This window comes from Impatiens glandulifera, chromosome 7, assembly GCF_907164915.1.
Source record: "Impatiens glandulifera chromosome 7, dImpGla2.1, whole genome shotgun sequence".
NCBI lineage: Eukaryota > Viridiplantae > Streptophyta > Magnoliopsida > Ericales > Balsaminaceae > Impatiens > Impatiens glandulifera.
The window spans coordinates 7,666,847-7,738,935 of NC_061868.1; the positions used below are offsets into that span (position 1 = coordinate 7,666,847).

Sequence of the window (72,089 nt, forward strand, 5' to 3'; positions counted from 1 at the left end):
TGAAAAGATGACCGCAGGCTCTGAATCACTGAATCACTGAACCTCTGCACCTCTGCTCAGCCAATCAGATTCAAGGAAGTGAAATATGACCGTTGGCATATTTCACCTATAAAAGGGGCAGTTGAAGAAGAATAAATGTGGGACAAGTGAGATACAGTGAAACAAGTGAGAAATTCTAAGAGCATTTACTCTACAAGTGATAAGACTGTGCTGTTCTAAGAAAGCCTAAGTGCTAAAGTTAAAGTGTGTGTTTTACAATTTCGGTGTAAATTATAAGAGTGTTATCGAGCAGGAAATAAGTCTCGATCGGATTGTACTTGTATTCCTTAGTGAATATCCTTCTCGCGGTTTCGAGAGGAAGGGGTGACGTAGGAGTTTTATCTCCGAACATCCATAAAATCTGTCTTGTTATTTATTGTCTGCCGGTTTCATTATCTAACCGATCCGTACCGCTATAACCAACTTAACTCTATCCAAGCCGAATCTCAAGATTACCAAAACCGACCTATCAAATCTCAAACCTTCATCATCTAAAACTGATTCTGCCTATCATACAAGTGTGTCGCTTCAACCGGAAAGCAAACCTCTTCCGCGCTTGAACCTAGTTCAAGGGTTTGTGACAGGTTGTGTAGTATTGAAACCCCAGTGTTAATCTCTAACCGGATTAACCACCACCCTTCGAGTGAGAACCGCTAACCGGTCCAACCCCCGGTCCTCCAGCGGCTACCTAGATCCTAACAAATTCTTTCCATCTTCACAACCACACTATTAGGCATAAAGAATAAGGACATCATGTATGTGGGCATAAATGCTAGAGCACTTTTGATGAGAGTAAGACGTCCACCTTTTGAAATCATATTGCTCTTCCAGATTGGTAACTTTCTTTCCATTTTCGCAATTGTTGAATCCCATGAAGCTTTGGAGCGGGCTTTAGCACCTAAAGGCATCCCAAGATAAGTTGAAGGAAAAGACCCTACTTTGAAGTCCAAGATACTCGCAAAAGCCATTTTCCTACGGTTGGAAACTAAGTTTGAGAAAAAATCTCAGACTTATTGAGGTTAACCCGTAATCTAGAACAAGCTCCAAATAACCAGAGAATGTCGCGAAGATGCTTGAAGTTTTGGCGGGTAGCTTGAAACATGCATAAGGTATCATCCGCGAAAAGCAAGTGAAATAACAAACGGAGACCTCCTCACCCCACAATCCACACCTCTAATGAGGTTAGCATTCTCAGCGAAAACCATCATTCTTGAAAAAGCTTCCATCACAATGACGAACAGGAATGGGGACAAAGGATCACCCTGCCTAATCCCCCTTGAGCTTTCAAAAAATCCTTTTGGACTTCCATTCACAATTATAGAGAATTTGGTTGTCGACACACATAATTTGATCCAATTGATCCACTTCTCCCCCATACCCATTCTACCCATTATATCATATAAAAACTCTCAATTCACATGATCGTATGCTTTTTCAATATCAAGTTTCACGAAAGCACACTTATCTCTCTTGAAATTTGCTGAATCAATGCATTCATTTGCAATGAGAGACGCATCAAAAATTTGGCGACCTTTAATAAAAGACATCTGATTAGCTGATATCACTAACTCGAGAACCCCGCGTAATCTGTTAGTCAAACACTTAGACACAATCTTGTAGAAAGAGGAAACAAGACTAATAGGTCTAAAAAAATTTACAATGATAGTCTTGGGAGTTTTGCGAATCAGGCAGATCAGGGATGAATTCCAACTCTTATCGAATGAAGAAAATTGATAAAAATGCTCGATCGCTGCCATGATATCAATCTTGAGAAAATGCCAAGTTTTTTTTGAAGAATGCCAAAGTAAAACCGTCACTTCCTGGTGGTGCCTTATCGCTGCCACAACCCATAACTGTTGCCTCCACTTCTTCCTCCATGAAACGAGCTTCCAATAAGCTTTTTTGCTCTGCATTAATAGTATTAAAATTCACTCCATCCAACTTCGGTCTAGCCATATGTGATTCTTTGAATAATTCTTTATAGAATTCAACGATGCTATTTGAAATCGCGGGCTCAACATCATGTACAACACCCTTCACCGAAATAGAATTAATAGCATTATTCCTAGCTTACGCTTTCGAGACACAATGAAAGAACTTTATGTTTTTATCCCCATATCTTAGCCAAGTAGCCCTGCTCCGTTGTTTGGCCCCAATCTCTTCTTCTGTACACAATTCCAGAAGATTAAAAACTAGGAAAATACGAGAGCTAACCTCTTCAGCCAAAAGCTCACGAACCTCTTCCACTTCATCGATAATATTAATCTTATTATAAAATTCATCGACCTTTGCACAAAAAGTGGCACGTTCACCCACATACCAACTTTTTATTTGCTTGCGTAAATTATTCAAATTCATAAACAGTTTCGATGAAGCAAAACCCAAAGGAGCTTGAGTCCTCCACCATTCTTGCACACGCGGCAAAAATTCGACTCTACTCAACCACTTATTCTCGAACCTGAAAGGGCAACAAGACAATTGCACAACCTTAAGCTCTAATAGAATAGGTTGATGGTCTGAACAACTCCACGGAAGAACCTTTTGAAAAATATTAGTCACCCCCCGAAAGATCGGCTTACTTACCAAAAACCTGTTGATGCGAGACTGAGACAACCCACCACTACCATTGCCTCTTCTGAATGTAAATCGACCTCCTTCAAGGGGCAGATCTACAAGCTCCAGGTCCTCGATCATATTAGAAAACTCTAACATTTGGCTAGTCAATCTTCTAGCACCCTTTCTTTCAGAAGGATCCCTCACCTGATTCATATCTCCAACAAATATGATCGGCAAATCCCATAAACTAGACACTTTTGACAACTCGTTAAAAAACTCTATTTTTAGATCTTGGCTCACTGGCCCGTAAACCGTAGACAACACCCAACGAAAGTTATCTCCCCGATTTCTAAGCTGCACACTAATTGAGAATCTTCCAATATCAACATTCATCTTCTCGAATTCATCATCATTCCAAGCAATTGATATCCCGCCTGACGCCCCAATAGAGTCAAGTGCCACACATCCACACAATCGCCAATTACACAGCTCTCTAACAATCCATTGATCCATCTGTCGAATCTTTGTCTCACAAAAACAATAAATACCACTACTAGTAGAACCCACAAGCGATTTCAGAATACAACGCTTCTCTCTGTCATTAATCCCACAAACATTCCAAGCTAAAATTTTACCAATCATCAAAACAGACTTACCCGAAGTATATCCGATTCGGCTTCGAGATACGTTTTCCTGAAGACATGAATCTAGGGGATAAATCACCAATCTTTTTCAGTTGACACTTCTTAATAAGTGTCATTGTGGGGATTTTGCGAATATCGGGCCACATTTCAGACTCTTTAGTTAAAATCTCTCTATCAGGAGATTTGTTTTCGTTCAACATCATGTTATGAATGGAAAAATTCTCACATAACTCCTCATCAGCGTCATATTCAACATCTGACTCAACAGTCTCTTCCTCCGATAACTCATGCACCTTGATAGGTGAATCACTCGCATAACTGGGATACACAAATCTGATGGGGTTTATTTGAGCCGCATTTTCTATGTGTGGCCTTAACTCACCATTTTCCGCATCACTTGGCTCACAATTAGCCTCACACCCTATGATAGAATGGGTGAGAAATTCCTTTGGAGCTTCATACATAGCTACATGAGACATATTAATCGGAATATTAACTAGAGGAGACTCTTTAGATGTCACACATAACTTAGATTTTGAATTATAAAATGGAGGTGATGTTTCGTGTATCAACTCAACAGTCAAACTCGGTGACCGAACCTCGTTCTCGCAATCACGTCCGTCCTTCTCCATTACGCTACTTGGTTCAACAAAAAACGTCGTCTCGAGAGGATCAACTATACATGTTGACTCTATAGATTCATTTTCTTGGTTAATATCAACCACATCTAATATAACCTCACCAAAATTGTTCACCTCATCCAAACACTTATCCAAACTAATTGGTTGAACCGGTGAGCCCAATATATTGTTCTCTTCAAAGTCCCTGGAAGGAGGATTTAGGGAGGGCACTTCTTGCTCCACATGGTCCGTGCATAAGTTGGAAGTCGATATTGTTGACATAATTAGAGGCCATTCGGGTCACACTGCAACCTTATACACCACCATACCATGTTTAAGGGTAATAGAACTCGACATCCGTTCCGTTGGACTAACACAAATCCTTGCCCATCCGACATCGCATTTCAGTCTAGTATTCCCATCCATCTCCCTATAACCCCCTAGCACTTCACCAATATTTCTCAAACACTCAGTGCTCCAACAGACCGAGGGTAACCCAAATAACCGAATCCAAGTGCCATTTGATCTTTCATTTTGCATGGATAACCTTTCTGAGTGATCCCGCTCATGCTCAACTTTAGGTTCTTAATCAGCCAAGTTATTAAACGAAGTGTTTCTAATACTGTCATTATTAATACCATTTTCAAGTCTCCGAATTCCTTCTTCAACCAATGGAATTAAATTCTTAGCATGAGGCATAATAAACATCGTTCAACAATCAATCTATAAAGCAATATACCTTCCCCATGAGTTAAAACCGGACCAAAATTTTCTGCCTAATGAGCCAAATCCGAGGTACTTCTTCGTCCATGACGATGATGACAAATAATGCCTTAAAATCTTTAAGTGACCAAATCCCAGCTCGATCCTCCTCCGCTTAGAATTCCTGATCTCAAAGATTGTCACCACATTCAATTTATCCATCAACGTAACAAACTCGAAAGATTTTGTACTTATAATCACCATCTTGGACAATCCGACCAACACGCACGTCTTACGTTTTTCACCTTATCTGCATAAGAAGGATAACTGGCCTCTTGATTGGCTGATTTTTTTCCTATGACTGGTGCATCCCCCATCAACGACCTACATTTTTCACTCCCCCTAACCGACGGAAGGACCACATACCGGCGGACCACTTCTGCCGGTAACCTTGGACAGAGAAACTGAATGTATACTAATTTCCACTCGATGCTTGCTTCCGGCAGCATTAGCGCTTGTTAAACGTGATTTCCCGAGCTTGACATCACGATTCAACCTTAGCGGATACATGGAGATCCTCTTGAAGACTGATCATCCAGCGTTGAATAAACTCCCACCGACACCTGCGGGCGACCATCGACCAACCGAACCACTCAACCTCCTCTATCAACGAGGAACCATACTTCCCCATCATCATCCCTTGGAGAAGCGTTCGTCCACCCGACTCCATTGCATAATAGGCCGTAACTTTTCAAATACCTTCCCTGCGACCCTTGGGCTCCCCTCTCTCCTCCTCTCATTCTCTATCGTGATATTGTATTTATATCAAAATATGTTATAAATTAAAATAATACATACTTAGTAATTATTTTAAATAATTTAAAATATAATGTGACTAATTATTTTTATTGGTCATTGTAAAATTGGGGTTCTTAATTGGATTAATTACCTATTTTTTTTAGACCTTGCAATTTGGAGGAGTGAAAAAGCTCTCATGTTTGATTTGAAGGAAAACCTAGTCCATATGATTTGTGGAAAGGAAATTTAATGAAATGACCTAAAGAATGACTTATTTGCATTCGTGGTCATCTGATAATTTTTATTGTTCTGGTGACCACTTTATTTTTTTTTACGAAAATACCTTTTATCGCGTAACGTGAAGGGACTTCGCATTTCGCAAAGTGGAAATGTTCTTTATATAAATACTCAAATTATTTCATTTCCTTGATTTCCTTTTTCTCTCTTCTCTCTCTACTCTTTGTTCTCTCTTAGACGGCGGCGGCGACGGAACACACCATACAAATCGATGATACCAAAATCTCCGTTCTAATATCATGTATTCATCATATAGATTTATATTCTTATTTCCATTATCTTCATTTCAAACCCTAAATCTATTTATGTTCTTATTTCCATTACCTTCATTTCAAAACCTAAAACAATTTATGTTCTTATTTCCATTATCTTCATTTCAAATCCTAAATTGATTTATGTTCTTATTTCCATTATCTTTATTTCAAACCCTAAATCAATTTAACTTGTTCTTATTGTTCATATTGGTTCATATTTTGTTCATCTTATTGTTCATATTAGTTTTATTATTCGTTGTTTATATTGTTAATAATGATATTTGCAGATAATCTTGTCGATGATCATATGGGTTCCGTTTCAGGGAAGATTCATTTTTTTCTTCGCGTTTCGCTAAGGGTCAAGATTTTTTATTATTTATAGTTAATCAAGACTTCATTTGACAAGGTATCTACATCACTCATGGTTTTGAAGAGAATATATATTAGCAAAATAAACCTTAATAATCTTTACATAGAAACATTTAGATTCTTCATAAAATGTCTTTGAAGAAGCGATCATTGAGCTTTCGTAAAGATGGTATGAAATCGATTTTGTAAGTCATTAAGCAAAATAATTAATGACTAACGAAATCGATTTCAAACTATCTTAACGGAAGCTCAATGATCTCTTCTTCAAATGCCTTTTCTGAAGAATCTAAATGTTTCCATGTAAAATTAATAAGATTTATTTTGCTAACACAGATTCTCTTCAAAACCATGACTTTGTTGTTGATACCTTGTCAAATGAGAGAGATTACCTACAAAATAAATAAATAAATTTGTACTTCGCGTCTCGTTAAGGACTCCACGTCTCGCTAAGGAAGTCGAAGAGGCGCATGTTTCTACACACGCTATACCTTATTTATAATTCTTTTCTGCGCGCGATGAACATTTCATTTCTTCTCTCCCTCGCGAATGCCTCATCTCTCTCGAGCCTCTGTTAACTTAATTGATTCATGCCTTGACGATTCTTCCTGCTCGTCTTCTCGTCCGTCATTAATCAGGTTTGTTTAGTTTTTGGTTTAAACTGTCTTATGTTAAGGTTTTTGGTTTTTGCTCGTCTTATGTTTCTGGTTTTTGGTTTAAACCTTCTTAGATTAAGGTTTTTGGTTTTTGCTCGTCTTATGTTCATGGTTTCTCAATGGGCATTCACTATGGGTTAAGAGTTTCGCTAAGTACTTCGAGTTCCGCTTAAGGTTTCTTAATGGTATTTGTATTTATTCTTACATTTTTGTTGTTGTTCCTTTTGTAGATGGAAGAAACCATAGTTACTGAGTTTCCTGGTAGGATTTCTTGGAAAAACGTCCTCTGCCTCAAGAAGATTTCTAACAAGTTCGATACAATGGATCTTTTGGAGAGGGTTATAATACTCAATTCAAATATTTATTCACAGCCCCAGTCTTGCATTTCTCAGGACTATTGTACATCATATGTTGCTTAGGAGGGTAAGCTCAAACTCGAAGGAGATTACATTCATGGTCATTGGGCAGGAACTTATATTTGGTATGAAGGAGTATGCCTAATTTACAGGCCTAAACTTCGACAGATTTCCTGAGGTGAACGAAGAAGATGAATGCCAAAGTTGTCCACCTCTCTCGGTGAAATATTTTAAAGGGAAACGAGTGTACGAATGAATGAGTTGGAGACTGCTTTTATGAAATGCAATGATAAGGAAGATGCATGGAAGATGGGACTGGTATGCCTGATTTGCCAGTACCTATTTGCATTTGACCCAAGGAGGATTATATTTGGAAAAATCCTCTACATGGTGGAAGACGAGGAAACTTTCCTCCGATTTCCATGGGGGAAAGGTCACTTTGAGAGCCACTCTCAAGGGTTTGAACAAAAATATGAAACATCTCAGTTTCTTATAATTTAACAAGAAGAAAATGATTAATGATCTTTATGCTCCTTTTGCTTATAACATTTATAGGTTTGCACTGACATTTCAAGTGTGGACATATGAGGTCATCAAAAAAATTGTCCCTAAATTCGCCAAAAGTAATGAGCTTAATGAGCCTCTACGCCCAAGGTTGTTAGTCTATCATTCCAACAAGAAGAACACCTTGAATGAGATAAAGTCTGCCATTGAGACCACGGATCTAATTGAGATGGAAGAGTCCTCCATAGAGAAGAGGTTATATAGTGGCGTGGACTTTGAAAAAATAGACGAGTGAACTGATGAATTTTTGAGGGATTTACAGATGGGAAGATATGCAAAGGTGAAGTTGATGAAGATGAAGATCAAGATGAAGATGTAGAACCTACTCCCAAACCTACCACTAGGAAGAGAAAAACTGAAGTTACTCTCAAAGAAGTAGCCAACCTGAAGAGGAAGCTTGTTTATGAATCAGTCCCACCCGACATTATTCCAAACCTCCCAATGCCAACATTCCTAGTCCCCCCACCGCAACGTCAAGTCCTACATTACCTCCAACACCTTCTATTGGATGTAAATGAGATGAGCTGAAGGATGAGCTAAAAGAGATGAAAACAGAGCTAAAGGAGGACCTCAAAGAGCTGAAAACAGAGTTCATCAAAGAGCTAAAAATCACCATCAAAGAAACTCAAGAAACTCAGGAAACTCACCATGCTTATATGAAAAAGTTGGTTATTAGTATGTCCGAATAGTTAATAGCCAAATCCAACCAAAAGATGGCCATTTTATTAGCCTAATTAGATAATATGGAGGAGAAGAAGAAGAAGAAGAAGACAAAGGTTGAAGATGACGATGATGATGATGATGATTTCAAATTATACAACACTCCTCCTAAAGCAATATTTATGCAAAATAGGAGAGTGAGGAAGCCGAAAACAGATGACTCGTACACCAACCCTTCTTTGTCAAAACTGGCAAAGCCAAATGATCCAATAATAGTCAATCCTCTTCAAAAATTTGAAGATGAGTTGTTGGATGAAACATCCAAAAACCATAAATGAGAAAAATGATGTGTTTACTTGCGAAACATGGAAGGAGGTGTTTCATAAAGTTCTGACAAGGTTCACATGGCTTCAAGATACTGTAAGTCGTGCAATTTATCATTCATTAATATTATTTTAACAATGTTCTTTGATATATACTAAATGTTTTCCCATGTACAAGAAATCGACGCATGCTACCACTTGTTGAGAAAAAGGATTGCAACATATCCAAGACTTATAAGAATTCTAAAGTAACAATAGTGGATTGCTTATTCGCAGATAAGCTAAGGCGAGAGTACAAAACTTTTCAAAAAGATCCTTAAAATTATGCACTCGCAGAATTTCAAGAATATTTCTTGGGTGCTGAAAATAGATATATGCCTGATTGGGCATCATTAGACGATATACATGTGCCTCTGAAGATTATTAACAAGCATTGAATACTATGCGTAGCTCGTCTACAAAAGAATCACATTGACGTTTATGACTACGATTCTTATATTTTTAAGAATCTGGAACCATACATGAGACCGTTGTATGAAATGATTCCACATTTATTTACAAAGGGATCCTTTGATGCTCAACTAAGAAGGTTTCCTAACTTCAACTTCAAACCCATGACATTCAAAAAGCTTCCACACCCCAAAGCCAAAAATGCAGCTAAGAAAGGGGAAGTCCTTAGAGTAACCGAGAGCGGGGACTGTGGTGTCTTCATGCTAATGTATATATTGTCTGCAGTCTTCAATTATTTTCTTAGGCAAGTGGTTATGGTGATGGTCCATGTACTTACTCTTCTTGCACTGCCCAATAACCCATGCTGGTGTTTGCAATTTTTTCTCTAGCCTCGACAAAACTGAGCATGAGTGTTGTTGGTCGAATTTCTGGATCTCAAACATCTCAGATAATTTACCTTTTACAGCACACAATCTCCACTTGCATGTCTCATCCAAACATTTAACATACCAAAGATATTTTCTTGACTTCTCCACTTTGAATTCAAAATTATTAGTCATCGCATATTTATATAGCCTCAGTTGAAGTTCTTTTTTATTATCAAACAACGCACCGACTTCCAATACGGTTTCACTAGTTAATGTCATCGCAAATGAAGAATATGTCGGTGATATGTTTGTTGGTCTGTCGATGGTGTACCCATTGATGATTTTCTTGCACTAGATGGTGTACCCATTGATGCTCTTGCACTAGATGGTGTACCCATTGATGCTCTTGCACTAGTTGGTGTACTCATTGATTCTCTTCTTGCAGTAGATGGTGTAGGTATTAATGCTCTTGCACTAATTGGTGTAGTAATTGATTCTCTTGCACTAGATGGTGTAGGTATTGCACTAGTAGTAGCATGCAAATCCTAAGTAAGTGGGATGTGAGGCAAAGAGTTTTCTCCTAGTTCATTTTGGCTATCAAAGACATCCGAGGGTACAACTTCTGGTACAATTTTTTGAGTAAGTGATGGTGGTAGTATACTTTCTTGAGTTGGGAATGTAAGTAGTGGTATCTTTTTTCTTTAGTAAATGGTGACTTCTCTATTATAGAGACACACGATGGTGACACAGTTCGACATGAAATCAAGTGTGATAAATATGTGCTCATATCCTCATCTTGATCAATAACAACAGGGGGAGAATTTGTGATATGCGGAATATCATATTTGACTTACAACACTAAATCATATGTAAATATCTGCACATTAAGTCTATCATAAATGATATCAACTAATTCGGCAAACGTAGTATTTTGGGGTAAATCCAATGTTTTGATTGAAGTGACATAAAAATACATTATACCATCAACATCAAATTTTCACTCTCCATTATAGAAAACGAATACTTCAGCTGCAATATAAAACATGAATGAATGGATAAATAATACTATGAAAAGGGAAGTCATTCGCATAACGGGAAGAATTTCGCGTAACGGGAAGGACTTCGCGTAACGGTAAAGACTTCGCGTAACGGGAAGGCCTTCGCGAAACATAAAGTCTCATTGGATAAATAATAAACAACAATAGTGCATTTGATTCGAAGATGCAGAAACCAAACAACAATAAATGTGAAGTCTCATCGGATAAACATACAATGTGGAACAGTGCTCGTGCTCGTCATGCTCATTGTCCGTCGTCGAATATCGTCGCCGTCGTCGTCGAAGATTGCCACCGCCGTTTAGGGCTAGAGAGAAGGAGGAGATGAGCGGGAAAAGAGAGAAGGAGAAGAGAAATGAAAAAAATATGCCGAAGTTATATTAAATAGTAAGGGTAATCTGGACTTTTCATACTTTTCCGCTTCGCATTCGCGTTACGCGATAAGGGTATTTTCGTCCCAAAAAAATAAAGTGGTCACTAGAGCAATAAAAATTATGGGGTGACCACGGATGCAAATAAGTCATTCTCTAAGGTCATTTTGTCATATTTCCTTTTGTGGAAAACTCACTAAATATTATAAAATATTTTTAGTCAAACTAGGTTCTCTTTTATAGAAATAAATCTAAAAAATCAAATTGATAGAGACGACTGATAGTTGAAAATTAATGCATTATTTTAAGTAACTAGTTATAAATTCAAAGGGGATACATTATATTAGTGTTATTGATATCAAAATTCTTTTGGTACTATTTTTTTTCCGAAGAATTACATTTGAGTAAAGTTTTACTCACTTCCATTTGCCAAAGCAAGTTTTAATTGATACTCGTATTGACGCGGTAAATGGAATTGAAACAAACTTCACTCGATAGCGTTTTGTTTCAATTCTATTAGAAGCGTTAATAAAGGTGAAAGAAACTTCACTTGATAAAACTTCACTTCACTTGTAATTTATAATATATTTATATATTATTATTAATATTTTTATATGTTTCTATAATATCTCACTCTATTAATATTTTATATATTATTATTAATGTTCAAATACAACTTTTAATGCTTTAAAACTGAAATAAATACACAAAATATTACTTAAAATTCTTGAAAACTGAAATATATGCATGTAATTTTCATGTAAAACCATTTACACACTATTTATTTATACATTAATGTAAAACAATGTAAACCTTAGTAAAAACTTGTAATGCGATTTATTGAAGTTCTTAAAAAATAAAAAATGATTACAAAACTTGTTAAAATCATTCATAATATTTGGTTTAATGTTCAAATACGACTTTTAATGTTTAAAACTGAAATAAATACACAAATATTATTTGAAATCCTTGAAAATTAAAATATATGCATGCAATTTTTATGTAAAATCATTTACACATTCATGTAAAATCATTTATACGATATATAAAACCATTTATACCTTAATGTAAACCTTAACAAAGACCTGCAATGCGATTTACCGAAGTTTTAAAAAAATAAAAGATAATTACAAAACTTGTTAAAAATAATTTATAATTTATTTAATGTTCAAATACGACTTTTAATGTTTTAAAACTGAAATAAATACACAAAATACTGTTTGAAATATTTAAAAAATAAAATATATGCATGTGATTTTCATATAAAATTATTTACACATTCATGTAAGTTGAACATTTTGGAGAATTATCTACAACTAGAAGCCTCTAAGTTAGCGGTGAACCATCGGTCGACAAACGCAATCAGATGCAGAGTATTCTAATTTTAATTCTCACAAATAATTATAAGAGTTTGTTTGACCTTAATTTTTGTCTACTTTAATTAGGACTCTGAATTATATCATATTAGCGACCTTGTTCTTGAGCTGGAGCTCAAAGATGTCGACAACAAGCCGATCAAGTTTTTCAGCCAAAATGAAATAATAAATTTAATGACCTTGAAACTTAAGCGTTATCAAATAGTTAATAAAAGCTCAAGAAGTGTTCTTATTTAAAAATGTAGCTAATTATTAAAAACGCTTATAATGCCTTAAAATCACTTATGATCAATTCAAATAAGTTTCTTAGGATTTTGGACTAGTAGCTTCAGCTTCTATTGTGAAAGATGAACTCCGACGAGATGTTTTGTTGTTAGTGGCAAAATATCGTAGGAAGAGTTTTAGAGGCTCTGATCTCTCTTTAATGTTGTTTAAGGTCCCCTAACTCTAGGAGAAAACTCAACTTATATAGTCTAACCTAACTTTAGTTATTAACTGCCTAAGTGACTTGAGCCCGAAGTTATGGGGTCTTTCTAGAGTCACATAGGGTGAATCACTAGGTAATGTTAGGATCATTAGAAAGTTCACATCCTTAATTTTCTATATGTAGGTCATTCAACTTTTTTAGTTAAAAATCGAGCATGTTCTAACGTGATCATTGGCTTGCGATACACCTTCCAATTGACACATAATGATTGACGGGAAGGGGTCGGTACCTACGTGTATCTACCCCTTAGATCTTCAATTTGATAGGTAACCCGTATGGTGCATCCTAGCTTCACCAATCGTTAGGTGAAACTCTAACACCCTAAACTTGTCACAGATGGGTTGTAGACTTTCTCTTGGTCAATGCATGATGCATTGATGAGAAATATATTTTTCAAAACAGAACACTTTTCCAATTAATTGAGCATGAGAGATGAACAAAATCGAATGAAATTGAAACAGCAATGCAAGACAAAATTAAATATAACCAAACTATTGTTTAATCAATTGAATCAAGATTACACAACAATATTGGCAAATAACATCAAATACAAGAAAAGAGCAAGATCAATCAATCTTTCGTAATTCTGGTTTTCTTTTGAACTGATTTAGAAAACACAAAAAACAGATTTTTACCATTCAGAACGTAGCCCCATAAATAACCAACAAGATGTCAATATTTGAAGTCGATCAAACGGTACAAACTCAAATATAAATTTTCTCAAACTGCTACCTCAACCCTTAAATTTGTTTTTGTTCTATTCTCTCTCTTGTTGTTCTGTAAAACCCATTGAAATCTAGATGAAAAAAATGTTTCTTCACATTATATAATTTGGACCTAAATAAAACCCACACCAAGTTGGGTCTCTCCAACTAAGAGGACAAAATCCAACAGGATGGTGGGCTAGGATAGGTACTAACTGGTAACTGACTCTTGGACCGTCAATTCGGTAGCTCATAGGAATTTAATGGGAAACATAGTTAAGTTTCTCTTCATTTGAAGTCAATGTTATCTCTAGTTAGGTTACGACCTACACCGTCCTTAACTAGTGGTTAACTGCCCGTTCGAGATTAGTACCAAGTTGTTCATTTGCTTCTTCTATTCATTTGGATAACTCATGAGTAATTTATGATACAACATAATTCGACTTATTGTCAATTGAACCCAGGTTACACCTCAGTGTTTAAATGTCATTGTAAACACCCTCAATGTTGTCATTTTTGTTACTCATGGGCTCGTTTGGTTCGTTTGGTGGCTCGTAGCCCCGATTATCGATGTTTAAAGCAATGACATGATACTTTTGCCTTAAAAGCTAAAATTGGATGAAGCAATTCACATGTTGTCGACTGAAGGAGGCACGATCGCGACCAAGAAGAAAAGTTGCATTCAATGCATGCATACTCATGCACGTAGAGGATTCCCACAAAGGCCTTTGTCATTAGTGAGTGTAGCATATTTTTGCCTAATTGACTCGTCCTTCACTCACCTAAGTGACTTGCTCTCGTCCCCATCCACTTATGTCGGCTCTAAGGATGACAACGGGTACCTTACATGTAGGATAGTGAAGTACCCATCCCCGAACCTAATTTCTATTTTACTACCTGAACCCGACCCTGAACCCGACATGTATCACTCTTTCTATCCCCATCCCTGATTCGTCGGGTACCCGTCATCCGATTAAAAACTTAAAAGATTGTAGAGGTTGAAGAAGAAGAAATATAACTGTAATACATAATAAAAATAGTAATATTGAAAGATTAAAAAACAAACAATAACATTACTTACCTGTATACTTATGTTGTAAATCTTGAAAAAGATAACAATTTTGTTGTACTAGTGAAGAAAAATGTAGAATAATTAATGTTGAAGGAACAATTTAAAGATTGAATATGAAAAGTTTAAAGAGGGAAATACATTTTGTTATTAAATAAAACTTGAAAATGATGAGAGAAATATTTTTTTTTGAAATATAAATAAAATAATGTTAGAGTGGAGTGTGGATAAGAATAAAATATTTATGATAATATTTGTAACGATGATGTATTTGAAATGTCACAATAATTTTAATAAAAAAGATTTTATTTTTTATATATAGTCGGGTATCGGGTTTGGGTTTCACACACTCTCATCCCCAACCCCGTACCCGATTGGGTACTTTCTCCCATACCCCATGCCCGACTCCGACCCCGTACCCGATTTAAAATACTCAAACTCAACTATTCGGTACCCACGGATATCGGACATACTGATACCCATTGCCATCTCTAGTTGGCTCTGGTCTGGCGTCGTCCACCACGCACTAACACCCAAAGCGTTTTCGACGACCCCATACATTTTTATTTTTATTTTTATTTAATTTTCTAATATTTTTTTAAAAACACAAATTAGTATAAACATAACACTGGTTTAGACAATTAGCCTTATTTTATTTAATTTTGGCTACTTTAGGTTAATTTATTAATTAGAAGTTCGAATTTTAATTAATTTAAAAATTGGATGATATATCTCTATTTTCATAATTATTTACTTCTACAATCCGTATTTATGAATTTAAGATAATATATATACTTTTTTAAGTCTCCGTCTTCCCATTTCTTTTGTTGAGATCAGAGTTCACTCCACCACCAATAGCAGGCGGAGCAGACGAGCAGTCATGATCGCCGATGTGAAGGCCGTCGTAACCTCACCGGAGGAGGTTAGTAAGATAGACATGACCACAACGATGCAGCTTCCATGCGATGATGATGATGAGCTTCGTCACTTGGAAATTTCCACCCGCGAACCGATTCCTAGATGCGTATTTGGTGGACCACCAACTCTGCAAGAGGCGAAAGCTGCTGCGTCTGAACTCAAGGACGCCCTACAAAAGTATATGTATATTTCCTTCCTTATGACTTTCTGCATAATCAATGGCGATTAGCTTCTATATCTCATCCAAGTTTTATGTATTTGCTCCATGTAATAATGACCCATTGCCCATTTTTAGTTAGGGTTTAAAATTAATCACAGTTCATGTGAAATCATATGTTGCTACTGTTAAGGTATTTCTTATCTGTTATTACATTTAAAGATCAGATGAAAGCTGCTACATCTGAACTCAAGAACACGTTTTGGTTTGGGTTTAGAAATCTGGTTAGGGATGAAAATTGATCACAGTTCATGTGAAATTCAAAATTGGAATTTGGAGTTCAATTCCATTGCAGTATTTAAACTTCATTTCCTCTCTTTGGACTATGATCTGATGATGGTATGATGGATATTGAATGACATAACTTTCAGGATCTCTAATAATGGACCAAGACCAACTGAAATCAGAACAAACCATGATCGAAAAGATGTTCTGCACATGGTTGAACTTCTCGCAAAAACTCCCAAGTTTCAGGTCCAATTTTCTATTCTGGGATCTCTCTGAACTACAAATTGTTTCATTTATTTATCTGAAAAAATAACTTCTCTATTATTTCTATAGGATATGGCTGTTTCACTTGTTCTTGACACCAAAATTGTCAATGCTGTGATGAATAACCACGAGGTCATTAAATTTATGAATAGTTGTCAGAAGAGAAGTGAGAATCATTCTGTTTTCTGTCTCTTGTATATTCGTGTATCGCCCACTAAAATGTTATGTTATTTCTCTGCAGATACCGTTCCTTCTTTGGAGATGATATCGTCTGCTAATGAAATTGCTGGTAAATTGGACTTTATTTACGATGAGCCTGTGAAGAACTTGTCTCTCTTTTGGAGGTTAAGAGGTCGGGTCATGGATTTGGCTTGGAATGTAAAAACTCGAGCTGTGGTGATGGTGAGTGACTTATCCAAATATGTATACAACAAATTGCATACTTCTTCTGCTGCTGCTGATGTTGGTGTTGATGATCCAAGTGTTGAATCTGGCTTTATGGATACCCATGGTGGAACTTTAGTTAGGTTGGCTATCATTGTTATTATGATAGTGGTCTTCAAGCGAAGAATATAAACCTTCCATCCTTCTCTGCAGTTTATTTCGAATTTGTCAAAAATTTCACTTCTCAAGTTACCTACATATTCTATACCATTCTGTGGTTGGATGGTTTTCTCATTTTGATTTGATCAAAGTGTAATTTCATGGATGTTAAATAAGCATATTTTCATCATTTGAAATAATATTAATGTTTTGCTATGTCTCTTCTACCTTACACAAGATTTCATTTTGATTCAAATTTCTGTAATAATATGCCATTACTATGGGAGGAATTTGGCTGGGAGTGTATTTACTATTCCCATTATCTTACCATTCTACTTTGATTTCTTTTTCACTTATTATCCATTCTTCTTGGTTTTGAGGAATCTTCAGTTTTGTGAAATAATGTTTTATATAGTATATATATATAATGTAATATATTAAAAATTTATAAAATATAATAAATAAATATATTAATAATTTTATATATTTAATTATGTTTATTACTTATATATGAAAAGTTATTAAACAAATAATAATTCACATGTCAGTGAGAATATTTAATTTTTCAACTAAAATCTGTGTAAACACTAAATATAGACACTGACCTATTTTAAATGGTGATTCATAAAAAAAAATATGATTAACTTATTCGTCTTCTAAAAAAGTATGATAGTTGTCTAATTGGATGAGATAAAATTATATTTTGATTAAAAATATTTTTTTAAAACGATTTAGTGTCATTTCATTGAAAATCTTAAAAGAGGGAAAACGAATTTTAAGAAACAAAACTAGAGACTCTAGCTTTGTTGAAAAAATCAAATGAGTTTCAAATAACTTAATTACATAATAAACTGAACAACAGATAATTGAATTACAAATAAGTTATTTGAACATTCTTTTCCTTGTAATGATTTTATAGAGAATATTTCATATTTTACTAAACTTCCAACTGTTTTCATTAATTGGAATTTCCCTCCATATATGTATGAGAGCGTTGTCATCAAAAACAATATCATCCCAAACTTTAATTCTTTTATTCGTAATATGAATTTTTGTATTTCTTTCTCTCTAGATATTGTAAACTATGGCTCTAAAGAAACATTTGTAAACATTCGCGTAAAAACTATCCCCTTAGATTTTAGATTAAAAGTATTACCTATACAATAATATAGGTCTAAACACATTTAAATTTGGAGTTGGATTTGACTGAAAAATCGAAAAATAATTGTTAGATACGTCTTTTTGGGTTGTTACATTTGTTATTAATAGTATATACCTTTAAAAATAATTATTAATTTAAATATATATTCTAGATTAAACATTTTAAGAGATTATTTGTTAATGTTATTTAATATACTCATAACAAAAGAACAATTTAGCTACCACTTTTTTTCATCCGCCTAATTTTAGTAGATTGCATAGTGTTGATTCTCCTTCTTTATTCGCGTAATATTTAAAGTTGGTTAAATATTGATTTTTTTAAAGTTGGTCATTATTATACATTTTTATGGAAATTGTCTTATATAACTTGATATGAGAGAAGCGACAGAATTATAAATTCCTTTCAAAAATCTCATTTTTTGAATGAAATATCATGCATGGAGGGATTTTGACCGATAATAGACGCATGAAAAAAAGGTGAATTATGGTTAGTTGTTTCAGAATGTGTTACGAAAAGGTGGAAACGACACATCACTTATTTTTCATTGCAAATGAGTGGTTGAGATTTGGAGCCTACTTTGGAACATGTTTGACATTGAGTGTGTGCCTGAATCAATTTTCGATTCGTTGGGATGTTTTGATAAAAGCTTTGAGCTTTGTTGGATTGAGTCGATGAGTCTCTATCTCGATTATTTTCTGGTGGACTATTTGGTTCGAAATAAACCACATAACGTTTAGTGACCGCGGTCTACCAATGTGCTTACTCCACAACGTTATAATTATAACGATATGGGAGATCTCTTCAAAAAAAATCGGTGAAAACGGTCGGTGAACTCATTAATCTTTTTTAGAATTTCCAAAGTAATTAATGTTAAGTTTTATGTTATGTTTGTTCGTTGATAAACAATTTTTATTTATGTTTTTATTGTTTATCTCAAATGATTAATCTCGTTGTGTTTTAGGTGTATTTAGTGATAAGAATTGCATGTACTCTTACTTTTAATATTGATATATACACACATTTTCTTAGAAAATATAGTCTACCTATCTAGGACTAAAATGTTAGAGGAAAAATGGAAAATTGATTCTAACAATATTTAATTCTTAATCCAATAAAATAAAATATATTAAACTTTATGAAATTATAAAATAAAGAAATAAGTGCAAGTTAAAATCAAGACTATAAAATGTCAAGCTATAAATTAGAAATGTAATTTTAAAATATTTAATTATTAAATAAATACATAAATATAAACAATTCTTTTAATTTTTAATTCATAATAATGTTTTTTTTTTACAATTCTCTAAAATACATACTCCATATTTATGTTTACATATTTTATTGTAATTTTCAATAAAAGTGTATTGAGAATATATTCAGATTTTTCAAGATTAAACTAAATAACTGAATTGTATAATTTTATTTAATATAAAACGCATATTTAAAATTATTATAAAAAATTCAGTTATATATATTTTATTTTAGATCAAATAAAAAGTCTTATATATAAAATAAATATTTAATAAAAAACAAAGTTCATAATAACAACAATATTATTTTATAAATCAAATTTAAAGGACAATTTTAACAATTATTTTATGTTTTATTATAAACCTGATCTAAAAAATCAATATTCATATCTCTAACAAATATTATGATTTAAAAAACAATGAACATTATCGCTTTTTATTGATTGAAATATTAAATATCATTATAATAACTAGATTATGACTAAAATAATATTTTTATAATAAGAAAATAAAAATTATTTTAATAATTATATCTTGATAAATTATAAAAATAATTCAAAATAGTCCCTAGTAGGAAAATGCAGCGCTTAAAAAAAACGCGGGTGACCCCTTTCACTATTTTTGGACGATTTTGCACATGTCGGAGGTTGCGTGACGCAACCGAAATCGCGAGATAAATTTTTTTTTCGTCTCGCGATTGCGTGACGCAACTGGGACATTTTCTTCTAAAAAAATTTATAATTAAATTTGTTTGAAAAATAAAAAATTGCGTCATGCAATCTCAGGTTGCGTGACGCAACTGAGACATTTTCGTCAAAAAAAAAATAAAAGTGTCACAAGCGCATTATTTTATCATCCCATTAAAAATAATGGATTTTTTTAATAGGTTGACACTTTCCACATTTAAGACCTAAAAAGGGTCATTTCCTCAATTTTCTCAAATAAGGACTCATAATGCCTCTTAGTTTTACTATAGAATTTTTAAAAGATATAATTTTTTAATATGATTTACATAATAATATATTAAAATTTCATATTTTTATATAAAAAAAATTAGAATTCTTATAAAATATAAAAAATAATAACTAATATTGTTCACGTATAATCTATTAGATGTAAAAGTATGTTTATATATTTAATTATGTTTATAGTGTTCGGCCATAATCGATGTTATATCGAGACATAGTTTCAACGATAAACACAAATACTATATTCGTTCATCCCGTTCAACTACCATTAAACTGGAAAAAATTCATAATTCCTGGACAATTCAAATTAAAAACTGCAAATATATTATAATTATTATCATTAAACACGTCTAGTCACCTATTATTAGCAAGTATTTCCAAACTTTTTTCATAATTCCTGGACAATTCGAATTAAAAACTGCAGATATATTATAATTATCATTATTAAACACGTCTAGTCAACAATTATTAGCAAGTATTTCCAAACCAAATAGTTTAATAATATTAAATAAGGTGAGTACCTCGATTACAAAGAAGACCAATATTATTAGAATGTTAAAATCTTTATCATACAACTCTCTTACTTTGTAATGTCTTTTATTATATGGAGACAATTAATTTAGAGTTACTAATTCTCAATTTATAATTATCAAAGTTCATCATTTTGAGTACTTAAGGCTAAATTTATATTTATTAAAAAGATAAATACATTGAAAAACCTTATATTATATACTAAAGTTTTCATTAATTATGAAATGATTTTTCTTAATATGTATCACAATAAAATAAAATAAAAAGTTTGATAAAAATGAAAATATATATAAGAGAAAATATAACATGTATTAATTTCAAAATTACTACAACTAAAGAACATACATCCATGAAAACATTTTGTCGAACAGGTGATCTGCATACTGGTTCTTCGTCTTCCTTTCACTACTAACCTTCATGATCCAGAGCTTTCTTAGGGATTAAGATCTCAATAGCTTTATCATCATGTATATATGCTTCCGTTTGAATCCAATCTGAATTCTCCGGCACTTCAAGCCTCCGAACATAACCATGTTCCCACCAACGGCAGCTCCTCCAATCCTTCGTCTTCGACGATTCACTTCCCCCCCTCAATTGCCCACTTATTTCCATGATTTTACCTTGTTCGATATAGATCTGAACACTGTTCTTCCCTGTCCCTGCTAAAACTATTATTATGTTTCTCGAATCGATGATGAAATTCTCTGATTTAAGTTACTTACCTGGTAATTCGGCTTTCAAGATGTAGTGTGTGTCAGTCTGAAACCATTCGACTAAATTCTGATTATTGCTCCTGACTTTTGCTAATAAGACATCGGATTCAAATTCCCAGAGAGGAAATGCATCGGATGGATCGAAGTATTTGCCAAACAGTGATGGGCTGAACAGAGATCCATCGCAGAAAATCGAGAGCAGGGTTGGGTTTCCTCTTGATTTGATTGCTTGAAATGAGTCTTCTGTAAGTGGAACACTCCATTTCTTTGGAGTTGGATCTCCAGTTTGTATTTCAAGCCGTCTGGTGCTAGACATTTTAGGGTTTCAGGAATTGGAAACGATGATGGGTATGCTTTGAAATGAAGTTTTTTTGAGTTATTATGCTTCTTTTAGGGAAAGGAAGAAGAACATGTTCTTATGGAATATATTGACTTTAAAGAAGAAAGGAATAATTCCTTTCTGGGTGTAAATCACTTGTAGACAGACATGTTAATTAGTCTATCAGATTAGATTCTGCAATATGAACGATGGATTATGGATGGAGCTTAATGGAATTTCACCTGAAACAAAACCCTAGAAGGTAACTTGTCTTTTCCCTATTCTTCATTTCATGACTCTGTTATATCTCTGATTGATTAATGGAAATTCATATGGGTATTGAGAATTTGAGATTAGTGATAGATCATCTTCTTTCTTCCTTAACCTTAAGCTTTCCATTCAAGTTTGATCATTTTCTACTTTATCTTTAATGTTTTACCAATTGTAAAGTTGGTATGAGCGATCCCTAGTTTTGGTTTTAGCATCTCAAAAGGTATAAATGATATGATGGTCTATTAGATGAATGTTGTGGTTAATCTAAAAGGGGTATATTCCTCTTTAGCTATTGTCCATTGCATTGTCTTGAAAGCAAAACTAGTGTTGGCCTTTCATTTGTATAGTCTTGCGAGACCATATCGAATAAGATGCTCTCATGTTAAAACGGATTGGAATGGAGACAAGAAAAGGTCTTCTTCACTTCATACTTTTATGATATTTTCAATAAATATTCACAATTGTTTGGTTTTGGTTGGTTGGTTTAGCTGCTAGTTCTTATAGATGTCCCATTTGAAAATCTGTTTGGAATCTGAACTTAGTGAATACAAATTCAGTTGTTATCATCGTTTTTGGATTCAATATTTTTATATCTTCTTTAGCTTCTTACCATGTAAATCCATTTGTCCTTGAATAATTGCAATTCGAAACATTTGAAAACACAATTTTTATCAGATTTTATATTCATTTGTCCATCCAAATGTTTATGATATTAGTGTGTGCTTTGTGTTGAAATGTCTTCCTTTAAGAGCATGAAAAACCCATGTCATAATTCATTTGGAAATTTTCTGAAATGTGTTTTTCTGTAAATACTCTTTTTGGTCAAGTATCTCGAATGAATGTTGATTTATAATAGATAATGTTATTACATATAACTTAGTTATATATAATATATATTCATAAATTTGTTATGGTTTTGTACTCCAAATGACCAAATGGATCCATTTTTCAGACCCAAATTCAACTGGCTGTTTCCAAATGGATCCAATAAGCAGCAAACATCAAAACTTGTAAAAGGATTCATTAATATTTCCATTAAATTATGGTTTTAGATTTTCCTTTGCTTATTTGTATAGGTCACATTTAGAAAAACTTCTTATTTTTGTTTCTTTTGAGAAAGTTAGGTGCCGTTGCTCCTTCGGAATGCGATTAATCTCCGCGGTTAAACATATAGCTCACTAGACGTGCCACTCGAATCTAGTACCATCATGGGTTATTTTTGTTTTCTGGATTTAGATGAGAAACAATCCATACATCTTTTAATTTGTCTTGAATAAATTTAGTTTGTAAAATATACCATGTAATGAAGATACTACATAAATAAAAATAATAATTTGTGATAATTTAACCCCAAAAAAATAATCAAATATATAAAATATGATTCCACTGTGACATTTATGCAAGATATTTATAAATGGGCACTTTCTTCTCCATAGCTGTCAAGGGAGATTATTATGATAGTCATCATTGAAATATTCAAAATTGGTGTAAAATATTGTATAAATTATGAATGGGTCAAACTCAAACAGATCTATAAGGCTTAGTTTGATTCCTAAATAAATTGCAATAAAAACAACTCCCAAGATTCATATGATTGAAGCATTTAAGATGATGATTCTGAATTTTGGTTTTATTTGTATGGCCACTAAAGTTGCGATTTTAAGAGTTAATTTAAATAGTTTTTTTTTCATTTGGATATAGATGTTCATGAGTCGGTTTAGAGTTTCCAACAAAAATATGTATTAAAAAATAATTAGGTTATACTAAATCTTATATCCATAAACAACCCTATATCAAAAGTTAATTGTGATATTGTGTATATATCTTTCTATAATATTTATTGTAATTTTTTAAATATATACACAATTAAATATAATGTTATTTTTTAATTGAGACTTACAATCATAACTTTTATTTCCATTTAAGACCTTCTAGGTGAGAATTTTTTTTTTATAATTTAAATATAATGTTATCAATAATTTCAAGCCATTTATATAGAAGGACAATACTATTTGATTAAAAATTATAAAAGTTATATACATGTTTTTATCTTTTTTATTCCTTGAAACAGTAATATGTAATTAACACTTCTCACATTGAAAATTTAGAAAGAATTGCTTATTTTTTTTATATTTATTCTCTCAATAATAACTAATAAGTGTACAATTAATAATTAGTTAAATTAAAGATAAAGATAATTTGGACTTAATTGATTTGTTCTAAGCTCAACGCTTAAATATTTATTAAAATTTCCATTAGTTCTATCTAATTCGAGTTTTGATAAATGGAAAAATAATGAAGTATCGCATTTAATCGTATAGTTTCTTTTTAACTTAAAAAAACATCTATTCTAAACCTTTATAATTTTCACTTTAATTTAATCCATTTTTATTGAAAATTAAATCAAATATATTGTGACTCCTAACTCAAACTAGCTAAATGATTATTATCTAAGCTATATTTAATTTAGAATAATGGACTATATTAATACCTAAGGTAGATCTTATATAAAATGTATTTTACAACATTTAAAGGAGGTGGTGATAATGATTGGTTGTATAATATCTTTATAATATAGGTTAGTCAAAATATGCTAAAAGTTGACATTTTTGCTGGTTATATATGATATTAATAACTTAATGGTTACAAATAATTTTTTTTTAAAAAAAATAAGAAACTCACAACCCATTTCCATGGTGTCTTTTTTAGAAGACTATTGACGAAGATAGCTAATTATTAACAGTCAACTAAACTTCATCGTGATTGCACTTATTTTATTCATAATTAAGTCTTTATTTATTTAATGGGTTTTTGGCTGAAAATTCAAACTAGCCCCTGATCTTTCTTAACTACTTTGGACCCTTTTATAAAAAGGGAAAAAGAAAAATACAAACATCCTAACACCTTTTTTTTAAACAAAATAAATATTCATTAAATTTTAATGGGTCATAAACCGTATGCTATAACTATGTTTACAAAAATGGTAAAGTTATATATATTTTATAATATGTAAATATTTTTCTTGACCTTTTGAAAGTATAAAGATATTTTAAATAATATCTTGGTTAAGTTAAGTAGATAATTTAAACTATTTTGAATCTTGAATAAAAAGTGAGAAAGAACTTGGAAACCCACAATTGATCCAGTGTGGGCGGCTTTGTTTGGAATCTACTTGTGTAGACCAAGAAAAAAATGAATTTTGATAAATAACAAACATTTTATCATAGGCATAAAGATTTATTTTACAATTTTTCGAGTTAACACATAAGTAAAGTGAGTCTTTTCGGAGACTTGAAAATAAAACTTTTAACTCTTCAAGAAAATTCTCATAAATATCCTCTATCGTAGAATACTTTAGGTTGAGAAGATTTATTCTAATACATAATAAGACATTATTTGATATGCACTTGCGTAAACATCTGGTGTAATTTGAACATTCTAGTTTTTTTTGGATCTTCTTGAGACAATTTAGATTTCAGACATTTTTTTTTTAACTTTATATTTTTGGGCTCTTTATTGTAAAATTATACAAAATAATGTTTTTTTTCTTTACGATTTCAAATGCTGTTAACTTATTATCTACGTGATATTTATAAATAAATAAATAAATAATTCATATCACTAATTAAATACCTAATTTCATCCGTGAATCAAAGATTTGACAATTAAATTTTAAAGAATTGATAGTCAAAACACTTAATTTGTTAAAATTATGTAGTTAAATTAGTGGTATGATTTATTTATCTATTTATTCATAAATGTAGTGTAGATAATAAGTTAATGACATTAAAATAGTTGAAAACAAAAAAATCTGTATAATTTTAAACATAATGAGCCTCAATTTATAAAATTTAGTTTAAAACAAGAGTTTGACTAAATCCTAAATTGACCGTTCCTCCTACGAGCAATTAAAAATATATATTGAGCCAATGTAAATAATAAGATTAGAAATTAACATTTATGTAAAAAATAATATAAATGTAAATTATGTTTGAACCCTTATGTATTATTGTGAGGAATATTATGAAATTGGTCAAAGCTTGAAGTAAACTAATAAATATTCTATATATCAAATAAAGTAAGAAGTTATGAAATAAAAATAATTTTACATGAAAAGACAAAAATAAAATTATAAGATAAAAATTACTTGTAATTTAAAATTTAATGGACTTTAAAAAAGATCAAAATAATTTATTAATAATGATGAATTTTTTTAAAAAATATTTCTGTGATATTATTTGTATTAACAATTAATTCACTAAGATAATTTAAAGATAAAAAACTTATTTTAAAGATCTATAATCTTAAGTTGAAATATAAATGACAATAATATTATTATTAATTTTTTTATTTGATTAGGTAATTTTTAATTAATAATATGTAAAATTTGATATTGATAAATTTTACATATTATTAATTCATATATTTACATAATAATATTAAATATTAGTTCTTTACAAGTTGTGCATTTATCTTGACCTATTCTATCATAATTCAAACAACAAAATAATATGTATATTATAATCAAAAGAGACATAATACAAAGACACGACTAATTAGTGTGTCGATTATCAATAATTACATGTTTATTGGTGATTAAAGTTTGATTAATTTGAACTTCTCTTATTTAATACATTTTGGAGCTACTAGAGAATATTTTAACATTTTTTGATACTCTCTATCAACTAAATATAATTTTTTTTATGATACTTATTAAATCTCGATGTAACTAAAAAAATACACAATAGATTACTTGTTGTCTAATATATAGGTTTCATTGTCTTTATTTTGTTTTTATATTAAGAGACCTAAACATCGCCAAATTATTTATTTTTTTATTTCCCAACATAATATTTATATTTTTTAAATTATATAATTAGGAAAATATACGAGTGTATGACTCAAATAGATAATATTATCGACACCCACAATTGACACGAACGACACGGTATCGACTCTAATTGCTAGGTCGGTCATTCATCTATAAATCTTGGTTGGAAGGTTATGGTTTCTGGTTTATCCTATTCTGTATAGCTAGAGTTTCTGGTATACTATATTCTGTAATTACTCTTCTTAATTGTTTTGTTGCTTTGTTCTGTTCTTTATTAAAATGGGAAGAAAGAAAAACAATAAGTATAAGGAAGTCAAAGAATTTGTGATGGAAGGTTTAAGGGAGGTAGCTGAAAAGAAAATTGATATGATTGCTGAACAAGTAATCCAATAAAAACAAGAATGCAGATTACTGGTCAAAAGTTCTAAAGAAAATGTTAGAGGAAAACAGGGGAAGAAAAAAGTAATTTGAAATGTTGATTATAATAAAAGAGCCAACATGTTTGGTCTTAAAAACCAGATTACCAAACTCCTGATGCATGCTAAGAAGGGTGAAATCACAATCAGTAAAAAGAAAGCTTATCAAATAACAGTCCAACTCAATATTCATTATCTCCAAGACTGGAATTTACTGAAGATAACAGAATATGAGGAAATAGTTAAATGGTCAGTTGATGCAATGAAGGAGCTGATGAAGGCTCCCAAAACCAAGACCTACACTATCAAGAGTAATTCAACATGGAAAGTCAACGAAGTATGGAATAATAAAGCAGAAAAAATATGAATATCATGTCTACAAAGGAAAAATCTACTTGGGGGATATTCAAACAAAGGTAGAGGTACTCAACTCTCCTTTTGAATTCAAACTGCCTTCTAAAATAGAGGAGAAATTTATTGAAGATTGAGAATTTGTAGTGGTTGGAAACTTCATTGGAAAAAACAGAGTATCATTCATAACTATCAAAGAGGCTCTAATTAAATAGTGGGGAGAAAAGGGCTTGAAAAAGTTTCTACAAATACACATGATCTCTATTTCCTGCAGTTTAAAAAGAACTCAAATCTGAAACAAATCTTGGAGAAAGGGCATACTTACATATGATCAAATTGTATGAAGTCGGAAAAGTGATCAGAAAAGATGAATCTACAAAACAAACCAAAAGAAACAACCCAGATTTGGTTCAAGCTTTGGAACATTCCAGCCCACATGTACAATGTTGAATCAATTAGTCATTTTGCAGGTATAATTGAGAAATAATTATATATGGACTCAATAACTGAAGGAGGAGAGCACTTGTCATTTGCTAGAATTAGCATTGAAGTGCATCCTAAGAGTGTTCTGCCAATGAAAATGACAGTTGTTGACAGAAAAGGAAAACACAATGTCATGGAGATCTCTTATGAATGGAAACCAAAAAGGTGTGCTTTCTATAATACTTTCCTGCACAATAAATGTGATAAAACTAGAGAAGAAGAGTAGAAAAACTAGAAAAATCAGGAAGCAAAAAATAAAAAAAATGAAACAGAGCAAGCCAAACTCAAAGATCAAACAATTGTAGAAGAAAGTAAGAAGGATTATGGAAAAAAGAAAACAGTGAAAGAAAGAAAGGAAAAGGAATCAAGGTGAAAAGGAAAAGAAAATTTTCTTTAATGCGAAAGATCAGGATGGAAAAGGAAGATGAACCTCAAGTTGTTGTTGAGGAAACTTAAGAGGAAGACACCCAAAATTTCAAAGCTGAAACAGAGAATTCAAAAGTCGATGAAGAAGATTCCAAAACCGATGTGGAGTCTGAAGCTGAATCCGAAGATAAGGAAGACAAATACACAGAAATTCAAGTTGAAGATAACAAACGTAAAAGCCCTGAAATTTTCATAAACAATTATTTCTATCAAATCAGAACGGGTTCGTATAAAGAGAGAATTCAAAATGAGAAACAACAATACTCATCATCCTTTACAATACAATCTCCTTACATCGTCAGAGTAAGGAGAAGAGGAAGAGGAAGAGGAAGAGGAAGAGGAAGAGGAAGAGGAAGAGGAAGAGGAAGAGGAAGAGGAAGAGGAAGAGGAAGAGGAAGAGGAAGAGGAAGAGGAAGAGGAAGAGGAAGAGGAAGAGGAAGAGGAAGAGGAAGAGGAAGAGGAAGAGGAAGAGGAAGAGGAAGAGGAAGAGGAAGAGGAAGAGGAAGAAGACCTCTCAATGAAGATAGATGGCATGCGAAAATTTCAAACCTTGTCACGGGCTAAAATTCGACCCGTGCGGCACTAAGCTAAATCGACCCTGATTCTAGCTTAGAAAGCCTTTCTAAACACAATGCAAGAAGAACTCAAACGCAAGAAAGGACTTAGAGAGAGAAAATACTTGAGAATAAGATTATATTGAAAGAATGCTTGAATGCGGAAATACAACCTTGATCTGATACCACTGATAACTCTTAGGAGAACCACACCTTAAAAGCTAGTTGATAAGGTGGGAGAGCCTAAGAATTATTAAACCAAACCCAGAATCACTCTACATTGCCGCCCGACATCCTCGCGGCGAAGGTCACGGCAATCTCCCTGATCCCGCTCTAACCTCCCCGCGCTTCGTCGCACCAACGGTTCAATGTAGAGACCTGCTCTGATACCATATTAAGCATTATTATATATAGATTAGTTAGTTAAAAAGTTGAACTTATATGGTTAAAATGTCATGCGTTTATTAAATTTTGGGTTGAATTTAAAATATAAAGTGTTATTAGTCTAGTTGGTTAAAAGGTTGTACTTGTTTTGTTAGGTTTCCAGTTCGAACCAAACCTATAGCATTTTTAATTTTATTTTTAACCGTTTTAAGTTTATGGGCAGGTCAACCCACAATTCGACCCAAGTATCTATTTACTCTCACATATATCCAAATTAACCATAGCTCTCGACCCGGCAATTCGGACACTTTAAAAATTAAGCATCATTGTATATATATAGATATGATTCAAACAGATAATATAAAAGTAAAGTGATGGCTTAATGAATCTAACTAAAGGTAAAAACGTGATAATAAATTACAAGTATAACAATTTTAAAAATCTTAATTCAGTATCATTAGTCTATTAAAAAACATTATCAAATTTGAGTATGCATTCCAATATATATATATTTATGATTTGTAAAGTGTCTACTTTTTTTTGAAATAATACATATATACAAATAAATATTTTAACCCAACACTATAATTATATTTTTTTAATTATACAATTATATATCAATTATAAAATTTTTATACCAATTGTATTATTGTTTGATAACTATTTCATAATTATTTTAATTAAATATTTATATGTGTATATATAAATATTTAATTAATATAAAATATTATTAAAATTACATAATTATAATAACTAGCATTTAGTTGCACGATTAATAATATAAAAATCGTGAATTTTTTTTTATGGATAACATTTTTAATTTTATTTTTAACCGTTTTAAGTTTATGGGTGGGTCAACCCACCATCCGACCCAAGTATCCATTACTCAACATCATATTATATATATATATATATATATATATATATATATATATATATATTAGTTAGTTAAAAAATTGAATTTATATTAATGTTAAAACATCCCGCGTTTATCAAATTTGGTGTTGAATTTAAAATATAAAGTCTTAGTAGCTTAGTTGATAAAGGTTGTATTTGTTTTTGTTAGGTTGCAAGTTCGAAACATACCTCTAGCATTTTTTATTTTATTTTTAACCGTTTTAAATTTAAGGCGGGTCAACTCACAATCCGATCAAAGTATTCAAATTAACCACAACTCTCGACCCGGCAATCCGAACACTTTAAAAATTATATATATATATATAGATAGATTAGTTAGTTACAAAGTTGATCTTATATTAATATTAAAACGTCTCGCGTTTATCAAATTTGGTGTTGAATTTAAAATATAAAGTTTTTGTAGCCTAGTTGGTTAAAGAGTTGTACTTGTTTTGTTAGGTTGCAAGTTCGAAACATACCTCTAGCATTTTTAATTTTATTTTTAACCGTTTTAAATTTAAAGGCGGGTCAACCCACAATCCGACCAAGTATCCAAATTAACCACAGCTCTCGACCCGGCAATCCGGACACTTTAAAAATTAAGTATCATTATATATATATATAGATTAGTTAGTTAAAAAGTTGAACTTATATTAATATTAAAACGTCCCGCGTTTATCAAATTTGGTATTGAATTAAAAATATAAAGTCTTTGTAGCCTAGTTGGTTAAAGAGTTGTATTGGTTTTTGTTAGGTTGCAAGTTCGAAACATACCTCTAGCATTTTTAATTTTATTTTTAACCGTTTTAAATTTAAAGGCGGGTCAACCCACAATCCGACCAAGTATCCAAATTAACCACAGCTCTCGACCCGGCAATCCGGACACTTTAAAAATTAAGCATCATTATATATATATATATATATAGATTAGTTATTTAAAAAGTTGAACTTATATTAATATTAAAACGACCCGCGTTTATCAAATTTGGTGTTGAATTTAAAATATAAAGTCTTTGTAGCTTAGTTGGTTAAATAGTTGTACTTGTTTTTGTTAACTTAGAAGTTCGAAACATACCTCTAGCATTTTTAATTTTATTTTTAACCGTTTTAAATTTAAAGGCGGGTCAACCCACAATCCAACACAAGTATCCAAATTAACCACAGCTCTCGACCCGGCAATCCGGACACTTTAAAAATTAAGCATCTTTATATGTATATATATATATTATTTATTTTTTATAATTTTATAAAACAACTATATATTAATTTATATAAATATTTATCTTTACATAACCCCACATAAATAATTATTAAAAATGCAACCCTACATTAGATAAAATAATTAAATTCGGCAGCAATAAATGCTGTCATTTATTTAGCCAGACAGGACGAGGTTTTAATAAAACAAATAAATTCGGCAGTTGTGAATGACTTAATGTTAGTCATTTATTACTCATTCCTAAATATGTTACTATCTATGATTTATTATTTTTCAATTGCGCACACACACATATATATATATATATACACACATATATATATATATATATACACACATATATATATATATATATATATATATAGCTAAATTTTGGTTTGAGTTATTTAAAAAAATAATAATAATCTCACTCTTTTTATCTATTAAATTAATCAATTTATTAATTACAGTACTATATTTTAAATTATTATTATTTTTTATTAATTTATATATATATTAATATTTTTTAAATATTTTTATAAAAAAAGTATACTAACGTCTTCAAAATCAATACTAATCATCATTAATCATCATTTTTTTCTCTAAATTATTTTAATAACCCTAACTTAACATCTTCTTAGGTCATCTCCAACCCAAATACCTATTTTCAAACCCAAATTGTAGTAAACATTTCATCAAACAATAATGCATTTCCAACTCAAAAACCCAAACTCAAACTCAAAAAACTATCACAGAATATTCCTTTTTATAATAATTTTTAATTTTTTCAATATTATCTATATATTTATCTAAAATTACAAATTGAACCATAACTTTACAACAACTTATTAATTACTTTTAAATTCTAATTATAAATCAATTATTTATACAACTGCATAAAACAAATAAAACATTATTAAATAAACACAAATTATATTTCACAAACAAAAAAATACAACAAAACAAACCTTATTAAAACATACTTTCCACACATAAAATAGACGATTAAAACATACTTTCCACACATAAAATAGACGATTTATCATCAGAATGTCTTTTTAAATGTCTTTTTCAATTTCTTAGTTAGGTAATCAGAATTTTTTTTTCAATTTCTTAGTTATGTAATGGATTATTGTATTTTTTCGATTTTTCTACGTGTTTTATTTTATTAAAATTGTTTTTATTTTTTTTATTTTTTTTATCAATATTGTTTATTATTATAAATTTATAATACTTAAAAAATATAAAATATAAATATAAACAAATTTAAATATAAGTTAATCATATAAACAAATTAAAATTATCATGAATTAGATATATAAATAAAGTAAAATATAAATAAATTAAAATATAAATAAATTAAAATATAAATAAATAAAATATGTAAATAAATTAAAATACAAATAAGTTATTTAATTAATTAAAAACAAATTAAAAGGACTGAAATGAAAGTTTTGAAAACTTTTGAGTATGTGAATAGTGTCCCTGCAAATTTAGGTTTAGAGAAGAAAGAATTTGTAGAAAAACTCAAAATGCAGTTGAGTTTGCAGGTGGGTTGGATGACTAAAACCTATTATGGAGATGAGTTTACAAGTGGGATAATCTTAGACCTCAGGCTTCGTTCTCTAAAAATTTTTATTTTAACTTTTTAATTTTTTAATCAATCACTTCTCACAAATCACATCACTCATTTCATTAATCAAAATACTAAAATACCCTCTAATTTAAATTATTATTTTATATTTTATTTATATATATCAATACCTTTTAAGTCTTTCTATCAAAAATTATCATTATATTTTCAAAATTATTTTCTATCATTCAATTTTTCTCTCTCTTAAATTTTTAAAAAATTCATAACCGAATAAGGCTTAGTGTTTAAATTATACAAAACGTCTTAAACATTTCAAATACCGTCAATTTATTATTTATTTAATATTTATAAATAAATAAAATATTCAAGATTTTTAATATTAATTTTACAAAATTAATAGTCAAAATTCTAGTATCAATAAAATTTGTTAATTATATTAGTGATATTAATATTTTATTTATTTATTTATAAATAAATGTAACATAAATAATAAGTTTATTGCATTTGAAATTGTTAAAGACAATTTTTTTTTTAAAAAAAATTTAACAATTAAGAGTTCAAAATTATAGTTTCAACATAACATTTATGAAAAAGAGTATGACAAATAGGCCATTCTATTATATATATTATTATTTTTTATTATAAAAATGATTTAAAAATAAGATCACAATGATAATAATTATTGTTTTCATTCCCATATCTTCATATTCTTATTTATTATATATTAGATTTTGTATTTTTGGGTGTAAAATTTGGATTAGAATGGTGATTAAAGCAAATCAAACAAGTCCTTATGGTCAACGAACAATCTTCTCCGTTTTCTGTCTAAGGACGGCTTTCTTAGCATGTGATCGGAATAGTTTTTCTCTTTCCCTGAGGGTTTCATTTTTCTCTCTCTACAATCGGCAGCTAAAACGCGGTAGCTCTCGGGGAGAATTTTCTTGACCTTTCTCTTCCGAGATTCTACCGGTCAGAGACGCCGGTCAGAAATTTTCTCCATTTTTTTTCATATATCTTCATAGAGATCTAGTCATTGTATGCTTTCAATTCATCGGAATCCGTCGATTCACGGCATTTTATCGATTGAATTCACGGCAGTGGTGTATATCTCAAATTTCATGTCAATTTGACTCTGGAACGCAACCAACAGGTAGCTAGCATTGGATTTGACTCGTTTTTCATGTAATTAGGGTTTATAGTTTCTGGAGGAAGCAAATTCAGATGAAATGAAACCCTAGCATGTTGCGTCTGAGCTCTTAATTTATTCCGGTACGTACATATGGGTGTAAGAGAAGTGCTGTTGTGTCTCATTGTAATTTCTTGCGCATTCGCATCAACTAACGCGGATGATAACCTTCTAGTCTTCTCAGATTCAGAAGATCGTTTAAACCAGCACACGGTTAGTAGATTCAAGCCACTCTTTCGCATGTTCTTATTTATTTTCGTCTTCTTATTGTTAAATATTTCAACTGCAGGCAGAGATTAGTTGTAGGCTAGAGCTGTTAAACGCTAAGGAGGTTGAAGAAATTCCTAGAATTTACAATGATAGACTTAAATATCTCATGGATTTACCATCTGAGGATCGAAATCAAACACTTATTGATTGTTTAAGAAAGAAAAAACTTGCAGTTGGACAGCGTCGATTGCTTCAGAATCTCACACCGTCTCCTAGTCCTAATGCTTCGCCTGGCAATGATGCTGGAGGGGACTCGAAGGGGGACAATGGAAACAACAAAGCAATTATAATAGCTGTTGTTCTGACTGCAACATTATCATTTGGTGCTGTAGGAATTGTATTTTGTGTCTACACTATGATTCTGAAGAAAGGTCCGGATGATCATTTGAACGATCAGATACCTCTTTTCAGCTCAAGCATGGCCGAATACTCTGGTGGTACGTGAAACCCTAGAAGTAGAGTAGATTTTCATGCATACATCTTATTACTTTTAGAATCTTCCAAATCTAGTTATTTGCTTAAAGATACTAATACAATGTAATCTAAACAAAAGGAATAACTTACTTTTCAATGATTTGCTGAAGCAATCCTTTCTTGATTTAAGCTCAGTGTGACCTTTAGTAAGAATATCATCGATTTGATCATCAATCAATCCATCCGTTTGTTTCATTATGTATTGAAATTATTATCATTCTCAAACAAATTGTTCTTTTCAGGCTCATCAATTAAACAAAATGGATTAGGAAACTCCTTTAATTCAGGGATGAACGACAGTGCTTCGATTATCCATTCCGAGGCTGAAAAACCTCTAGAAGTTGTTGTCGACAACCTTAATAATTTGTCAACCGAAAATTTATCACCTTCTCCTCTAAAGCTTCCTCCCGGAAGGTTACCTGATCCTCCAGGAATGGCACCTTTAAAGCCACCACCGGGCATGGAGGACTCTGCACCACCACCTCCTCCTCCACCCATGTCAGCAGGTCCTCCTCCACCTATGCCACCACTTCCCCCAAAACCGCCATCAGGCATGCGACCTCCTCCTCCTCCTCCAGGACCGCCAGGAGGGTCTGGTCCTCGTCCACCACCGCCTCCATCAAATGGCCCTGGTCCGCCTCGACCACCAGGACCTCCGGGTGCACCTAGGCCGCCTGGACCTCCAGGCCCACCAGGTGTGAGGCCACCTAGAGGTGCTGGACCGGGAAGGGGTCAACGACCGGGTACCTCTAGTGAAGCTGATGATGCTAATTCGAAAACTAAATTGAAACCTTTCTTCTGGGATAAGGTTCTTGCTAATCCCGATCAATCGATGGTTTGGCATGAACTTAAAGCCGGTTCATTCCAGTGAGTAACTGGTTTATTTGTTTTCTTTGAAAAATTCATTAAAATCACAATCATTTTGATGTTTTGTTATAAACTCCACAGGTTTAATGAAGAGGCGATAGAGAGTTTGTTTGGTTATGCGGCGGCTCCTCAAAAGAAAGATAATGCTAAGAAAGATGCTGCCGAATCTCAACCACAGTACATTCACATTATTGACTCAAAGAAGTCGCAGAATTTATCTATTTTACTGCGAGCATGGAATGTCAGAACCGAAGAAATTTATGATGCTCTCCTAGAAGGTATATCGTCTGATCTCTCTATGTAACAACTAATAATATTGGTAATAGAAATTAGGGTTTACAATTGAAGGAGGTGAGAAATTAGTGAAATGGGATTCTTTGCTTTTAGCTTATTCATATCATAGCCTAACCCTACCATAATCTTTAAATACTTTCTAGTATCTAAGTAGGGCTTATAAAATACAGCCATTTAATGGCCCATTGACCTTATAAGATATAAATAACACATGACACTCTATGCTTTTGCCACCTACAAAGAAAAACAGTTATAACTGAAGTCTAAATTTGTTGAAATGTTTTGAACATATACCATTAGCTGGTGATTTGGTAAAGATAAAATAACTTAAAGGAGGTGATGTAGGTGGGTTTATTGGCTTTCATTTGAAAACGAGTTTGTATTGAATGGAAGTCCAAATACATTTGGTATAGAAGTGTGTTTGGTTGGCTAGAATGTAGTACAAATGTCTCTCACAGAAGATCTAATCATTTTGATTATTCTGAATTTGGAATTTTTGTAAATAAAAACAAATACATGCCTCCGTTTCCAAAAGGGATCCAACCCTAATCTAAATCAGATTGGAAAACCAACCATTATTTTCAAGAATGATCTTGTTATGGCAACTTGACATTTGTTATGTGCAAGTGATGATTCATTATTATGGTATTGATTATGCATCTATTTTTGAGATTATATGCATGAAACACTAACAACATCCATGGATGATGATTTAGGAAATGAGCTCCCAGCCGAGCTTCTTCAGACATTATTGAAGATGGCACCAACTTCAGATGAAGAACTTAAGCTAAGGCTTTACACTGGTGATCTCGCTCGACTCGGTCCAGCAGATCGTTTCCTAAAACTATTGGTTGACATTCCATTTGCATATAAGCGTGTGGAATCATTACTCTTTATGTGCACCCTTCAAGAAGAATCCACAATGGTTAAAGAGTCCTTCAATGTATTAGAGGTAAAAAGAACCTTTTTTTTTTATCAAGTTCCCAAACTAAATCTTAAGAGCTTATTTGATGTAGTTTTATTTTTTCTTTCAAATAATCTGATAATTTTGAAAAACCCTTGTTTGGTGAAAAAAAAGATTAAGCAAATGTATTTTAATCGATAATTTGATTTTAGAAGTGGTTGATGTAGAGATAAAAGAGATTTTGGCCTTGTTTGATAGAGATTATTTGAATAAGTTATTTTCAAATAACCCCGCATAATGTAGGTGATGAAAACTTAGGTTATTTGAATTAAAATACATTGTGAGGGTAAATACATAATGAATATTTTTATTTTATTTTAGAAAAAGGTATCTTTTACTACTTTAGTTTATGATTAAGTATGTTTGAATAATGCTTTATTTTAACATGATCCCAAATAGCAACGTTAAACAAGCTCTAAGGTATTGTTTCAAATAACTCTTTTTATTAGAAACAAAAATCTAGTTACTTGAGTGAAAGGACATTATAAGTATGAATATATAATGAATAGTTTTTTTTTTTATATAGTAGGTAATTGAATTTTTGTGTTTTTGATTATTTGAAGGCTGCTTGTACCGAACTTACAAAGAGCCGTTTATTTCTCAAACTTCTGGAAGCCGTCCTCAAAACGGGGAACAGAATGAACGACGGAACCTTCCGAGGCGGGGCCCAAGCATTCAAGCTCGACACACTCTTAAAACTCTCGGACGTAAAAGGAAAAGACGGAAAAACCACCCTCCTCCACTTTGTGGTCCAAGAGATAATCCGATCGGAAGGCATAAGATCGGCCCGAGCAGTAAGAGAGAGCATGAGCATGTCTAGCTTCAAATCGGAAGACATGCTCGGAGACGACACAACCAATCTGGACACCGACGAACACTACCGAAGCCTAGGTCTTCAAGTCGTCTCGAGATTGGGAAACGATCTCGAGAACGTTAGAAGGGCGGCCGCATTGGATGCGGACGGTTTAACCGGCTCGGTTGCGAAACTCGGTTATCAACTTGTGAAGGTTCGCGATTTCTTGAAAGCCGATATGAGCGAAGTGGAGGACGATAAGGGGTTTTTGTTAGCATTGAAAAGTTTCGTTAAGAGCGCGGAGGTTGATGTTACCTCTTTGCTCGAGGACGAGAAGAGGATTATGGCCGCGGTTAAGGGTACGGTCGATTATTTTCATGGGAAAACAGGGAAGGAAGAAGGGTTAAGACTCTTTGGGATTGTTAGGGATTTTTTGATTATATTGGATAAGGTTTGTAAGGAGGTTGGGGATGCCAACAAGAAGTCCAATCCGAATAAGAGTCAACGAAGAGAAACCGTCACCGTCGCACCACCAACACCGCCACCCGTAGAAGACAAGAAACCTTCTTCATCGGAACCTCAACCTCCTCCGGAGGCTGCTCCTCCTCCTCCGCCAGTGGAGGCTGCTCCTCTGCAGCCACCTGTGGTGGCGGCTCCTCCACAGCCGCCTGTGGTGGCGGCGGTTTCTGATCCTCGCGAACGGCTTTCGCAGGCAATTAAGGACCGTCGGATGGAGGATGACGACGACGATGACGACTACTCGGACACTATGACCTTGAGCTCGGACGATTAGAAATAGTTTTTTGGTTTTTTTTTGGGTAAAATATAGTTAAGTTATTATTTGATACGTGTGCCACAAGTGTGATTGTTGTTGTATAGTATGAAAGAACACAATTAATTCATTTTCTCTTTTCTCATGTTTTGAGAAAGAAAAATATTCAGTTTTTGGTTATTATTTTGATGTTTATTGTCATTAAAGAGCAAGTAATTATAAGAGAAATTGAAGCTTCAAACAACATTTATTAGCCATATAGGATTTCAATTTTGAGGCATCTTTGGTACACATTATTAGGAACAATCTTTTGGTCTGTTTTACCTATAGTAGGTTATGTTTTGTGTCTATTTACAACTTTGAATCCTATTCATCTCTTCATTTCTTGTCCATTGTTAATAATTGTTGGTTCTATCTCATTGGTCATTAATGTTTAGTAGCACTAAGAATACCCTTATTAAACAAGGACTATGGGCATGATAGTTACTCTCGAAAATAAACTCGAATAAGAGGTATATTTTGTACCGAATAAGTAGTAACTAAACTCGTCTGACTCTCCTTTATCAAATAGATTTAGTTTATAAGGAGAATATATTTATTGTGATTTTCCGAATCTTGACATAATAGATTATGCAAATACAAGCCGCAACCTGGACTCAACTCCAACGCGTTAATTCCCGTCAGGCAAATTCTTCATTTTGTTTCTATTGTATTGATCTTGATTATGCACATACAAGCCCAAACCTGGACTCAACTCCAACGCGTTAATTCCCATCAGGCAAATTCTTCATTTTGTATCTATTGTATTGATCTTGATTATGCAAATACAGGCCACAACCTGGACTCAACTCCAACGCGTTAATTCCCGTCGAAAGGCAAATTCTTCATTTCGTTTTCTATTGTATTCATCGTTCAATAAGTTATACAAAAGGCGGTCCTCCCTCTCAACAAACACAATACAGAGTCTGGATTTTGATATTTTTTTGAAAATTTTCAAACAATCTCGGCTCATTCCAACATTTAATACAATTGTCAAATTCTGCCATTAGGACATATAAAATATAGAGTCTAATAACTTAAACTTTTACCTAAAATAAATTCATTCACTAACTAAATAAAAATTATTCAGATATTACTTGCACAAGAATGTCTATAACTATTTTTCAGATAAACCCTAATCTGTGATTGTAACAAAATCAAGATCTTCAACATAAGAATTTAGTAAAATAGCATATCCATTAATCATCAGTATTAACACTAAAATCAAATATTAGAAACCCTAAACAACATCAAATTACTAATAATAAGCAAAAACTAAAACAATATCCATCATCCTTTCAACAAATCATCATCATCATCATCATTCACTCACTCATCATCAACATCAGCAGAAGCTTTCGAAGACCCACCAGCACCAGCCTTCTTAGGAAGAAGAAGATTATGAATATTGGGCATCACACCACCATTCGCAATAGTTACATCACCAAGAAGCTTACTCAATTCTTCATCATTTCTAACTGCAAGTTGAATATGTCTTGGAACAATCCTAGTCTTCTTGTTATCTCTAGCAGCATTACCAGCCAATTCCAAAACCTAATTTTAACAACAAGATTCAACAAATCAGACATAAAAAACCCAAACCCTAATCATGACAGTTTTAACAAATTGAGATGAAAAGATCAAAATTGATTAATTGGGTACCTCGGCAGCAAGATATTCAAGGACGGCGGCGAGATAAACTGGAGCTCCGGCGCCGACACGTTCAGCGTACTTACCGGCTTTCAAAAAACGAGCAATTCGACCAACTGGAAACTGTAAACCGGCTTTGCTACTCCTTGATGTTGCCTTCTTGGCTGCTGCTCCAGATCCCAATGACTTTCCTCGCCCGGCCATTGATTTGATTTGATGATCAAGGAAACGAAAGATACGACGAAGAAGAAGAAGAAGAAGATGAAGAATAGTGCGATGAAAGAATTTTGATTTAGGTGTTTGATATTATATAGGCCTTGAAGTTTAGATTTTAGCCAATGATATTGCACTACGCGGATCGTTCTTTATTTACCGTTCGATTATATTTTTACAATAATTACTCGGATCTATCTATCCAGGACTATGCTGAATTATGAATATATTATGTTTTTTAACGCCACGTCATTAACTTCAAGAATGACGTAAATATAGATTTTCCCTAAATATTGAAGATGAATCTCAATGATAGATTTATGTGATTTATTTTAATTAATTTTAGGTCTGGTTTGATTTGGGTTATTTAAATAACTCGATTATTTAAATGATTGTTGATGATTTTGAGAAAAATATATATTTTTTTTGATAAAAATACTAAAAGAGTAATAATATATAATGATAAATAAAAATAATAATTTATAATATATGATATTTTAGTATTTTGATTAATATATTGAGTAATGTGATGGAAGGAGATGGAGAATGAAGTCATATATTTTGATTTTGATTATTCAAATAACCACAATCAAACAAGGCTTTAGTAGCAAATTATATCTTATTCTAAAATATATTAGTTCTTTCATAATAGTTTTTTTTTTTTTTTTTTTTTTTAGAATTTATGAGTTTTGATAACTTCGTATTCGGATTTGGGTTATTTAAATAACCTGGGTATTTAAATGATTCTAAAATAAATTAGTTATTTCCTTCCTTTCGAGGAGTGAGTCAGGAAATTTAATTATTTTTTCAAAAATTTATAAATTTCGATAACTTATTGAGTAATTTATTATGTCATACTTTATATTTGTGATTAAACGAATATTTTATTATTTTTAATATAAATTGACCACTTTAAAAATAAAATATTATTGTGAAACACAACAATGATGGCACTATGTATCATTACATCACCAAATTAATTGAAGTATCCACCACTATACAACATTACAACTTATATATTGTGATTTATTGAAAAATAATTGTTAGCCTAAGTTTTCTTTAATATCACTAGATTTCATGTAACATGATAAGTTTATGTTACTATATATATATATATCACTCACATATGTACTAATAATTATGATAAACATAATGTATTTTAAGATAACTTTTTTAATATAAAAAATTGAGAAACTTATTTATTTATTTTATTGAAATCGAAAATGAAACGCTAAAGGTCAAACATGAATATTATTGATAGAAGAAGAAAAGAAATACGCAAACCTAGTCGAAAAAAGTGAGAGAAAACAATTCATCGTACATAATCCTCTGACATTCACACTAGCGATCGATGTTGGAATCACGGTTAAATTCAATCTTGTGAAACGATCCGATCGACACCAATATCTAGGGTTGAGCACCTCTCTTTGTAAAATATTTTAGGGGAAATGGTTTGGAGTATATGAATATAAACATTTTGTTGTTACAATTATGTATATATCTAAACATTTTCAATTTTAAGTTTATTCTAACATGTACATAAAAATTCTAATATTTTTATTACATTAAATTTATAAATGGGTTTTTTTCCCCTCATAATTTAATCAAAGCATTTGAGTTACAAAAAATAAAATTTTAACAAAAAAAAAAGAAGTGATCAGTTACAGAAAATACATAATCTATGAAGAAGGAGAAGCAACAGCTACCTCAGTAGTTGTCTTTTCCTTGATAACTTTCTTCCAAATCTCAACACTATCAATGATTTCCCCGGTTTTAATCAGGTAACGAACTCGGCTTCCATTCTCCAGAATCTTATGACCAACTCGACTAGCTACGTTCTGTTCTTTCGAGTAAAGCATCACATTCGAGCTATGAACAGGCGCTTCAACCTACCCACCAAAAACAAACAAATTCAACTTACGAAAAAAGGGAATGAGTTTGAAATGGGCAAAAGGGAATCAATCAAAACCTTGATTATCTGCCCTTTTTGTTTCTCAGTCTCATCCTCTTTGTCTTCCTTATTAGTCTTCACATGTTTGGTCTTCAAGTTAATGTCTTTTACAACAACTTTACTGTTGTGTTTGAAGATTTCAGTTATCTCCCCAATTTTTCCCTTATCGCGACCTGCTATGATTTTAACTGTGTCTCCGATCTTTACATGCACTTTCTGTAGAATTGGAAGACTGTTTGGCTTGCATTTCTTCCTTTCCCATCGCTTAAGCTGCAAATTAAAGACCAGAGCAGTTCTTGTTTCAGTTGGTTGCCAAATTGTTCTAGATATATAAATGTTTCATGCAAGTTTGATGAAGATGAAGATGAAGATGAAGAAACGACCACATCTACATACCTTCATCACAATCGGGCATGGCTGGTCGATTGGTCTGGCCTGCAAAGTAAATCCAACAATTACACATTTATTCAACTCTTTACAGTATAAATCTTCCAATTAAAGAAGACAAGTCCACATTTAATGAATCTCAATGAGAATATACTGTTTTTTAAACAAGAGAACTATCCAATACCCAATATCCAGTATGTTCATGTCCAATTCTGAGTTTGAAGGAATGAGAAAGATTGATGAAACATTCAAACAGACACTTTCCAAATTAGAACCCGAAGAGGAGACAGGCCAAGCTCGTTACAACCATATACAATCAAAAGACTGTCGAGGCTAGAATCCAACTTCTCTTATTCCCAAGAGGATTCGAGAGATCTTAACGAAAGAGCTAGCAAAGCCGAAGTATAACTCCAGATCCTTGGCGAAATTCTCTCCAAATTACAAGACGAAAAGGATGAGAATCTACTGCAGTACCAACAACACTGTCTCAAAAGGATATCGAATCTAGCCGAATTGATCTCTCGCTCAAATGAAGAGGCTAGAGACGTGAACAACAGGGCGATTATCCAGTATATTGATGAGTGAAAGACAGAGAACGATTATCCATCAATCATTCAGAAACGTCAAACACATTCTTGCGAAATACGAGGAAATAGTTCTGAAACAGAGAACGAGTAACTATAGCATCGATGCAATTTGAAAAACCTAGTTATGTTACATAATGCAGACCTAAATCTACTAGGATTAAGAAATCAATTCAGGCATTCAAGCTTCCTATTGTCGAAAGGTCAATTACTCGAAAGTGGAAGTTAATCATTTGTTCCTAACGAAATTAACGAAGGAATAGAGATTCGTAATCTGGAAGTGAAATTTAGCAAGCACAAAAATGAAGGAAGAAGAAAGAGTACCTGTGGTGGAATGAGAGCGGGTGAAAGACGTTGGCCAAAGAAGGAAGTAGATGAAAGAGAAAGTGTTGTGAAGGAGCTCTGAAGAGCTGCCATGGCGGACATTTTTCACCTTTTTTTCGCCGGAAACTGCTTCTGCAACTGGATAGAGAAATATGGCCGAGAAGGAATGGATAAGCAATCACTCTAATATAATGGCCTACAATGTGAAAAACTAAACGTTTGCTGGAAGTGGATCCAATTTAACCCGAACCCGTTTATACTGCATTTTTTTTATTTATTTACTTTTCTCATTAAAAATAAATGATTATTCTTTAAATCAATTTTCTTTTCAAGGAGATAAATAATTAAACACATGAATTTATGTTACTAATTCTTTGATATACTGGGTTGAGACAAAGATCATGTAATATAAATTAAAAGATCAATTTATACTTTTACTTATTAACTCTAGAATACTAAATTCTCAACATATTCTTTTATCCTTATTTATCTCATTTTTTTTTGTGTAGTGTTATACACGGTGAACTAGGTAACCCAGACATGTTTTATTGTAAGTAGGGGTGGCAATTTGAAACCGCCCCGCTGAAACCGAGCCGAACCGAACCGATTGGTATGGTTTTTCCCCGTTTTGACTGGGGATCGGGGCGGATCGGGGAAAACTCGAAATATGTTGACCGGGGTTCGGGGCGGGGATGGTATTTACATGCACCGAATCGATCCCCGAACCGAATCGAACCGATAAAATATAATTATATTTATTTAATAAAAATATATTAATTAATAAAATCATTAATTAATGTCATCATTACTTTTCTCTTTTTCATTGGAAACCTTTTTATCTTTCATCCCCTACACGCTATCTTTAATACACAATGTCTCTAATTATCTTTTACTTTTAATCTCTTCATCTTCCTCTCCTCTTCCTCAATCGTCATTACCATTTCTCTCTCTAGAATTTATTTTAATTTTAGTTACATCTTCTTTATTTTACCATTTCTCTCTCTAGAATTTATTTTAATTTTAGTTACATCTTCTTTATTTGATCCATGATTCTGTCTTGAATCTTGAAGATATTTTCAGTTTGAAGGTTAGTTGAACTCTTTGCGAATTAATGTGTACTCGCAATTGGTTATGCGAGTTTGAAAATATAGGTAATTTGAATATTTTATTGATTTGTTTTTAAACTCTTTATCCTATTAATAAATTTAATATATTATTCTTCATTTTTATTAGATGTTGATGATGAAGATGTTAAAGTGGAGGATGAAAAAGAGGTTATGAATTTTTATGATGTTATTAATCAATAAAATTCTCTTGTCTTGTTATTTATTAATATTCTTTTTTATGAATGTAGAATCTAATGTTATTAGTGCCAATTGAACATGGTACTAGCCTACTAGGTCGTTTTTGAATATAGTTATTGAACAATTTGTAAGTCATTATCGAATATCTTACATAGAGGTGAATACGACTTTTCATTTTTTACATTGTCACGATTTGACAAGCATTTTGAGTCTTTTATAGAACTTGACTAGAATCTAATGAGTTATTTCGAAAATTGTCGATGGCTATCGAGAGATATGAATCGAGGAGGCCAAAAGAATGAGACTTACAAAATAAATTTATGTCCCTATAAATTTATTGTAATTATCTAGAAATTATATACCTTAATTGCTCTTCTTGAAAATAATTGTTTTAACTTTATGTTTTTGTTATTTAACTTAAATAATTTTTATTTTAATTGCATGAATCATTTAAAAATAAAGGGTAAAACATATTTTTTTTTTCTTCTAATTTTTTATGTCTCAAACATCAACAACTTGCATATACAATAAAAGGGAGAAAAATGAACGCCTTACAAAGAATTAACTCAAGCTCAAACACAAGCTGAAATTTACAAGTGAGTCCAATGAATATGGAAAACATATAAAGAACAAAAGAATTAAATCTGATTTTTCTTCTAAAGTTCAAAGTTGTCAGCCGTCGTCATACTGTCCAACGATTCATCTCGGTTGTGTCGTTCCTTATGATCCAAGTCGATACTTACCTCATCGGTTGTCATCGACAATGTCTTCATTGGATTATGCTTTCTATTATTATGACCCTGTTTGCTAATGTGAGATAACGCCTGCACAATGTCCCTCATTGCTGGCCTCTTTCGAGGGCCACGGTTAACGCATTTATACGCAAGTGCTGCAACGTCGTTTAGTTCTTCAGAATCAAATTTCCCTTCCAGATTTGAATCCACAATTTCCTCCCAGTCAACCTTCCCTTCTGTACTACTCATCGCAGCCTATATATAACATACCAAATGGTCAATCGATCAGGAAAAGATGAATTAAGAACTTAACCGAGTTAACAAAAAATGAATTTAAGAGTGAATAAAGAACTATACTTACAAGTTCAACATATTCAATGAGACCTTGTTGAGGATTTCTACCAGCAATAAGTTCAAAAAGCAAAACTCCGAAGCTGTAGACGTCACTTTTCTTGGTGAAGGATCGAGTTGAGATATATTCCGGATCAAGATAACCAAAAGTTCCCCTTATATTGGTTACGTTCTTATTAACCATTTCCTCCCTAGAAAGCCCAAAGTCAGCCACCTGTTGTTTGAGTTGGTAATATTATTAAAATTCAACCGAAAATATTAACATTAGAAACATTGTCATATAGTAATATTATAATGGAAATAGGCATACCCTCGCTCTCATTGATTCGTCCAACAAGATATTGGAAGATTTGATGTCTCGATGAATCACCGGAGGGACGGCCTACGAGAACATAAATTATCCACGTGAGATTCTTCGTATACCCTTATTTATAAATCACAAAAACTTATAACATTTTGTGCCCTTTATGCAGTAAGGAAGAGGAAAATATTGATTGTTCATTCTCTATGTGTTTATGGAATAGCTAAGTAAATGTAAGGGTGATACGAATAACCAATTATCCAATCAACAATCACACATAAGTACATCATTTAAATCATCAACCAAAATACATTCAATTTTTTTTTACAACAAATCATTTTTCATCATATATTTTTACCACACATGTCCTTTTACTCAAATAACCCCAAATAACCTAATTATCAATAACCTATATCAAGCAAGGTTATTTGGAAATACCCACGTGGTTATTCAAATCATCCTAGATCAGACAAGGCCCAAATGCTAAAATGATCTTTTTTATTGTAACTATCTATGAGATCTGGACTGAAGAAAATGCAAGGAGTTCGAAGGCCAGGAAAACAGATGAATAGACATGAAAATCGATTGCAACAAGTTGTGATTTACACATATAGTTTTAGTAAGTGGATTATGTGCAAATGACAGGGGTATGGAGACTAACTCAAGAATCATCTCCCTGCATTATCCCAAATTCCTAAGCATTTATGTGGAAAATATGGAAATTTTGTTTATTTTGCTTTATTGATTTTTAGTTCCCAAAATAATAGAAACTTACTCCATCATGAAGATACTCCAAACCCCTTGCAACATCTAGAGCTATTTGAACTCTCAATTCCCAACTCAGAAGTCCATGCTTTTGACCTGAAGAACATGAAACATGTAAACAAATTGCAAAAGGGAATCCTATTTTTTAATAGTTTGAACCAAAATAAGTAATTAACTTACTATACAAGTGGGAAGCTAGACTGCCTTTACTCATATAGACATAGATGAGTATATGTTGACCCTTTTCAGCACAATATCCCACCAAGTTCACTAGATTTCTATGATGCAACCTTCCCAAAAGTATGACCTACAACAAGCAATCAAACCAAATATATGAAACGGTCACTTTTGATTTTTTTAAAATTTAACTGTCATTAAGTCACTGACCTCGGTTTGAAACTCTTTCCCCCCTTGTTTAGAATCAGTTGCAAGCATTTTCACGGCAACTATCTCACCCGTTGACATCTGAGCCTTGTAAACTGGACCAAATGCACCTTTTCCTATTAATGTGGTAAAATTACAGGTTGCCCTCTGTAAATCTCTGTCCAAGTAGCCAAAAGAAAGACAGCAATTTCAGTTACACAAGAAAATAACATTCAATAATAATGAATTCATTTGAAACCATCGTTTCTGTAATGGATCATGATCTTATTAGATACGGATGAGATTGTGTTTGAAAACATGGGTGCATCTGATCTTAGTCCATCCCACATACATATCTAAATATGTCTAACAAAAGGGTTAGGGCTCAATACAAAGTGTCAAAATTTCACAATAATTGAATCATGGACTAGAGAAATTGTGAAGGTGGATTGATTTGTGGTGTATCAAGCCGGTTAAGCCTATCATGATTCATATCCACAAATTAATTAGCGATTTCACAATCAGATCCAGATGCAAAAAATGTTACCAAATGAGGCAAATGTACTCCAGTGTGGACAATTGAATAATTGGAAATCTGAAGATGAACCGATTCTGGTGTATCAAGTTAGTAATGTCTTTCATACCATATCTTGATCCATTTCCATAAATTCATCGACGGTTTCTGAACCAAATTCAGATCCAGATGCAAAAATGTTTCTAAATAGGGATAAGCAAAGTATAGGACTAACCATACATTATCGGCTTCAAAGTACAATTCCCAACATAATAAAGCTGAGAATTCATTATAAACAAATAATACTCACTTGTAAGAGTACTCAAGTATCCCAGAAGCAGCGACAACATTCGTCTTTCTAAATCCACCAAGCCACAAATGCATCTCAGTCCCACCAAGAGTCTTGGGTGATTCCGTCCCAACAGAGGAGTCCGATAATTCTGTACAACAATCAGCTCCATTTGCACGAATAGGTATAGTAGCAGCCCTCCTAGAACTACTATTACCAATCTGTGACCGTCTTCTATGATATCTGATACACAAGAGTGTCAATAGAGCCAACAACACTCCAATAACTACTCCTATAGAAATCCCGATAATCAGTCCAGATGACTCCTCTTTCATCTTCCAACCACCTCTCTACTTAAATCGGTTACTAAAACATATCAATATTGATAAACCTGTAAAGATAAACATAATCTTATAGATCAACAATCTCACTTATTTGTAAAATTTCCTTCTAAATGTAAAACAAATATAAGATCCAGCAGCGTATTACAAGTTTACAACTACAAAAACAAAAGGAAATCAACTTTCAACAGAAAGAGCGCATCAGATGCTAGAAAACACCAATCAACAGAGAAACAATAGCCTGTATGAGTGTATCTACTCGATTTAACATCACGACGGTTAGATTCACTTCGTCGGAAACGTTGAACCTAAGTTATCTATCTACATGCTCATTTCAGTCTAGATTTCGAGCAGTTTCTCAACTACTATAGAAAAGTAAGACTAGAAACAACAAAAACAACAGAAATAGTAAGTTGAAAAGATCAGATCAGGATTGAGGACATAGAGATGAAGAAGAAGAAGAAATACATTTGCATTTTACCTGTAAAGAAAGTGAAGATGAAGGAATCTGGCAGCAAGTTACGATCCGTTGATGATCAAGTGAAGAAGACAGGTAAATTATAGTGAGAATTGGTAGAACTGACTGTAAAAGTTTAGAAAATTATAATTCAGAAATGGTGTGCTCTGTTCATGTATACAGTTCCGTGAATCGACGTTTACGCGCCTATCTTTCTCTCTCCTCTCTCTTCTCTTCTGTATTTCTTTTTTTATAACTATTTTCGTATGATTACTTAAGCCGGACATTAAACTACTTTTAGATATAGTTAATTACTTTATTTTTAAATATTCAACAATAATTAGGGTTTGTTTGTTTCATGACTTGAGTGTTTTTTAAAAAGAAAAATATAATATTTTTATTTCTCATTTCCACAAATATTTTGTCCTTTGTTTTTCTCACTCTATTAACATTATAATGGATTGTGGACCACCCTACACCATTTAAACTTGAAACTAGTAAATATTATTGTTTTTGTCTTAATGTGTTTGATGTGAGTTATTTGTATTTGGATTTTTTTAAAATAATGCATTATCCCATTATTAATTATCAGTTAAGACATATTGTCAGAAGTATTTTTAATCGGATGTTCTTCTTAATAGACAATGTGATGATTCTTGAGTTGATTTCTTACCTTGACAAGATATGAAAATAGAGATGGTCAAGAAGTTATAAGATTTTAAATTTCTTTAATAACTAGTTGTTGTAAAATGTGTTGCGGAAAGTGGAGACGACACTTACTTGCTTTTGCATTGCAAATGAGTGAATGTGAATTGAAACCTACTTTGAAACATGATTGATATTGAGTGAGTGATGGCTTATTAGTTATTAAAGTGTTTTACTATGAACTCAGTTGGATTGAGTCAACGAGTCTTTATTCCGATTATTTTATGATAGACCATTTGACTCAAAAGTAACTGTATGACGTTTAGTGATCGCGATCGACCGATGTGTTTACTCCACAACGTTATTATTATAACGATATGGGAGATCTCTTTTGGAAAACCGGTGGAGACTGTCGGAAAATTCATAGATGTTTTTGAAAATTTGCGAGCTCGTTAACGTTAAATTTTATGTTATATTTTTTAATTGGTTAATATTTTTTATTTATGTTTTGATTGTTGTTCTCAAATAAATAATCTTGTTGTGTTTGATTACCGTTAAACCCTCGTGTTTTTTTATATTATATTTATCTTTAAATAATTGTCATTTTTTTTGAAAAAATAAGACAATGTAATAAGCAAACACATCTAACCATGTAACATCATTTCAATTATATTATAAGACTATTTTTATTTTATTTTATCAATTAAGAGTATAATATAAAAGTTTAAATTTAGTTAGAGTTTGTATATATAAAATAAATATAATAATTCCCTAAGTCTTTAGGCTCAATCTTAACTCATAAGAATAAAATAAATTTTCTTTATTTTGCTAAAATAAAAATAAAATATGTTATATTTTGAATATATACCTTTTCAAAGTAAATATCTCAATTACCCTTATGAGATAACTCAATTAAAAAATGGAGTATTATTAGTATTGTGATGTGAAAGATCAATAAAATCCTTCTTATTTAAATGAAAACTTTTAGTACAAATTAAATTTGATATTTTTTTTATCTATTAAATAAGACTTTTTATAATTTAAACCTAATATAAAGATAAAGTGTCCATGAATCCAACTCAATTAATAACGGACAAATAACATTAAATTTGAAAAGATTAAAATGGTTAAATTCATTATAAGGTGAACTTCACATAATGATGAAGCTTTTAAGTTTGAATCAAAGTAATATCATTGAATTATTCATATTCAAAGGTGGGAACATATATATATAGAAGTTGGACAATGGTGGGTACATGCATGTTTGATAAAGGGCCAAAAAAATGAAATTAATAAATAAAGAAATGAAATAAAAAGAGTATGCTCTTCTTTCTATAACTTTCTTTACCCGACATGAGAATAAAGCAAATCATATTACTTTGTCTTGTTTGGTAACATACAAATAATCTCAAAGGAATGGTCATTTTATAGAAGTCGATCTTAAAACCCAAAAAGGAAAAAAAGAAAAAAAAGAAAAAAAAAAAGAAAAAGACTATTCAAAGTAGTTCAATTAAGGTCTCTCTTTATGCAATTTTGAAAATCCAACCACCAATGGAGGTTGTTTGATGATTTTATAAGGAAAAATATAAAATTAAATAATAAAAGGTGAAACCAATTCATTAAATAATTAAAAAAAAAAACGCAACTATGATGTGCAAGAACGATCCATAAATTCAAGATTGGGTGAGTTTGAAAAAATTTGGGATGAATTTACAAAATTAACGAAAAAAATTATGGATAAAAGTAAATTTTGTATTTTTATTTAAATTATATTTCAAAAAGCTAGTGTATTAAAACTAAATTTTTCAAGACATTAGAGAGTAATGTCACATTTGTATTTTTTTTTTGTTAGGTTGTGCTAACATAAATCCGCCCTTGACTATGTGTAAAATAACTCATACTTAAAAGTACTATATATATTATCCTTATATATTTTTTTGTTAATTAATGGTAAAATAAATAATTTAAGATTATCGTGTTCTAACCTTAATTTTGAAGTAATAAAATAACAATATTTTAATAATAAGAATTTTATTAACTCATTAAATTAGCTTAATAAGAACAGTTATTTAATTTAACAAGTATAAGTTATGAGCTTAATAGTTATTAAATCAGGAAAAATAATTACAAAAACTTAAAATGGAAAGCACACAACAAATTCAAATGGAAACTCAAAACCCGGACCAGAAATCTAGTTTTCTATCATATTTTCTAACATTTAATTAAATATTTTGTTTTTACAGGTTTAAAAACAAAAAGGAAATACAAATTTTAAATATGAGAAATGATATTTTCAATGCGAAAGAACAACGAAAGTAAAACTACGAATTTTACCTGACATGTCACGTTCCCTATACGTCAGAATAATAATAAAAAAAATATATAAAACTGAAATGTGACATTTCGGGATCCGAAATATGATTTTTTGAAACATTTCGGGACCCAAAATATGAATTTTCGAAACATTTAGGGACGGGACCCGAAATATGAAAATTTTAATTTTCTTCTCCTAACCACGGAGTATTCCACCTCGGACTACGCATTCGCTGGGATTAATGCTGAGTTAATCCTATCTTTTTAAATATATATAGATAATTGACTAAAGAAAATGTCCAGCTGTGACAACATATTGAATGAGACATTTGAGGCAAATGGTAGTTTAATTAAATGACAAGAAATAATAGTCAAATTAGATTTGATTAACTTAAGGCTTTGGTCACTATCTATATTTGTTTTGAACATACCCATTGCCAAAAGAATCTTCCAACTAAAAAAATCAAAGTCTTATCTAATTCTAAGATCTATTTTATAGGAACAAATATTAAATACTTTACTCAACTACTCATACAACTTTTCATTACTTCACATTATCCACCAAACTTGTAATAAATACCAATTATAAATTATTTGAAAATAACATTTTATTATCGGGACACTCAAATGGACACTCAAAACCCGGACGGACGAGAAATCTAGTTATTCGAATATTAATTTAGATACAATACTATTTTGAAATATACATTATATATTAACAAATTTAATAACATTTTTTTTTTTTGTTCAAACTCGGTTGTACTTCAATTTCATGTATTTTCAAACATAACCTATGACAATAATGTTACACCTATTTCGCTATTAATTATAAAGTTTGGTTGGATTATTTATAACAAAGTTCATTATTAGTTTATGGGATATTTGAGTCAATCTCTTTAAGAACACCCACTTGATTAAGTTCCTTCATATTTGCTTAGTAATTATATAAGTTGTATAAAGTTAATTTACAAGTCATTGCCTAATTATATAAGTTTGGTATTAGATACAAATTATAAACTCCAAAGATACATATTACCAACTCAATATAACGTTTTAAATTAAAAGACATGGTGATATACAAAATACTCTAAAAAATTAAATTTTTTATCTTTTCAATTAAATTGATGATACTAACTTGTTTTATCATTTTTATTTAATTATTTTATTTTATATACTATTTTATTATATTATAATTTAAATAGTTAATCAATTTTAAATTAAAATATATATTATCAAGCCACTATAAGCTAACTCAAATTACAAAGCCTTATTTAAAAGATGAGATGTTTCAAGTTAAATTCTTACTAAAACCTTTTAAAATTAAAGGAATATACAATAATGTTTTTTTTACGATTTTAATATGTTAGTTTACCTATCTTGTTTCTTTTTATTTATTTGTTCTTATATTTATATTAAATAATTTCTTCTCAGTTTATGTGAAATTGAGTTTATTTCAATGCAATCACTAGGTTTAGAAAACAATATAAATTATTTCCATTCAAAATAAAATATTAAAACTTGTTGATTATATTTTGTACTTCTCTTCTAAAGCAATATTTGTATTATTAATAAAGCAACTAATAATTATTCTTTCTTAGATTTTTTTTAATTTAAAAAAAGTTACCATATCACAATTTAACATATTTTAAATAAAAATCAAACTCTTGACTCTAACTCTTATTTAAGTGAGTTACCTCCATTTATAAAAATAAAATAATAATTAATAATAATAATAATAATAAAAACATATTATCACTCTTTAAATTTGGTCACGTTTGACATTTGATCACTCCCCATCTCAGAAGCACATTCTCACATGCTTAGCCACATGCTGCTCTCTTCTTTCTCTCATTTTATTTTTATATGGACTAAAATGAGTAGTTTAATTAATGCTCTTATTTCTAACTCGATTTACAATATAAAAAATATTCTAAAAATCCATTTGTTTCTCTTATGGAAAAAAATGGGGGTTAGAAATGTCACACTCAATAAAGGGTTACAAAGGTAATAAAGTTATGAGATTTATCCTATCATAGTGCCATACCATCCCAATATTGAGTTATGAACCTACCTGATTTACAACGATTCTTCAGCGGAAGCAAGACCACGAATCCTACGTGGCCTTGCCAGCTAGGAAAGAGAAAAAACAATTTTTTTTTTTTATTTTTCACCAACAGAGTTTCATATTTTTGCATTTCTTTCTCTCTCTGAAACATCTCCGGCATAATTTATTTCTCTTCTCCAGCATCATTTATTTCTCTTCTCCGACTACATTTATTTCTCTTCTCCGACTGCATTTATTTCTCCCATAAAACTTCTCCATGGTATCCTTTTTAAGGATCTTGATTATTTGTTTTTATAGATCTAGGGTTAACATTTTACAGATGTATTTATTTATGGATTTATTTCAGAACTGTTTGAACTTTCAGGAAATCGAAGCACCGAATTTGAACAACCCAGTAGATGAAGAACTTAACCTGAACAAATCCACCCCTGTTGAATCCGAAAGGTACCCGATTGCCCGATTGGTATAAAAAATGTACATTTCAATGTGTCAAAATGTCCCAAAACCTACAATTTCTGGACCTGAAATTATAGTTTCGGGACTAAAGAGGGTCGTTTAAGGACCCTAGAGGGTCATTTCGGGACCCGAAATGGGTGGTTTCGGGACAAGAAATGGTCATTCCTTGTCCCGAAATGGTTGGTTTCGAGGACAAGAAATGATTATTCTTTTTCCTGAAATGGTTGGTTTCAGGACAAGAAAGGGTCATTCCTTATCCCGAAATCGTTGGTTTTGGAACAAAAAGGGTCATTCCTTGTCCCGAAATGGGTGGTTTCGAGAAAAGTCATTCCTTGTTCCGAAATGGTTGGTTTCGGGAAAGAAAGGGTCCTTTCTTGTCCCGAAATGGTTAGTTTCAGGACAAGAAAGAGTCATTCCTTGTCCCGAAATGGGTGGTTTCAGGACAAGAAAGAGTCATTCCTTGTCCCGAAAAGGGTGGTTTCGGGACAAAAAAGGGTGGTTTCGGAACAAGAAATGGTCCTTTCTTGTCCTGAAATGGGTGGTTTCGGGACAAAAAATGTTCATTCCTTATCCCGAAATGGTTGGTTTCGGGACAAGAAAGGGTCCTTTCTTGTCCCGAAAAGGGTGGTTTCGGGACAAGAAAATGTCATTCCTTGTCCCGAAATGGTTGGTTTCGGGACAAGTAATGTTCATTCCTTGTCCCAAAAGGGTGGTTTCGGGATCTGAAAAGGTGGTTTCAGGACCTGAAAGGGTGGTTTCAGGACCTGAAAGGGTGGTTTCAGGATCCGAAATTGTAGTTTTGGGACCCAAAAGGGTTGTTTAGGGACTTATTTCTTACGGTTGAACTTAATTTTTGCAGTCACATTCCTAGTGTTGGTATGACATTTTCCTCCGAAGAACAACTTCTTGAATTCTACACATCATATGCCCACTTAACTGGATTTGGCATTACCAAGTTAGGGAGCAAAAATGTAGGTGGTAAGAGGAAATACTTCAGCGTTGGTTGTGCCAAGAGTTTTATGAAAGAATCGAAGGCCAAAAATAAGTTTCATCAGCCTAGACCAATAACGAAGACAGAGTGTAAAGCAAATATTAATGTTGTTGTTCGAAATGAAGGGGAATATGTGATAACAAGTATTTCTCTTGAGCACAATCATACATTAAGCCCTAAGAGAATACGTCATGTTAGATCCTACAAAGTAGTTGACGGAAATGTAAAGAGAAGATTGGATACAAATGATGAAGCTAAAATAACTGTGGCCAAAACATTTCAATCACTTGTAATTGAAGCTGGAGGGTATGAAAACATGTCTTTCGATGAGAGAACATGTAGAAATTACGTTACAGAAACACGAAGGTTGAGGTTAAGGAGTGGGGATGCTGAAGCACTCACTAATTATTTCTTAAGAATGCAAACCAGAAACTCAAACTTCTTCTACCTTATTGATTTGGACGAGGAGTCCCGAATTAAAAACGTGTTTTGGGCAGATGGTAGGTGCAGGGCTGCCTTTGAAGATTTTCACGATGTTATCTCTTTCGATACAACCTATTTGACAAATCGCTATGACATGCCGTTTGCTCTGTTTGTTGGGGTTAATCATCATGGTCAATGCGTTTTACTTGGATGTGGGTTATTGTCAAGTGAAGATTCAAATTATTTCACTTGGTTGTTTAGAACTTGGTTGAAATGTATGTATGATAGACCTCCAAATGCCATAATCACATACCAATGTCGATCCATGACGATTGCAATTGAGAAAGTATTTCCTAAAAATCATTATCGATTTTGTTTGTGGCATATAATGAAGAAACTTCTTATAAAACTTGGAAGCCATACTGAATACCATCTAATAAAGAAGAGGCTGAAAAACATAATATACAACTCCATAAATATTCAACAATGCGAAGATGATTGGAATAGACTAATTGAAGATTATCAGTTGGAAGATAATGTTTGGTTGAAATCTTTGTATTTGGAAAGATCTAAATGGATACCTGTTTATGTGAAAGGACAATTTTGGGCCGGGATGTCAACATCTCAACGGAGTGAAAGTATAAACGCCTTCTTTGATGACTACGTGCTGTCCAAAACATCCCTCAAACAATTCGTCGAGCAATATGATAGGGCTCTGTTGAGAAATATCGAGAGAGAAAAGAAATTGGATTTCCAATCGTTTAATTCTTTAATATCAACTGTTAGTGGATTTGCCTTTGAAAGACAATACCAAACATTCTACACTCCAAATATATTTAGATTGGTTCAAGAAGAAGTTAGAGGTTTGATGTTGTGCGACATCTCAGTCATTGAAGAGAAATGGCCAACTTGTATATTTAGAGTTGAGGAAATCATTTTGGGGGTTAATGGAGAACATGTAAGAGATGTTTCTTGCAAAGTACATTACAACGAAATGGATTGCAATGTGAAATGTCAATGTCGATTGTTTGAGTTCAGAGGTATTTTGTGTAGGCATATCATGGTTATATTGAAAAAAATGAGGGTGAATGATGTACCAATGTATTATATAATGGACATGTGGCGTAAAGATATTAAGCGTGGGTATCAAAATATCACCAACATTTATGATTCAGATATGTCTGTGGAAGAAAAAAAACGTCACAATAGTCTAACTCGATTGATGCAAGAGGTTCAACAAGTTAGAGTAAAATCTGAAGTCAATTGTTCTTTTTGGATGAACGGAATAAAAGGCTTGATGGAATAGTTTATGTCACTTAATCATGGAAGCACTGAAGCATCTAAAGACAAAAGCACAAAAGCATCTCCATCTTCAATTCAATCTCCTGCTACATCCATTTTGATACACTCTCCTAACAAAGTTAGAAGTCGAGGACGACCACCAACAAAGAGGAAACAATCTTTAATTGAAAAAATCTCCAAAACTTCGAGATAAAAAAAGAAGGGAAATACGACCACAACATCTACAGTTTTGGATTCAACACAACAACAATGGAATGATCCACTTTCAACTCAATTATCCTTCACATAACTTTTATCCTCTTAATATTATGTCGAAGATAATGCGTGTGGGGATAACATTCACCGAAGATAGTAACTTATTTGAACATGTTGTTGTCACTTTGAATATTTTTACATTTTTGTCATATCTTTAACGAATATAGTAACTTATTTGATCATGTTGTTGTCACTTTTAATATTTTAACGTTTTTATCACTTAGAATATTTGATTTCGGGGCCGAAATGTTAGTTTTAGGACTAGAAAATGGGTTGTTTCGGGACCCAAAAGGTTCGTTTCAGGACCCGAAAAGGTTTGTTTCGGGACTAGAAAATGGTTTGTTTCGGGACCCGAAAAGGTTCGTTTCAGGACTCGAAAGAGTGGTTTCGAGACCTGAAAGAGTAGTTTCGGGACCCAAAAGTGTGGTTTCGGGACCCAAAAGCGTGGTTTCGGGACCCAAAAGCGTGGTTTCGGGACCCAAAAGCGTGGTTTCGGGACCCAAAAGCGTGGTTTCGGGACCCGAAACCAACCTTTTGTGTCCCGAAACTACTCTTTTGGGTCCTGAAACCATCCTTTCAGGTGCTGAAACCACACTTTCGGGACCCTTAATGCAGCCAAACAAAGATTAAACATACTTATGGGTCCCGAAACCACATACAAATATATCCAAATTAACCACAGCTCTCGACTCGCCCCAGCAATCCAGACACTTTAAAAATTAAGCATAAATATATATATATATATAGATTAGTTAGTTAAAAATTGGAACTTATATTGTTAAAATGTCTCGCGTTAATCAAATTTGGTGTTGAATTTAAAATATAAATTGTTATTAGCCTAGTTGGTTAAAGGTTGTACTTATTTTGTTAGGTTGCAAATTCAAACCATACCTATAGCATTTTTAATTTTATTTTTAACCGTTTTAAGTTTATGGGCGGGTCAACCCACAATCCGACCCAAGTATCCATTTACTCCCACATATATATCCAAATTAACCACAACTCTCAACCCGGCAATCCAGACACTTCAAAATTAAGCATAATTATATATATATATATATATATATATATATATAGATTAGTTAGTTAAAAAGTGAAGCTTATATTGTTAAAATGTTCTGCGTTCATCAAATTTGGTGTTGAATTTAAAATATAAAGTGTTATTAGCATAGTTGGTTAAAAGTTGTACTTATTTTGTTAGGTTGCAAATTCAAACCATACCTATAGCATTTTTAATTTTATTTTTAACCATTTTAAGTTTATGGGCGGGTCAACCCACAATCCGACCCAAGTATCCATTTACTCCCATATATATATATCCAAATTAACCACAACTCTCGACCCGGCAATCCAGACACTTCAAAATTAAGCATAATTATATATATATATAAATATGATTAATATAAAAGATTTAAAACACTTCCAAATTTCATATTTACTTCATAATAATTTGATAAAAAATCCCAAATTCCTAATAGATTTGTGTTTATTTCAATTGCTATGTAAATACGATTGAATTGTAAATATCATATTTAAGAATCAAGATATATATATATATATATATAATATAAATAAACTAACATAATTTGTAAATAATATTCTCTCCGTCACATGGTAAGCTTTATATTTGTGGTGTGCACAATTTCTAAGAAATATAATATTATATGTGTAGTAGGTGGTTGAAAAGTGTGAAAGTAAAACAAAAGACATATTTTCTCTTGAAGATTAAAATTAAACTGCATAAATTAAGCTTCTCTCAATTTTTCCCTCCTAAAATTCATAAAGATTTCTTTCTTAATTTTACAAAACCTATTATAAATAGTCATTTTATAGCAATAAATTCATATTCAACCAATCAAAAAAATGTCCAACTCAAAGCCAAACACCAGTGATGAAATGAGAAGCTTAGTTTCTTTTAAAAGGTTGTAACGAAGTAAAACCTCGAAGGGGCAAGTTTAAAGAGGCAACTTTAAAATTTAGATACAGTCGACAAACAATCAGTGTTATCTAGGCAGTGGCAAGGCAATAACTACAAGCAGGTATTCCCATACATGTAATCAATAAGAAAAGGAAAAGAGTTACAACAAGAAAATTTGATAGTACAAAACTACAAGACATTGATTTAGCCATAAGAGGAACATATAAAAGCATTGTTAAGGAAATGAAGGTTAGTAAATCTTCAGTTGGGTGGTGATTTAAAAAGAAACTGACCAGGGCTCATTCAAATGTAATATAACCATCATTAACATATGAAAACATGATTAGTAGAATCAAGTTTAGCCTTGAATCATCATCAGTTGACTACTCACAGAATATAATCAAATTCAAGAGCATGGAGAATACCATTCATATTGATGAAAAGTGGTTCAACCTTATAAAAATAAATCAAACAAATTAGAGATATTATTTGTGTCCAAGTGAGCCCGATCCATATAAGAGTTGTCAGAGTAAAATGTTCATAACTGAGGTTATGTTCCTTTTTGCAGTGGCAAGGCCCATATATGCATCAAATGGTGAGTGTTTATTTGATGGGAAAATTGAGATTTTCTCTTTTACACATACAATTCCAGCAAAAAGAAAATCAAAGAATAGGGCATCATGTACTTTAGAGGTAAAAACTTTGGATTTAATCACAAGACATGTCACAAAATGACACTTTAGAAGTTTCTCTTGTACTCTAAAGAGTCTCCTAAATAAGACAAAATGTTTATTTTGTCATATTGGTGACATAATTACAGGTAGTGACCAAGTTTTTTCTCTAAGGATATCATAACACTGGTAAAAAAAGGACCTTTACCGACGGTTTTTCCCGAAGGTTTTGTAAACCTCTCCTAAATACTCCCGAGAGGAACAAATCCTTCGGGATTAAAAATAGATTCCGAGTGGGGTGTAAAACCTTCGGGTTTATTCATTATTACCGAAAGTTCTACAAAGAACTTTCGGTTTTTACCTTCCCAAAAACCCAAAAAAATTCTAAGTGTTGGATGTGGGTTAATTGCGAAGGTTTTTGTAAAAACCTTCGGTTTTGAAATCCCTTGGTTTTTTAATTAAGAAGGTTATTCAAAGAACCTTCGGTTTTGCCTTTTTTGAAAATTTCATTTCCGAAAGTTTTACAAAGAACCTTCGGTTTTGCTCATTAAAAAAAATTCTAAATTTGGTAATGGTTTTTTCCGTAGGGTCTTTAATAAACCCTCGGTTTTGACTAATATCAAAACCGAAAGTTTTATGAAAACCTTCGGCATCAACCTCTATAAATACAAACCCTAACCCTTCTCTTTTTCATTCCACTCATCTCTCCTTTCTCTCTCTTCCGCCGCCGCCTGCCTCCTCCAAGCCGGTTCTTCTCCTCTCTCGTTCAGGTAATTTGTTTCATTTGGTTTTTTTTGTTTTGTTTATTATAAGATTTAGATTTCTTAAGTTTATATATATATTATAGATCTAGATTTATGCTAGTTTACGTTATTTTGTTTGATTAATATACATATACATATATCTGAAATGCATTTAGGATATGGGTGATTCAACATGGAAGAGACTTCGGCGTACACCGGAGAAACTGCATCCGTGTTACCAGAATCTGATAGCACAATCAGAAATTGCGGCACGTGAGGAAGAGGTAAGAAAGATGACGCTGGAAATGGAACAAATCCGATTAAGGGATGCGGAAAGAGGTCGTTTGCTCAATGAAATCAAAGCGGACCGGGCCGAAATGTCTCAAAGATTAGAGAATCTCGAACATGAACTTGTATTGTTGAGGAGTCGACTGAATCAACCACCCCCTCCTTCCACCCCATCTAATAATTAATTTCTAGATTTATTATGGGTTTATTAGTTTTTCGTATGAACGATGACAATTAATATTTTTATGCGTTATGTTTTAATATTTATGAATTATTGTTATTATGTTTGGTTTGGTTTGGTTTGGTTTGGTTTAATATGTTGTTAAATAATTATGTTTTTGTTGACTTTTCACCTTTTTTTAAAAAAAAACCGCATCGCCAAAACCGAAGGTTTATTTGAAAACCTTCGGTTTTGACCCATTTTTTTAAAAATCTTTAGGTAAAAACCGAAGGTTTTCAGATAAACCTTCGGTTTTGACCCATGTTTGAAAAAATCTAATTTTTTTCTAAGTATGGGGGAAGGGTAAAAACCGAAGGTATTCAAATAAACCTTCGGTTTTGACCCATGTTTGAAAAAATCTAATTTTTTTCTAAGTATGGGGAAGGGTAAAAACCGAAGGTTTTCAAATAAACCTTCGGTTTTGACCCATGTTTGAAAAAATCTAATTTTTTTCTAAGTATGGGGAAGGGTAAAAACCGAAGGTTTTCAAATAAACCTTCGGTTTTGACCCATGTTTGAAAAAATCTAATTTTTTTCTAAGTATGGGGAAGGGTAAAAACCGAAGGTTTTCAAATAAACCTTCGGTTTTGACCAATGTTTGAAAAAATCTAATTTTTTTCTAAGTATGGGGAAGGGTAAAAACCGAAGGTTTTCAAATAAACCTTCGGTTTTGACCCATGTTTGAAAAAATCTAATTTTTTTCTAAGTATCGGGAAGGGTAAAAACCGAAGGTTTTCAAATAAACCTTCGGTTTTGACCCATGTTTGAAAAAATCTAATTTTTTTCTAAGTATGGGGAAGGGTAAAAACCGAAGGTTTTCAAATAAACCTTCGGTTTTGACCCATGTTTGAAAAAATCTAATTTTTTTCTAAGTATGGGGAAGGGTAAAAACCGAAGGTTTTCAAATAAACCTTCGGTTTTGACCCCTGTTTGAAAAAATCTAATTTTTTTCTAAGTATGGGGGAAGGGTAAAAACCGAAGGTTTTCAAATAAACCTTCGGTTTTGACCCATGTGTGAAAAAATCTAATTTTTTTCTAAGTATGGGGTAGGGTAAAAACCGAAGGTTTTCAAATAAACCTTCGGTTTTGACCCCTGTTTAAAAAAATCTAATTTTTTTCTAAGTATGGGGAAGGGTAAAAACCGAAGGTTTTCAAATAAACCTTTGGTTTTGACCCATGTGTGAAAAAATCTTAAAAATTTCTAAGTATGGGGAAGGGTAAAAACCGAAGGTTTTCAAATAAACCTTCGGTTTTGACCCCTATTTAAAAAAATCTAATTTTTTTCTAAGTATGGGGAAGGGTAAAAACCGAAGGTTTTCAAATAAACCTTCGGTTTTAACAATTCCCAAAAAACTTCTGATCAAGGTCAAGACCGAGAGGTATATTTAAAACCTTCGCAAATACACATCAAAACCGAAAGTTAATTTTATAACTTTCGGTTTTAACACTACCTAGTTTGTTAAATTAGTTTGTTTTTAACCCACTAATCTTAACTTCTAACTAATATAATCAATTTTGTGTTGTATTTTAAAAATGAATATTGTGTTTCATGTTCAAATATTTATGATTGTGTTTGATTATTATAGAGAAGTCTATATGAATGTTCATGTTTGATTATCTTATGAATGTATGTAATGTTTGATCATATGGATTGTGCAATATTTTAAAGACATCAAATGTGTTAAATTAATATTGTTAAAGGTCATTAGAAGGTGAAAAACCAAAGAATTTAACAAATTGTCAAGTGATAATTCCGAAAGTTATATAATTAACTTTCGGAAATAGCTATCAAAACCGAAAGTTTTATATAAACTTTCGGGTTTTACATTTCTCAAGACCGAGAGTTTTATATAAAACTTTCGGTTTTGATAGCTATTTCCGAAAGTTAATTATATAACTTTCGGAATTATCACTTGACAATTTGTTAAATTAAAGTATTTTTTCTTTCCAATATAGACTACTAACTAATATAATCAAGTGTGGGTTATATTTTAAAAATTGATATTGTGTTTTATGTTAAAATGTTTATAATTGTGTTTGATTATATAGAGAAGTGTATATGAATGTTTATATTTGATTATCTTATGAATGTGTTTAATGTTTGATCATATAGATTGGAAAATGTTTTAAGGATATCAAATGTGTTAAATTAATGTTGTTCAAGGTTATTAGAAAGTGAGAAACCAATTAATATAAAAATTTGTCACGTTGTAAAACCGAAAGTTAATAAAATTACTTTCGGAAATAGTGATCAAAACCGAGAGATATACACAAATCTCTTGGTTTTATCTATTTAAATTCAATTGTACATATGTCAAAACCGAGAGATTTATAAACATCTCTCGGAATTTAAATGATCAAAACCGAGAGATACATACAAATCTCTCGAAAATATGAAAATAAAACCGAGAGTTATATGATTAACTCTCGGAATTAATCAAATGACCCAAAAACGAAAGGTATATGAAAAACCTTCGGAATTATACAATTAAGCAAAACCGAAAGTTTTAATAAAACTTTCGGAATTGACCTTATTAAAAAAACCCTTTCATTTCTTATTTTCCCCGATTTCAGTTTCTCTCTCCCCGATCGCCTCTATCGCGCCGCCTTCTCCAGCGATCAAACGTCGCCGCCGCTGCCGCTGCCTTCCTCCCTCGATCAAACGACGACGACGCCGCCGCCTTCCTCCCTCGATCAGACGACGCCGCCTTCCTCCTTCGATCAGACGACGACTGTGGTTCCTCTTCTGATTAGACAACGCCGCCGTTGACTTGCTCTGCCGCCGTTCCAGCTCTGCTTCCGCCGCCTCCTGTTGCCGCCGACATCCGATTCATTTCAAGGTTAGTTTTTTTGTTTGATTTTAGGTTAGTTTTTTGTTATCTGGTTAGTTTTTTTTGATTTTATGTTATATTTTGGTTATTTAGTCTGATTGATCGTTATTGAATTTGATTTTGGTTTGGTTATTAGGTTTGATTGATGGTTATTTATTTTGATTTAGGTTTGGTTATTAGGTTTGATTAATGTTAAAAATTGGTTTATATTGAGTTTGGTTAATTGGTTTGATTGATGGTTATTGATTTTGATTTAGGTTTGGTGTATTAGGTTTGATTAATGTTAAAAATTGGTTTATATTGAGTTTGATTTAGGTTTGGTTAATTGGTTTGATTGATGGTTAATGATTTTGATTTAGGTTTGGTTATTAGGTTTGATTAATGTTAAAAATTGGTTTATATTGAGTTTGATTTAGGTTTGGTTAATTGGTTTGATTGATGGTTATTGATTTTGATTTAGGTTTGGTTATTAGGTTTGATTAATGTTAAAAATTGGTTTATATTGAGTTTGGTTAATTGGTCTGATTGATGGTTATTGATTTTGATTTAGGTTTGGTTATTAGGTTTGATTAATGTTAAAAATTGGTTTATATTGAGTTTGGTTTAGGTTTGGTTATTTGGTTTGATTGATGGTTAATGAGATTATGTTAGAATTGAATTGTTTGGATTAGATTTGATTTTGGTTATTAGATTTGGTTTGAAATTGTTTGATTAATGTTAGATTTATGTTATATGTTCAATATTTTGGTAAGATTTGATTTTTATATTGATTTGTTAGATTAGGTTTGTTAGATTATATTTTGTTTGGTATATGATTTAGTTTGAACTTTGTAGGATTTATGTTAATATTAAGTTAGATAATATGGTTTGATTTTGTATGATTTTGGATTAGGACCGTCCGTCTCTTGAAGATCGCCGAGGTTATTCCATCTTCAGATGCCTTCTCCACCGTCGTCGCGCCTCTCCATCGTCGCCGCCACAACTGCTTAAAAAGGTCAGTTTTTAAGGATTTTTATGTTGTTAGGTTTATATTGGATTTCAGGTATGAATTGAATTGTTTGAATTAGATTTGATTATGTTAGATTTGGTTTATGTATGAATAAATTAGATTTTAGGTATGAATTGAATTATTTGAATTATGTATGATTGAAATAGTGTTTGGCTTGAATAATGTTAGATTAGGTTTGAAATGTTTATGATGAAATATTGTTTTTGTTTATGTGGAATTTGACTTGGATAATGTTAGATTAGGTTTGAAATGTATATGAATGAAATTGTAATGTTTGTTTAGGTGGAATTTGGCTTGGATAATGTTAGATATTGTTGAAATGTATATGAATGAAATAATGTTAGATTAGGTTTGAAATGTATATAAATGAAATATTGTTTGTTTAGGTGGAATTTGGCTTGGATAATGTTAGATTATGTTGAAATTTGGTTGGATAATGATAGATTAGGTAGAGATTATGTTACGATTATGTAATCCTAATTAATTTAGACAAATTTAAGTAAATAATAATCACGGTTGTTTTCCATTTTATTAGAAATATGAAAGTACCCGATAAAAGTTGGATGACCTTACGTCGAGATCATCCAGATTACGAGGAAGGCGTTGACAAATTCCTCGAGTATGCTCTTAGGAATACATCCCGACAAACCGTGAAATGTCCCTGCGTGAAATGCTTGAACACGCCGTTTATGGAAATAGACGAAGTGAAGACTCACCTCATTATTTATAGAATAAATGTTCATTATGAGTATTGGTATTTTCATGGAGAAAAGAGACGTACTACTCAAGTGGTTAATGACGATGTCGATGAAGATACCGATGACTTAGATGATGATGATGATGACGACGATGATCAGTCGGAGGATGCCGTGCCGGAATTCAACGATGCGAGAAGAGATGAATAATACAGTTAATGAAGAGGTCAACGAAGAACGTTATATGCACGAATTTATAAACGATATGTTCCCCAACGTTAATGACGTCCCGAGCAACGATGAACCAGTCGAAGATGCGCATAGATTTTATAAATTGCTTGATGATTGCAAACGGCCATTGTATGAAGGTGCTCGAATAACGAAATCACCGGCACTACTGAAACTACTTCACATAAAAAATGTATGTCAATGGACGAATTCTTCGTTCGATATGTTGCTGCGTCTACTTAAAGACTACATATTACCGATTGACGCTCAATTGCCAAACTCATACTACGAAAGTAAAAAATTCATTACTGATATCGGGCTTAAATATGACAAGATAAACGCATGTAAGAACAACTGTATGCTATTTTGGAAGGACGACATAAATGAAGATTCTTGCAGAGTTTGCGGTCTTTCAAGATGGAAAGTCGACCAAACAAGTGGGACAGTTCGAGAGAAGCAAAACGGGAAATTCATTCCAAAAAAGGTGTTGAGATATTTCCCTTTAATACCAAGACTACAAAGACTATACATGTCCTCAAAAACGGCTCCAATGATGAGATGACATAAAGAAGGAAGAGTTGATAGTGATACATTGAGACATCCCGCTGATTCCTTAACTTGGAAGACGTTTGATGAAAATTATACAGATTTTGCTTCAGAATCTCGAAACGTAAGACTGGGTTTATCAAGCGATGGGTTTCAACCATTTGCAAATGGGAAAAAATCATACAGTGTTTGGCCGGTTATTCTCGTTCCTTATAATGTGTCACCCACGACTTGTATGGATTCTAGCAATTTCATCTTATCTATGTTAATTCCGGGTCCAAAGAGTCCGGGAGATGCAATTGACATATTTCTCCAGCCACTGATCGAAGAGTTGCATGAACTGTGGCAAACAGGTGTGAAAACGTTTGATGCACACACCTCGCAATACTTTAACATGCGAGCGGCGTTGTTGTGGACCATTAACGACTTTCCCGCATACGCGAATTTATCAGGCTGGAGTACGCAAGGTAAATTCGCTTGTCCTTGTTGTAACAACGACACGGTATCCCTTCGATTGGTTCATGGTTCCAAACAATGTTACTTGGGTCATAGACGTTTCCTTCCAACCAAGCACAAATACAGAAGGGATAAAGAGTCGTTTGATGGTCGAACTGATTATAGAGATCCCCTAGATTGTTAACGGGGCAAGAATGTTACGAGCAAGCACGAGACCTAGAAGACATAATTCTTAGTGCGGATCTGAGCAAGAGAACCAAGATATATCATGAAACGCGGGGAGACAATTGGAACAAACTTAGCATTTTCTTCCGTCTGCCTTATTGGAAATCGCTATTATTGAGACATAATTTGGATGTGATGCATATTGAGAAAAATATCTGTGATAGCGTGTTGGGAACAATAATGAATGTGAAAGAGAAGACTAAGGATGGTCCTAAAGCCCGTAAAGACTTAGAACTCTTAGGCATAAAATCATGGTTACATCCTATAAATGATGAAGGAGTTGTTCATTATCCAGAAGCGCCTTTCACTTTGACATCCGAAAATAAAATACGTCTTTGTAACTTCTTGAAAGATCTCAAGTTGCCTGATGGGTTTTGCTCAAATATCGGCGGTTGTGTAAATTTGGAAGAGAAAAAGTTTTCGGGATTAAAGAGTCATGATTGTCACATTTTATTGGAATATCTAATTCCTTTAGCAACTCGTGGATTGCTTCCAGAGTATGTGTATGATGTGTTAGTAAATTTGTCTCGTTTCTTTCGGTTGTTGTGCTTCAAAGAGTTGATTCAAGAAGACCTGGAACAATTGTACATGGATATTACATTGACACTTTGCAAATTTGAAATGATTTTTCCGCCGTCAATCTTCGACATCATGATGCATCTCCCGGTTCACTTGTCATTTGAGGCTTTGCTTGGAGGACCTGTTCAGTATCGATGGATGTATCCGTTTGAACATTACATGGGTACAATGAAAAGATATTTGCGGAATAATAACCACCCCGAAGCCTCTATAAGCGAGAGCTATCTTGTTAACGAAAGTATTAGTTTATGTGCCAGATATATGGAGGAACAAGTTCAAGAAAATGCACAACCTGAAATCTCGGGCATTTCAATATTTGCATCATTGGAAGACCTATCTAACGGAAAAGTATACAACTTGGATTATATCGATCGAGTGACAGCTCATTCTTACATTTTGAAAAATTGTCCCGAAGCAGAACCTTTTTACATGTAAGATTCAATGTTGCTGTTACTAATTAGCATTAAAGAGTGTGCTATTTAATATTCGATCTATTTGCAGAGATTATAACAACGAGTCCAGTGGAGAAACGTTTGCCGCATATTTCAAGCATCGAGTGAGTAAATTACAAACCATATATCCTAACTCTTTTTATTCATATTAACAACTTCATTTCGGATACATATATAGGTCGCCAATTTAGCAGAAATTGACGACATATCAAGAGACCTCAAGATCTTAGGAGAAGGTCCAAGTATGTACTCGTCTATGTATGTTTGGTGTAAAGTAAACGGATTCAAATTCTGTACAGAAAAACACGACGAAGGTTTGACAACTCAAAATAGTGGGGTGGTTGTTGAGGGGTACAACGGATCTGAAACTATGTCATACTACGAAGTTTTGACGGATATAATCGAAGTACAATACTATTCTCACAAACGAGTTGTTTTATTCAAGTGTAAGTGGTTTGATACACACTCGGGGGAACTAGGAGTGAAAGTGGATAAATATGGCTTCGTAAGTGTAAATGTAAACCGAATTTTGAAAACCCAAAGTCAAGACCCGTATATATTGGTGAGTCAAGCAAAACAAGTATTCTACGCCCCTGATATGTCAGCCCGACCCGGTTGGAAGATTGTGACAAAAATAAAACCGCGGTTTACAAACATATAGTTCAGATTAATTAATTAGGTAGATTTATGTTTTTAACTTTATATTCATTTTTATTACTACTATATTTCAATTATTCACTCAATTTTATTAATGGTGTGAATTAAGAATGTCTGAAGGTCCTAAAACAACTTGGAAGAGTATGAGGAAGACACCCAAGAAATTGGATAAAAGCTACCAAAACCTACTTGCCCAATCCGAGTCGTTAAAGCTTCGAGGATCGTCTTCTAGAGACCAACCACCGATTTCTGTGGTCCCGATAGCTACTGCGCCTCCCCCAACAGACGAGGATGTTGAGGCTAGTGAGCTCCAAGAGTTTATAGAGAGCACATTCGCTGATATGGTGCCTAGCGATGAGGCTGAAGACGAGGGTCTTGAGGAGCCTATCGAGGAGCAGGGTGACGAGGAGGAGCACGGGACCACTCCCGACCCATCATCGACAAGTATTTCGTTTACAAATTAGTTAGTGTTTCAATTGTTTGACATATTTAATTATGATTTTGATAATTTTGAAGAATCTTCTGCCCGTAAGAGACGGGAGAAGAACAAGAATATTGCGCTGTCTAATAGGGTAGCGGGGACGAGGATCCCTCTAACGTTTAGAGAGAAGGATGGGAGACCAGGCGGTACAGACGTGGGAAGAACACGGTGGTCTAGACATGTGGGGTCGATTATCCGGGACCCCGCAGCCGTCTCACACCGTCTTCTCAAGTGGAAGGCTTTAAGTGCAGACCAATTGGATTCACTGTGGACTGCTATCAAGGTAATACTTATTACTTGATTATACATTACGTCATTAAATAATTATTTTTAACATTTGGATGTTATTTTTTTCAGGATCCATTCGAAGCGACTAATGGTGACATTGAGTCTTTTCGAAAGACCGGGTTGGGACACGCCAATCAGATATGGGATAGATGGCGGTCGGATTTGAACAAGACATATATCCGCGTCCACAAAGGAGACGAGGCGGCGGTACTGACTAATCCTCCACCAGACTACGATCGAGATGATTGGGAGTTTGTGTGTCGCAACCATTTCTTCGCAGAAACGTTTAAGGTACGGTTTCATAATTCAAATAAAAGTTGATATTAATTAATCTAACTTCATTTGTTATTTCAAATACAGAGACACAGTTCTACAAATATTAAGAACCGGAAGAATCTGAAATTCCCGCATCGAACGGGAAGTAGACCGTTTGCACAAATTGAAGACGAGTTGGTAAGTACATTATTTGTAATAACTTAATCTAAAGATTGTTATTAATTATATAAATCATTTATTTCAACAGGCGATTGAAATGGGACGGCCACCGTCTGTAATTGAAGTATTCAAGAGGACCCGTACACCAAAACCGACACAAGAAAACCCAACACCCGTCCCGGACGAACACGTGCAAGAGAAAATTGTAAGTGAATTGAATATGCCTAGTTTTTTATTATAGAAATGATATTTTATTTGAATTGTGCAGGCTGAGATGGAGGAGGTTGTTAGTAACGAACCGGAAATATCGGATTTTGAATTGACGGAGAGAGTGTTTGGACAACAAAAACACGGGGTAGTGTTCGGAATGGGATCAGGCGTCCGGCCCACACACTTTCGTGAGGATCGTCGTAGTGAAAACAGTTCACAGCGAAACAATGAGCGATTGTTAGAAGAGAATCAAATAATGAAGCTCAAGCTGGAGGAACTGGAGAAGAGGGATGAAGAAAGAAGGCGCAGAATGGAAGAAATGCAAGCGGAAAAGGAAGAAATTGTGACAAGAATGGAGAGGGAGAAGTTAGAGATGAACGCAAGAATGGAGAGAATCGAATTGTATATGAGGCAACAACCACCTCCTCTCCCCACAAGCTAAGGTTGTTTCGATTCAAAACATGTTTTCATTAGTGGTTGAATTTAGAACAGATTGTTCGGAATATTAGTTTGATTTCGAATTTTGTAATGTTCATGATCAATTAATGTGATCGTTTAATGTATGTTGCATTTCTTTTATCATTGATATATTGGTTTGGCTGAACAGGTTTTGGTTGCGAGCAAAATAATCCGCACATTTTTAAAAATTTACGGGAAAAAAACGAAAGTAATATTGAAATCTCTCGGTTTTTATCTCTGAGGAAAAACCGAGAGATATTAGAAAACTCTCGGTTTTTAGACAAAGAGAAAACCGAGAGTTATATGACAAACCATCGGTTTTTACCCAAAAGAGGAAAACCGAGAGTTTTGATTGAACTTTCAGTTTTCCTCTTCGGGTAAAAACCGAGAGTTATTACAAAACTCTCGGTTTTCTGGAAAAGGAGAAAACCGAAAGTTATATGAAAACTCTCAGTTTTTACCCGAAGAGGAAAACCGAAAGTTCAATCAAAACTCTCGGTTTTCCCACAAAGAGAAAAACCGAAAGTTATTTGTAAAACCCTCGGTTTTTCCAGAAAGAGAAAAACCGAAAGTTATTTGTAAAACCCTCGGTTTTTCCAGAAAGAGAAAAACCGAAAGTTATTTGTAAAACCCTCGGTTTTTCCACAAAGAGAAAAACCGAAAGGTCTTTGTAAAACCCTCGGTTTTTCCACAAAGAGAAAAACCGAAAGTTGTTTTCAAAACCCTCAGTTTTTCCACAAAGAGAAAAACCGAAAGTTATTTGTAAAACCCTCGGTTTTTCCACAAAGAGAAAAACCGAAAGGTCTTTGTAAAATCCTCGGTTTTT

General features: G+C 32.5%; 6 protein-coding genes across 7 annotated transcripts; 2 read left to right on the forward strand and 4 right to left on the reverse strand.

The window, feature by feature from the left end:
- The first annotated feature begins 15,528 nt into the window (after window positions 1-15,528).
- LOC124910637 lies at window positions 15,529-17,101 on the forward strand. Its single transcript, XM_047451307.1, has 4 exons — window positions 15,529-15,816; window positions 16,222-16,324; window positions 16,412-16,508; window positions 16,584-17,101. The coding sequence occupies exons 1-4, from the start codon at window positions 15,596-15,598 to the stop codon at window positions 16,916-16,918; spliced, it is 756 nt and encodes a 251-aa protein (XP_047307263.1). The 5' UTR covers window positions 15,529-15,595; the 3' UTR covers window positions 16,919-17,101.
- A 3,985-nt stretch (window positions 17,102-21,086) lies between these two features.
- Window positions 21,087-21,950, reverse strand: LOC124945341 (21.7 kDa class VI heat shock protein). 2 transcript variants are annotated; one of them, XM_047485760.1, is made up of 2 exons: window positions 21,519-21,950; window positions 21,087-21,455 (listed from the first exon to the last, which is right to left on the reverse strand). In XM_047485760.1, exons 1-2 carry the CDS (start codon window positions 21,823-21,825, stop codon window positions 21,205-21,207), a joined length of 558 nt encoding a protein of 185 aa, XP_047341716.1. In that variant the 5' UTR covers window positions 21,826-21,950; the 3' UTR covers window positions 21,087-21,204. The 2 variants fall into 2 exon arrangements, with proteins under 2 accessions (XP_047341716.1, XP_047341715.1); XM_047485759.1 differs by having other exon boundaries at window positions 21,087-21,458.
- Window positions 21,951-34,081: 12,131 nt separating this feature from the next.
- On the forward strand, window positions 34,082-39,038 carry LOC124945400 (formin-like protein 5). The gene is made up of 6 exons (XM_047485828.1): window positions 34,082-34,634; window positions 34,711-35,128; window positions 35,408-36,032; window positions 36,114-36,310; window positions 37,043-37,278; window positions 37,854-39,038. The coding sequence occupies exons 1-6, from the start codon at window positions 34,515-34,517 to the stop codon at window positions 38,874-38,876; spliced, it is 2,619 nt and encodes an 872-aa protein (XP_047341784.1). The 5' UTR covers window positions 34,082-34,514; the 3' UTR covers window positions 38,877-39,038.
- A 1,011-nt stretch (window positions 39,039-40,049) lies between these two features.
- Window positions 40,050-40,828, reverse strand: LOC124945628 (histone H2A.6-like). Its single transcript, XM_047486092.1, has 2 exons — window positions 40,557-40,828; window positions 40,050-40,448 (listed from the first exon to the last, which is right to left on the reverse strand). Exons 1-2 carry the CDS (start codon window positions 40,746-40,748, stop codon window positions 40,224-40,226), a joined length of 417 nt encoding a protein of 138 aa, XP_047342048.1. The 5' UTR covers window positions 40,749-40,828; the 3' UTR covers window positions 40,050-40,223.
- A 1,465-nt stretch (window positions 40,829-42,293) lies between these two features.
- On the reverse strand, window positions 42,294-44,178 carry LOC124945042 (50S ribosomal protein L24, chloroplastic). Its single transcript, XM_047485408.1, has 4 exons — window positions 44,004-44,178; window positions 43,105-43,143; window positions 42,727-42,978; window positions 42,294-42,646 (listed from the first exon to the last, which is right to left on the reverse strand). The coding sequence occupies exons 1-4, from the start codon at window positions 44,103-44,105 to the stop codon at window positions 42,437-42,439; spliced, it is 603 nt and encodes a 200-aa protein (XP_047341364.1). The 5' UTR covers window positions 44,106-44,178; the 3' UTR covers window positions 42,294-42,436.
- A 1,637-nt stretch (window positions 44,179-45,815) lies between these two features.
- Window positions 45,816-49,613, reverse strand: LOC124945161 (calcium/calmodulin-regulated receptor-like kinase 1). The gene is made up of 8 exons (XM_047485547.1): window positions 49,447-49,613; window positions 48,646-49,015; window positions 47,846-47,999; window positions 47,639-47,765; window positions 47,469-47,554; window positions 46,703-46,774; window positions 46,403-46,606; window positions 45,816-46,296 (listed from the first exon to the last, which is right to left on the reverse strand). Exons 2-8 carry the CDS (start codon window positions 48,957-48,959, stop codon window positions 45,964-45,966), a joined length of 1,290 nt encoding a protein of 429 aa, XP_047341503.1. The 5' UTR covers window positions 48,960-49,015; window positions 49,447-49,613; the 3' UTR covers window positions 45,816-45,963.
- Window positions 49,614-72,089: the final 22,476 nt, after the last annotated feature.

Excerpts from the sequence above, each read along its gene's own strand:
- LOC124910637 (XM_047451307.1), top strand. The coding sequence starts at position 15,596 with ATGATCGCCGATGTGAAGGCCGTCGTAACCTCACCGGAGGAGGTTAGT. Across the intron at positions 15,817-16,221 it reads GACGCCCTACAAAAGTATAT|GATCTCTAATAATGGACCAA; the intron begins GTATATTTCCTT and ends CATAACTTTCAG. Across the intron at positions 16,509-16,583 it reads GAATAGTTGTCAGAAGAGAA|ATACCGTTCCTTCTTTGGAG; the intron begins GTGAGAATCATT and ends ATTTCTCTGCAG.
- LOC124945341 (XM_047485759.1), bottom strand. The coding sequence starts at position 21,825 with ATGTCTAGCACCAGACGGCTTGAAATACAAACTGGAGATCCAACTCCA. Across the intron at positions 21,459-21,518 it reads CTTGAAAGCCGAATTACCAG|CAGGGACAGGGAAGAACAGT; the intron begins GTAAGTAACTTA and ends TAATAGTTTTAG.
- LOC124945400 (XM_047485828.1), top strand. The coding sequence starts at position 34,515 with ATGGGTGTAAGAGAAGTGCTGTTGTGTCTCATTGTAATTTCTTGCGCA. Across the intron at positions 35,129-35,407 it reads CATGGCCGAATACTCTGGTG|GCTCATCAATTAAACAAAAT; the intron begins GTACGTGAAACC and ends TGTTCTTTTCAG. Across the intron at positions 36,033-36,113 it reads CTTAAAGCCGGTTCATTCCA|GTTTAATGAAGAGGCGATAG; the intron begins GTGAGTAACTGG and ends TAAACTCCACAG.
- LOC124945628 (XM_047486092.1), bottom strand. The coding sequence starts at position 40,748 with ATGGCCGGGCGAGGAAAGTCATTGGGATCTGGAGCAGCAGCCAAGAAG. Across the intron at positions 40,449-40,556 it reads TTGAATATCTTGCTGCCGAG|GTTTTGGAATTGGCTGGTAA; the intron begins GTACCCAATTAA and ends TGTTAAAATTAG.
- LOC124945042 (XM_047485408.1), bottom strand. The coding sequence starts at position 44,105 with ATGTCCGCCATGGCAGCTCTTCAGAGCTCCTTCACAACACTTTCTCTT. Across the intron at positions 43,144-44,003 it reads CCGCTCTCATTCCACCACAG|GCCAGACCAATCGACCAGCC; the intron begins GTACTCTTTCTT and ends TTTACTTTGCAG. Across the intron at positions 42,647-42,726 it reads AAAAAGGGCAGATAATCAAG|GTTGAAGCGCCTGTTCATAG; the intron begins GTTTTGATTGAT and ends TTTGGTGGGTAG.
- LOC124945161 (XM_047485547.1), bottom strand. The coding sequence starts at position 48,959 with ATGAAAGAGGAGTCATCTGGACTGATTATCGGGATTTCTATAGGAGTA. Across the intron at positions 48,000-48,645 it reads ATACTTGAGTACTCTTACAA|AGATTTACAGAGGGCAACCT; the intron begins GTGAGTATTATT and ends CTACTTGGACAG. Across the intron at positions 47,555-47,638 it reads TCTAGCTTCCCACTTGTATA|GTCAAAAGCATGGACTTCTG; the intron begins GTAAGTTAATTA and ends CATGTTCTTCAG.